Raw genomic sequence first — 72089 nt, 5'->3', positions numbered from 1 at the left:
TTGCATTAATATTTCACAGCGTAGTGAATGTGCAGATTATAACGTGTCCACCAAAGTGTTTTGGGGTTGTTGGATTGTGTATTTGATGAGTTTGACGAGGGGGAACAAAAATACCGTTCACTGCCATTGTGTCCGTCCTGAAAACCTTCCCCAACTCACCTCTGGATAAACAACAGCTCGCCCTCACAAAACAGTAAGTATGCTGTTCGAAATGATTAAGGAATTGCTCTAAATGGGCCAATTTGCCAAAATGTTGAAGTAGCCCTTTAAGAAACCTAATCGTTGCCCAGCTCTAGTTAAAATATTGAGCTTGCCTAATAGTACTGTTAAACTTCAGGCTACTTCTAAATCAAGCACTAATTGCAAAGTATTATGGATGATGGATAATATGCTACAGATTTGGTGATATTCGAGACGCAAGGTAAAGAAAATCCAGTCAGTCTGGTTCTACGGCAGTATCGTTGGCACATACTTATCCAATACAGATCTGATTTTATTTCCACACATGAATGAGGACTGTATCTGATCTGAAAATGCAGCAATGCATGTGTCAATCCAATCTGTGCCCCATGAGAGAAAAAAAAAAAAAAACTGGAACTGGGTCACATTATACTGACCATAGTAGTAAATGAAATTCTTCTGGATTCGTATTGGGCTACGACTGAATGTCTTTGTTCTATAATTCACATAAAATTCCATTTTTGTTTAGTGCAATTGTAAAAAAACCCCAAAAGCCTTGTAAAGTTGCAAAATAAAATATCTTATAAGAGATACAAGACTTCTGATGTAAACAGTTTCAGAGGTGGGGAAGAACGTTCGTTTGCCCGACTGATTCCATTGAGAACAATATACACTTTTAAAGCTACAAAAGCTCTTTATTTGAACTTATGAAATCTGTCTGATCAGGCTGGCGGGTCTGCATTCCTGTATTTTCCTATACAGCGATACGGACAGCTTTCCATTTGGTGCACGCTCTTGCTTGAAAGGATGAAGCAAATTCATTATCCAGTATGTGAAATAACCCGGTTAAGTAGAGAGCATTGTTTTGGACTGGGCACAGATGGTGAAACATGAAACAAAGCTGGAACCTTTTGATCCTTTGTGGAGATTACAGCGCTGGTGGTGATTTCAGGACCATTATGTTAAAATGCTTTGGCCCTCTCCGACAGCCTCCGGGTAAAGAATCAATCCCCTGAATGAGCCTCGACGATGACTAAGCATGTTTCGGGAACGACATTTGGTGTCGATCAGGAATGTTCACAGGCTGGCCGAAATCTCAAGTGTATCCAAACAAACAGCAGAATCTTCTGCTGGACTCATTATATTGTCCAGGCGAGAGGGGGAGCCCATCGAGAGAGAGTACGATCGCACATTGTTCCAAATTGAGTGTAGGACGCAGATTGTTGAGGATGATTATCAATGATTGCGGGATTTTTGGCACCGTTTTTTGGATCACAAAATTGTCTCAGAGATGGGCTTCAATTTACTGCGAAGTAAATGCATCATTGAAGCTTCAAATTAATCTTATTATTTATTTGTTGAGGCTGTTGCCAGGCTACAAAGTGGGCCAACACACAGTTTCCAAGCACAATGGTTCAATATATGAACAACAAACAAAATTATATTGGACTTGATGATAGTTGATTATGCTGAGTTGTCTAAAAGCGTCCATTGGTGCATAAAGTCTCTGCTGATGTACTCAGAAGAAATCATTATTGCTGCTATAACATCGTGAGGGAGTGAGCAAAGTCGACACAAAAAGCAGTATGTGAATGCTGATATGGCCAGTTCAAATAAAAAGATCCGCTGGATCTCTGACAGAAGAAAACTGGAAGTCAATTCTGAGTCTGGTTCTGCAAAAAGGCTCCACCTCCTCGTCTGGTTTTAAAAAAACTCTACACCCCTGAGTCTGGTTCTGCAGGGTTCTTCCTGTTAAAATTGAGTTTTTCTCCTCATCTCCTCTGCTTGCTCATGTGGAATTGTTGGTGTTTCTCCATGAAAGTCCCTTCAGATGACTGTTGGACGCAGAACTTTCATAATTAAATTGAATTGCTGCCAGTACTGAAACACCTCAAGGAACTAAAAAGGCCAAAACCATAAAATCATAATAGCCGTGATGATAAGCATCCGTCATCAACATTTGTCAACATCCATTTGTCTTCTGTCACTTGGAGCCGGTTTCAGTGCTGCAGTTTGCTCCCGGGGGGGCGAGCTCCACAAATTGCCAATGCGCCGCGGCATGCTAATGAGGTGAGGATCCAGTGCTTCAGGATCCACGAGCGAATCCTCCCGAGGATGCAAGCTTGTTAACTTAGAGTATGAACGCCGGACCAGGGGTCTTGAGAGGAATGATGGAATATCAAAACTGCTAACATACGAGGAGGGAAAACCTCAAGAAATGATGTGTCTGTCCGTAAGAACCGCAGAAGCCTCAGTGATCAACGTCCAGTAAACATTCCCTTTATCGTTTACTGTCGTGTTAAACGCCATGAATTATTATTTTGAAAGAAGCTGATCACTCACAGATCGATATAATTCTTGTCCATCTGTTTAATGGCTGTTACGTTGCGCTCATACAGGTTATCAATGAAAAATCTCAGTGTGTTGAAGAAGGAAATGTTGATTGCAGCCATTTGAACAGAAAGTGATTATGTTGGGGAGCAAACAGTGAAACTTGAATGAGCTTTTATCAAACACAGGCCATGTTTCAGACACTATTATTCTCTCTCTCTGTCTCTTTTTTTTTTTTTTTTTTTTTTTGATGATTAGCTCTCGTTTGGCTCATTAACCGTCACAAAAGCACGCCGTGTCCTCACAGTGGCGGTCTTGGTGTTTGCATTGATTTCCTGTTATGTGTTTTTTTTAAGGTTTGTTTTCTCTCATTGTTTCCATGTGTAGTTGTGGTTCTTATTTTGCTTTTTTTGTGTTGATACTCTCACTTCTATGCAACTCTATTGATACAGTTTGTATTAAAACAGTCAGCTAAATGTCACTTTTAGAGAAATTTAAGAAAAATTCAACCAGTTCACATGGAAATATGTTGTGATGCTTGGTGTGCTTATTCTTCTACTTGCGTTTGACCTGGAAGTTGTCAGTTGGATCTGGGAGCCCTGGTTATAGTCTTGCACTGACTGAAAATTATGAATATCATATATCGTTCCAAATGGTGGCGTGAACTTGAATGACTTTGAATGTTTAAAAAATGAATAAATCATCAGTATGCTGGCATGTAGTCAAGTATTTGAGGGACCTCAATACTGAGATTCTCACAACTTATCTTGTTTTCTCCATAATAAGTGAGTACATTGACATTTATGTGGACAGATGGCAAAGTTGTATTACCGCTGACTGTCAACTGTACAACTACCGAGTCCAGGAGCATATGGACTGGGAGTCCTGACACTATGGAGAAAACTGAGTGTGTGCAGAGCAACTATTTGTGCATGTGTGGTGTCAAACAAGTCACATTTTCCTCCATTTTACATTAAGATGGAGCAAAAGCCTTTTCTAAATGTTCCACCTTGGAAGCAATTTTCAAAAAGCTGCATTTTTTTTTTAGTTACTCTGAGCAACAACTGTCTTATGAACAGAAGCTGTTTTCGCTTCAAAACGAGTAATTATGACCTCAGACTCTAACAATATGGTGACGTATTCCATCATTTTCCCCAAATTTGACTAAAAGTTAAAGGAAGAAGTATGAGGGTAGCCCTCAGGGTGTCATTTCTACAACCTTAAACAGAATCTTTTTTCATTTTTCACTCATGTTTTTCGGCACAGTAATTTTTTTTTGATGGCTCAAACCTTTGAGTGAATAATGAGTCCTTGGATTTTTTTGGGTGGACGGTTTAGGAAACAGTCCCTCCCCGTCCGTCTCGTCCCAGTGAATTTGGTGGAGGATGAGTTGTGAGTCCTCTTCGCACATTTATAGTCCTTCAAACTTTAATCCACAGCGTCTGAAAAGCCAAACACAGCAGAAAGTCATCATAAGTATCGCAGCCTGTTTACTTTTCTCTATGCTCCTGAGAAGGATATCAGGACCTTGAAGTAATACCTGTCCTGGATGCAGTTATTCTTAGATAAGCCTCTCTCACGACACATTTAGTTTCTGCTCTCATTTCTCCATCTGACTTCTGCGCTTTCAATAAAACAATTCCCCTATCGGTGGGAAGACCTGGACTTATTTCGACTCAGGCTGCCACGACTCAGAGAGCAATATCTTTCAGAGTGCTGCATGCTTTCTATACTAACAGTGAAATAATTCTTTTTCTTGTTTTAAGTAGGCTCATTAGCATATTCCGCCGGTGGCCGTGTATCACACATTCAGAGAAGGGTCGCCAAGCTGCATCCCATAATGGCAACTCATTAGCAGCGTGGAGAACAGTCCACGGCACACCCGAGCCTTCAGCGATGTGTGGATCAAGGGATTATTCTGTGTGTGAAACAAGTGCCTCGATGAGTTTTCCTAATTTAGGAAGGTCGCCTCGTTGGGTGGACCCATCCTGTCTGTTGCCCTTGGCAACATCGCGGCCTCCGACATCAAACCGCTGTTGACGTATGCGTGTTTCTAAAGAGAAATTTGTCAGGCGTGTCAGAACTTCTCTTGAAATGTTTTGGGAAGTTTCTTATGAATCTTTAAGAATCTGTGAGATAAAAAAAAAAAAAAATCAAAACTGTTGATCAGATCCCTCCAGGCCTATTTCCAGCATGTAACAGTATGAATGGTGAGTTTATGGATCGGTGTAAAGTGAGAAAGTACCAGCTTCCCTGTGGGAAAGGACACCTGAATCTGGTCAAACGTCGAACTTCCTGCTGCGAAAGTGGAAAGATCCAGACGGCTACGAGAAGTAAGTCTGAAGTCACCGATATGGCGTTCATGCCCCTGAATGTGTTTCTTTCTGATGTGTTTTATTATTGGCACTGTGAACACATTTCATTATCTTAGTCTTTGTAGTTTACAAAGTTTTGAGAAATAACAAACATCTTGATCATTTAATTTTTTCTGCAGATTACGTGAGGACTGATTTATTATCTGTTATTGCCATGACTCCATGAGCTGGTGTTCCGAGTTACCAGCTGGGGGAGGTTGGAAGGGTACAAGCTGATGAAGACATGGCGAGGATCTGACTCGCCTGGAGACTAATTGGTGACCTGGTGGCGACTGGAGTCTCCGTTGGTTGCAGAGACGTCTCCATGACATCTCTTGGTGGGTAGTCGGGTCTCTGGGCAGTCTCTGGAAATTCAAGCAAGTAGGTCTGAGAGACGTCTCCGTGAGGTCTCCTGATATCGCAGCGATGTCGAGGAGACTAATTTGTCTCCGTCTGGAGACTCTGTGATGTCTCTGAGATCTGAAGAAGAACAAGGACACTGAGGAGACATTGCGGCGACATTGCAGTGATGTCTCCGACACACTGACTGATGCTGCTTAACCTATTTGACACACAAGCCATTTCTTTGGTCTTTCAAATCAACCAGGTCACTGTGACTGATTAGTGGAGATGTCTCCGTCAGTGAGATACGCTTATATATATTAACATCTGAAATCCTTGCATTGTGTCTGAGGTCCTTTGATATGACAATTTTTCAAATATAAACACAGAATTCTTGTATTTTCACTTCAGAAAGGTTTAATGTTTATGTGGCAACATAAACATAACATTGTTCGTATGGAAATTGCAGAAAACGCTGAAACCGATGTAGTGAGCCTACCAGGCCATGAGTTAACATGGAGAGAATAACATCCTATAAACATTAACAATGGAAAGGACACGGACATTTGTTTGTACATGTGCAGTAGTACAAAATAAGCTACGTTTTACATGGCGATGAAGCCCGAGCGTTTTCAAAAAGTTGTGTTTTCAGTAGTTCTGAGTACCGCTGTTGTGCAAACAGACGCCCAAAACGCTACACGAGTTTTCCGTCGTCACTTGAAAACGTGTAAACTTGCCGTGTAAACCGTCAACTTTGTGTAACCACGGAAACATGAATGTTTTTAAAGTAAGATGCTGTGTGTCACCTTTAAATTCACCCAGTCTTCACAGTCGGGCCTGTGTGTGTGGTGAACGTGACGCATCAATTATGAACACACAGGAAAGTACACTTCTCCTGAGTGGCACCATTAAAGATGAACATTTCCCCGGCTTCCTGGGCTTGTGACATCAATTAATTACTGTGGCGTTCCCTTTAAAATCTCAGTGCGTCTCTTCAAAGTTTGGTCCTCGTCCCCGTGAGTTCCGTGCCGGGTTACGAGGAGTTGCTGTCCAGAATGTGTGAGTGGGAACACGTGGGCTCGTCTCGCTGGTGAAGACGGTTTTCTAATTATTGAATTTCTCTGCAGACTTCACACGGAGTGATCTGATCTCTTACCATCTCTTTAATCTTCATAACTCTCTCCTCACATCTCATGTAGTGCAATGAAGCTTTCGTACCATTTTTTTCAGTGTTACTGAAAATTTTTGATCTCCATCCTTTGCTTTTCACATTATATTTTATTTTGCAACCTGAAAGAGGATAGTTTGTTTTATTTAAGATAAAGAAAGTTGGTTGACACACCCCTACCCTCAGTGTGTGACAGATGAGTCTTTTACAGTTAGATTTACAGATACGTACATTTATAAATACATTACCAATAGAAGCGCTCAAATTTATCATTCAATTTCCAGCTTCCACACCTCCTGCTAATTCTGTTTCATATCTGAAATTACAATCATCTACATGCACATCAGAATAACAGCCTTGTCGTGGTGTGCTTTATTTCCCCTCATACTGTCGTTCCACCGTAGCCATTCACAATGTTCGTGCCCGTTAATTCATCGTAACAGAAACTGTAGATGAAGATGTACAAACTACGTCGTCAGGCCATTTTTAAATTGATTATTTTCTAATATTGCTATTGGACTGAGCCTTTGTTTCAAACTGGACACACTCTAAATAAATGAGACAACAAATTCAATTAATAAGAGTGTAAACCTGTGTGCTCAGCACTGCCCCCTACAGTGAGGCCAGGGTAGTGACTGCATTACTTCCTGCTTCCTGCCACTTTGTGTCAGGTCAGCAGGACTAAAAACTTTACAGGCACACACACAATACATTGTTTCCAGACAAAGGGAGGACTTGTAGACTCCATTTACATGACAATGGCACTAGGAGCCAAAAAAATTGTACTTTTCGCAAACGTTCCTACTCTGTATGCTGCTCAACTTTTGAAAAATGGCTTCCAAGATGAAACTTTTCAAAAATACTCCAACTGAAGATGGCAGAAACACTGCTCATGCGCATGTGTACCTCGACCACAGGAAGCAGTCCTTCTGCACATGTTCAGTAGACGAACAACAACAATATCTGCCTCCAGTGACTCGAATACCAGTCCAGAGTCTCCTGGACTTGGTAGTTTTACAATTGACAGTCATTATAGTAACTATCCAACTTTATTACTGGTTCATTAAATGTCCATCTACCATTGTCAATCTTTATAAAGATGTATGTGGTTTCATTGCAAAAATCGTGCGTTTTCACTTGACACATTAATTCTGAAATTATATTCATACTATGTCCATGAATGGAACGATTGTCTTCATCTGTTTTATACCTTTTGTGATTTCCTCCTTTCCTTGCCCCTCGCCCATCACAGCGGCATTCTGGGAGCAAACGGACGTCAAGAAGCCCCATCATCAGATCGCCAATCGCCATTAAAATGACATGAACCGTTATTGGCTGGCCTCTGTCGTCTCTCGAGGACACCGCTAACATCTGGGGCTTAGCGAAACCTCTTTACAAGGCCCAACAAAGCGGCTGAGGAACGCTTTTCATCTGGCTGCTCCACAAATAATATTGTGCAGTAGACTTTGAGATTTTCACAGATTGAAATTAGGTCCATAAACAGACTGACAGCAGAATGAAAGATATTTATCTGAAGGATTTCCTCTTGAGACGTAGCGCCTCAGTTTTGAAGAGTCCTTTGTCTTGCATATCCAATACACATGACAAATACAAATATCTTGCTCATCCTCTGCCAGACTCAATTAAACTTATAGGATTTCATGACCAAAAACAATCCCATCAACACAGAGGAATCTGAGGTGCAACACCAGCTTCAGTAAAATGGACCGTTACTAATCAGGTTAAACACCAATCTGATTAAAATCTCATTATGTAAACACTTTAATCTGATTAGGTTGACTGAAGCTACGATCGGTTTTGGTTTGGAGGAGGTGGTGTAATCCCTTACGTGATCTGATCTGTTCTTGCTTCATGGCATCGTGAGCATTTCTGTAACAAAATGTCTTCATGTGACCAGTTTGTGATGAAACTCCTGAAAACACTGCGTAACGTAACAGACAGTGAAGCCCGGTCTCTTCCCGTACTTCGTTGTTTGGTGCTGATGCAGTTCCAGGTAACGATCACGTCACAGCACAGAGCAAAGCATTTTGAGATCAATACACTGACTCACTTTGATTTGTGTCTTGGTGTATATAAACCTGCACATTAATGTGATCAATTTATTCAGTCTTCATGTAAATAGGACGCTCAGATCTCAGAAGTAATTCAGTCTGACAAAAAAGTGACCGTATAAACAGTTATTGGTCAAATAGGTTAGAAAAAAAGATGATATATTGCTTTTTACTAGAGTTAGGTACTTAAAGCCCCATTCAAATGACATTTTCAAATACTTTTCAGATAATTTTCTAAATGCAAAAACCATGCCTCTCCACTCGAAACATTGTCTAGTAAATGGGATCATTGTGTTTGTGACCCTGAAGGAATGTTACTCCTCTCTGTTCCTTGTCGACTCTGATAAGAAAACATGGCAGCGTTTTGTTTTTCACCTCCTCGGCTCTGCTCCCTCTGTTTTCCCCCACTGAGGCACCCGGCGCTCCTCTTCCTCTCCTGCCTCATCACCGTCATCCCGCTTTCACAAAGCGCTCCGTCAGACATTTCCCCTGCATCCCGAGTCACGACTGCACGGTATGTTTGTCACTTTCTGCATATTTATCCAGGTCTCCTCCGTGTCTTTCCAGCCCCTCTCGCACACCATTGATTAGCCATAATTTGATTCTTTGTCCGTCAAAGGAGGCAGCCTTTTTCCAGCCACCATTGTGTATTCTTGTGATAAAGAGATGTAATAGGACTCATTTTCCTACTTTCATAGTCATGAAGTCAATGGACAAATTGTTCTGTAGACGGTGCGTCTCTCCTGATTGGCCTCAGGTAGGACAAACACACAGTGACACACATGTACGTACACACCGAGGCTTAAGGTCACAGCCTGCCTCCATTGTACTGATTCAAGATGCTCATTTTGCCCTTTAGCTCATTGCCATCTACTCATTTGGGTCTTTTACCTGGGAATAAAAGGATTATTTCTCATGAGCGGCTTGGAAACCACACATACACACAACGCCAGGGAGCTACCGAAAACTCCTTTCTACATGCTAAAAGTGACTAAAGTATGAAAGATACACTCACTAACAGTTAGCTGGAGCGTGTGGCGGCACAGAGTGAACTCAGTCCCTCCGTCTTCAGTCTACAGCGTGTAGATAGGCGACATACACTGTTGAGGCTGTACGTTTATGGTCCTCAATGCAACACTTCGCCTTGGTGTATAATTTACATAAGGAGTTCGACTATTGGAACGTTGTATTAGCAAGTAGCTAAAGTACTCTTGTGCTTTAAAAAAGTGGTGTACATCCCCAGCATACCCTATCAAACACTAAAGTCTTTTGGACCTTTACCCAGAGCCAAGAATGAGAAGTATATGAAGGCGAGGTGGATGCGAGGAGCCTTTAGATGGCTTTCTTCTGATTTAGACATTTACAGAGACGCCGAGAATAAATGCATGGCGATGAGACGTCAAGAAGTCGCTAGAAAAGAAGTTCTGAAAGTGGAAATCTGCTTTGAATATCCTGGCTCTGCTCTGACAGACATCTGGGTATCTGTGAATACTACCTGAGAATAATTCATTCTGTATTTCTCCCAGGAACCTGCGAGGACACCTACCCTTTCCAACAGATGAGGCCCAGATCTGAAGTGGATACCAGCAGGGGGATATTTTAATGAATTAATATGCGCTGGCCCAATTAGCCTGTGCACCGCAGTAATTATCGCTCGCACACACATTTTTATGCGGCTGGAAATCGGGACATCCCACAGCGCTGCTCTGACAACCCAAAAGGATTGTGGGACTTATTTTTAAGCTGTAGGAGGTCAAATGTTTCCGATTTGTTCTCTCTGCACATTAATTAGTTGGAATTCGCTCGCGTAAAGGATGTGATGTGACAGATGAGTGGTCTGATAGCTAATTCCTCCGATCTTACCTCCGGGGACGCGGGGGAAGGGTCGGCGTGACACGTTGTTAGAAAGCAAAAGCACAGTTTGTTTCCAACATATGATTATCATAATCAGCTTATGCCCTCGCTTGGTTTCTTTCTTTGCATTGTGCTTGGATTTCATTATTTGAAAAGGACAGAGAGATCAGAGTGAATGCTGCTAATGAGGGTACGATAGAAAGAAGAGCTGCATATAGGCTGTGTGGAGGGCCTTGATGTACAGCCAAGCGCCAAGAAACAGGTCCTGGAACAATTAGACATCAAGGATAAATATGACCCCACTTTAGTCCGACAAGCTTCAGATGTCAACATTTATTATTCAGAGAACTGCTTGAGATTATTGTCAGTTTTGAAAGCATTTTTCCTTTTTATGATCTGCAGAATTTGCTCAGTTTCAAGACTTTTCGTGCCTGATAAGTACATTTTTATGTGCTGCCCATAAGCTCTAAATTAGTCCAACTATTATGTGGTTGGTGCAGGAAGCCATTACCAATGAGGACTATGGGAGTCGGAGATTAGCATTAGCATGAAAACGTCCTCATCAAGCCAACGATCACCACATGATTATGACTATTAATGAGAGAAAAGGTCGAGGCTTCAGGTACAACGCAAAACAAACAGCATGTGAAAGCGACTCCAGCCACGCTGCTGTTAGGAATGGGAGCTTCAGCTCTGCTGAAGTTGGCAGTGCTTCTTTTGGCTGTAAGACTGTAGTTTTGGTAAGTTGAACACATTTAGGCAACATTTTCAAGTTTTTGGTGTCTTGTTTGCACAACAACAGCACCCTGTGCAATGCTCTTATTCTATGATGGAAGACACAACAAGTTGGAACTTCATGCCAGCTGTTTATTCATCAACTCCAGTGACATTTCAAAAACTTCTTCTCAGGTGATCGACTGAGGTTATACTGCCATCTATGGGAAATACTTGTGTTAGTGCTGATCATGCCAGTCATTGAAAACAGAACTTTCTGAAAACCTACCGTCTCTGTGTAGACGTGAAAAAAAAAAAAAAAAGACAAAAACTTTTTGATAATGATCCGACTCTTTCTTCATGGAAACATCAGAAAATGCAACTTTTCTGAAATGCACTACAGCCATCCTAACCTGTTGTTCTGTACCCACGGGATTAGATTAGATCCAACATCTGCATGCAAACGGACTTTGATCATTTTCGGAAAATTTCCATCTTGGAAGCCATTCACAAAAGTGGCATTTTCAGCGGCTGCCAGCAACACTTTTGTGTAAAAGACGCCAAAAACACAATGAACGTTATGTAATTGTTGCCTCATAGAGCACCATTTTCTTAGTTTGTTCAAATTGGATTTATGTGAAAAAAAAAATCTATGAAAACAAACATTTCCTAGCATCTCAATCAGGTTCTTCCTTCGTTCAGTTTGCTGAAGTCTCCAAACAGTAAACATAATACAGAGCGGTTCGATATACCATAATCTGTGAGATGGAGGGGGGAGAGCAGTGTTCAAAATTTAATGAGTCAAAGATCAGAGGGGCGGGGCGTGGCGGGGGGAGTAAACTCGGCGGGGGGTGCAGGGGTGCATGTGGGAGGTGAGGAAGGAGTGATGGAGTGATGGAAGGGAAATGTCTGCCTGAGTCAGAGCAAACATGACAGGACGGAGTCGGAGGCAACGACTAGACTGGCTGACTGGCCTTTGGCATCTCGCACGCTGTAATTAAAATAGATTGGCTTTGGGGGGGGGGGGGGGGGGGGGGGGTGTTACCATGGAAACCAAGTTTGGCTGGATTGAGATCTGGAGTCGTCTTAAAGGGGGAGAGGGTTGAAACGCGTTCTGTGAGGAGTGCCTGCTTTATTTATGAGTTGTTGATGAAATCCGTGCCATTATCTAGATGGAGATGTTCCTCGTCTTCACGTCTGGTAAAACGCATGTAAACATCAGCACGTGTGTGTGTGTGTGTGTGCAAGAGAGAGACAGAGAGAGAGAGAGAGAGAGAGAGAGAGAGAGAGACCATTACCTACCACTACCTGCTGAGAGTGTGTTTTCATGCATGTTTCTCCATTATTCCCTTCACAGTCCGACTGTAAGGTTCCAGCTGGCACAGTCCACATCTCCGTCTCCTCCCTCCTTCCTCCCCCTCCTCCTCCTCCTCCTCCTCCTCCTCCTCCCCCCCGCTGAGCTTTGGAGGGAGGCTGGGAGCAGTTCATCACTCACCCAGGATGGGGGTGATTACTTGGCTACTGTATTCTGGGCTCCTGGATCTAAATATAGCAGCGCCGCCTCACTGATGTGAGGCGAGGAGGAGGAGGAGGGGCGATGATGAAGGCATGTGGTCATCATTGATTTAGCAGCAGGGGAGTTTGACTGGCTTATTAACATTTATGCAGAACGAGTGGCGCTGTGATGTTTGTTTTTTTGCAGCTCACGTCCAAAACATAAAAACATCTGTAAAGAGGCTACAGCTCCGTTCAAACTCCATGCATCTGTTTATCTTTATTTGCAGAGTTGTCGGATGCGTTATAGTTCAGGGGACACACGGTCAAATTTCATCTTCAGTGGACTGGACTGATGTCTTGATAATCTTGGTATTTAATCTTCAAAGTTGTTCTTTGTCCTTCTGCACAGTCCATAATTTCACAAAATCAATTAAAACAAACAATTGCAGTCAAAATTGGCAACAATTTCAACATAAAACCAATTTTAATGATGCGTTCTGTTGCAAAATACAATGAAATGTTCAAAAATTATCTGTAGTTCGCTACTCTTGGGACATTTGGTGGGGGAAAAAAAAATTATTTTAAATTTTTTACCATTTATTTGGTTGCTTGGCCGGATGGGAGCCTCTTCCTGGGCAGTTTTGACCCACCAACCTGATGTTTGACACCCCTGCTTTAGAGCATTTTCAAGCCAACTGCACAGCAACGAGTCCAGTGTTGATTTAACTCCAGCAGCGTTCATTTCAAAGTGTTTTTGGGCTTGAATAGTTCAACACTCTACAGAGTTTGACTTTGTCAGAGATCCAATTTAACCTCAGTTAACAGAGTTAAACCAACACTCTGGGCTTGATCTGCTCTGAAACAGGAGAACATGACACTGCTTCACACACTCAGAGTGACGTCGATCTCCAACCGGCTCCCAAGATGGAAATTTTTAAAAATGCTACAACTCTGTACCTTTTCTGAAACACCGCCATTGTTCATGCACACCATGGCTGTCGTAAATAGTTGTTCTGTACAAACACACGAGTAATAGCTGCAGAACTGTGTGAATGAAAGATTTGCTTTGACAGGAATAAATTGTCACTGAATCTAAACAAAACTGGAAGCTGATTGGAAATTTTAAGGAATATTTCTGAAGTAATGTAGCAAACAGTTAACAATGAAAGAAATTGTATTTTTGTGGCAACATGGCAAAAATGCTTTTGGTCAGAAAGTTTCCAGACTTGTTTAGTTTGGTTGACAGTGAGGATGTTTGTCAGGATTTTTTGGTTGTATAAAACTGGATCAAGGTCTTAAATATCACAGCATTTGCTAGAATCTTTGCTTTAAGCCTGGCGAGTCATGAATAACGGTAAGTAAATACCTGTTTGTTCTCATTTCAGTGGTAAATGAGCATAACTGTGGAGAGAAGTGGTTTTCTTCAAAAGACATCGTACGTTGCACTAAACTGGAAATATTGCCTACAGGAAAGAACATTAGCATCCAGAGTAATCTGGAAAAGCTGTGATATAAATCTGTGTGAGCCGTGTTCACCGATTACATCTCCACGAGCGGTCGCCCAAAGCCGTTTTCCAAGGTTTTTATTTCCCCTGATGTCGCTGATGCAGCATGAAAAACACAAAGAATCCCCTGAGTTGTGACTGGGGTGTTTTATGAATCAGCCGTTACATAACATTACACTCATTTTACTGTCTGACTGTCTGTTTCTGAGGTTCATTTGAGTGTCGTGTACCTCATTCAAATAGTGTTTGGTTTTTATGGATGCTCCGTTGATTAAATATCATCATAAATCGGTTTGTGAGATTATAGATCATGTTTATAGCTGTTTATTGGCTTCAGCATTCAAAATTGAATCAGCACCAACAATAACAGTTATTTCCCAACAAAGCCAATATTTGAAAGAGAAATTTTAGTGCAGAGATATTAAATAAGCACAGTTATCCATCCTACAGGAGGATTACTAGAGACCTGTTTAACACACAGTGATCGGTGTCTGCTGCGTTCAGGGTTTACTGGAGGGCTTTCCCAAATGCCATTCGGGACTTCTTGGAAAATCCACATCGTTCTTTGCGTAGTGGGCCAATATGTGAGCGCAAATATTCTGCTCTTATTAATGTCTTTTGTTTGAGGGCGCGATCAATGAACCACATTAGCTCCAGCGACTTCCCATTCCTCAGCCAGAGGGTTTAATAGGATGTGGCTCCACAGCTATAACAGCTTCAGCTCTTCAAGGAAGGGATTTCCACTGGGTTTAGGAGAGTGTTTGTGAGAAGGTCAGACACTGTTGTGAGAAGAGAAGGCCTGGCTTTCAGTCTCTGTTCTGTCGGGTTGAGGTCTGGAGAGTCGTTCTGGATCGTCCAGGTCTTTCTGGACCTTGCCTTTGTGCACTGGTGAAGTCGATTTGGAACAGGAGGGGCCCATCTCTCACAGTATTTCAGAAATCCCATTGCTAGAACTCAGGGGCCGAAACCAGCTCCTCAAAGACAATCCAACACCAAAATCCCGCCTCTAGCAAACTTTACACCTGGTACAACGCAGTCCTGGAAAGTGACAAAGTGTCAGAATTCCAGACGGAGAGTGACTGATCCATCCAGAGAACAGGTCTCCACTGCTCCAGTGGCCATGAAAACCCTCCATGAAGCTCTCTACACGCTGTTCTGGAGCTCGTCTGAGGATCACGTGAAGTTTGGAGGTCTGCAGCTGTTGACTCTGCAGAAAGTTGGACAACTCTTTGCACGTTGAGCATCTGCTCAACTGCTCACTGTGGCTCCCAGTCACTTCCACTAGCAGTCGATTGTGAGGAAATTTCCCAGCTGCCACTTTACCATGCTGGAAGTCACTGAGTTCCTGAGAACGACTCATTCTTTCACTCATGTCTGCATGCTGAGGTGACTGATTTCATACACCTGTGGCCATGGACGTGATTGGAACACCTGGAGTCAATGATTTGGAGGCCTGAGCAAATACTTCTGACAATATAGTGAATTTTCTGCATGTGACCAGCTGCTGGCTGCAATCATTTTTCTCCAAAAACCTTTGAAAAAAAAAGAGTCCTACGGATTTAACCAACGCTTTACAAACAATAAGGTGGCAACCAGATGATCAGGCTGTGTGGATTTTCCAGTTTTCTTGAGATTTTTTAATGAACCAGCTGCATTTGAGACAACAAACTCCAGTCTCGAGGCTTCCAGCGCAGCTATAACGAACAACCTCTGGAGTAAAGGCCAATTTGAGGTTTTTAGCTGCGCACTCGAACACAAAGCGGCCTCACATGCCTCCATACATAATTGGGGTTGTGTGTACGCGGACACGTTCCACACTTGTGCACTAGAAAACACGATGGCAATCCGCTGACAGCAATTTGCGATTAATTAACCACTAAATTGCTCAACGGCGTTCGCCAGCTGATCTCAAGCTGCATCTGCGTGCCCTCTGAGTCCGAGCAGGTACTGTGCAGGAGGTCTTCAGGAGGGTCTTCACAGTGGAAGCAGCTGCCAGATGCAGCAGAAGAGGATGATGGGAAGTGAATGATGTTGTAGATTTAGACAACGGAAGTGAAAGTAGCACAGCAAACAAAGAAGTGCCGTGAGGAATCCCTGCAGGGTCATTAGTGCAGGGAACCTTTAAAAAAAGTCTTTTCAATGTGGAAAAAAACAGCAAAAAACAGCAATGAAAAATGAAACCAACTGTAATATTAAGTTAGAGTTAGGTTTAATTTATATCCAATTCGAAAGGGGAACTTTGGAGTTATGGGTATTTTTCTAATATTAGCAGTAATCCATTAATCCGAGGTGCAAACGTGCAGGAGCAGCATTACTGACATCTACGCAGAAAAGGAGTCCGAGGAATTTCAGAAAGTTGCGTTTTATTGGTTTCGACCATCGTTGTTATGTAAACGGACTCCCAAAAACACAACAAAAGTTTTGCATATTCACTTGGAAACCATGTAAACGGGCCTAAAAATACAAATAAGAAGCCAAAGACAGGACAACCTGTTATTCGGGTGGATGATTTGTTCTGCGCATGCTCTTCCCTGAGCGTAGTGACAGAATGATGCATGCAGGAAACAAGAAGAAGGAATTAGGAAAGTCTGAAGCAAGCAGAGAAACTGGACAGTGGTGGAGAAAAACTAGACTGTTGACTGAAAATCTAAAGATCAGAAGTGGTACAGTGGAAAAGAAACTTTTTTGCGCATGTCTCAAATACTGTATTACTGACTGAACATGGATCGCAGATCAGTTAATAGGATTGTTTTCAATCGGACTGAAAAAAACCCTCATGTAAACTGAGCCACTGTTAATGTCCAGAGCAGATTGTTCCCTGCACACATCTATATGTGGTTTCATGACCAAAACAAAAATGGCACCAACCATAGCCCCGCATGCTAACCTCACCATTTTCAGAGCTTCTGCCGTTTTAACGGACATCGTTGTCAACACAGAAATCACACAGAAAACACAGAAATCTGCATTTTCACTTGAAATGATGTTGTAAATTGATCTTTTTTTTGTATTATGTCTCTATTTAGATATTCTGTCTAATTGACTCTGGTTGTCGCCGCTTTTAAAGGGGCTGTATCATGCAATATTCACTTTTTGTATGTTTTAACGTTGTTATATAGTTATGTACTCACCGAAAACACCCCCAAAGCGTTTTTTTTTTTCCTTTGTGCCTGTGTGTTTAAGCTTTCCTAGTGTTTGTGCTGCTCAGAGAGGCAGCCCCTCCCGCACCCGTGAAAACGCTCTGTTTTCCCACGTTCACGTCACATGGTGAAGATGGCTCCCCTGAGCCCCCCGCCCACCCCCGCAGGCCCTCGGCAATCAGCGTTGCTGCTTTTTGTATCTCCGATTTCGAGGATAAACTTTGACCATCGTCTGAAAGCAACAGTCAAGCAAGAGCAAGAGTCTGAAGGGTCTGAAGGGTCTGCGCTTGGTGAGTTTCTCACAGGAAAAGACGTTTTTGCGTGTGGAGAAGCTAGAGCTAAAGAGCTAAAGCTAGCTAGCGTATTTGTTTTGAAGCGCTGATTGGTTGAAGTTCGCTGTCAGTCAAAGTCCACAGGGGGAGAGGCGGGATTTTCAGTGAAATGGAGCGTTTTCTCTTCTGGGTTTCAGAATTAGCCCCAGAAAATCTTTTATTTCACACAAAATGACTTTTCCTTAGCGCCAAAAATAAACTATTACCATGTTAGAGCCATTTCTAGGGTTTGGACTAGCTAAAAAAGCATGATACAGCCCCTTTAAGAACAAACTACTTTTTCAGATGAGATACACTGTTTAGACACAAGACCAAACAAACGTCAGTTTCAAGGTTCGGTTCTTCTGTACAGTGTAACATGAGATGAATGTTGTGATGCTGTGGCACCTGCAGAAAGTTCCAGCATGAAACCCTCATGTCCATCCGGTCTTCCAGTCCACTTCGCTGCCCTCGGTAAGTCGGCGGTGAAGGATTTTTCCCTGGCTGTGTGTGTGTGTGTGTGTGTGTGCATGCTTACAGTGCAGTCGTGCATCTGCTCATTCGCCGTGCGCCCAGCCACGTGTGTGACAGTCCATCAGTCATGATCGGATCCCGGTACGGCGGCGGGCGGGGTCGCTCGCCGCCAGGTGGGAAACGTAGCGTGGCAGTGATGGAGCGAGGGGCCGCTGGAGGTTAGGAGCGCGTCTCGCGGCTGGTAGGGGAACGAGGGCTGATGGATGAACGGTGGCTGGTGAGCTGCGCCGGTCGCCGCCGGGGACGACCGGGAGAGGGGAACATACCAGCAGTTAATCCTCCCTCCGCTATCATCTACTCTTCTGTGCTTTTCTTTGATTCCATCTCCAAGCGTGACGTCTTTTATGTGGGTTTCCAGCTGTTCTGTGACTCGCGCCGCTGACTGCGCCCGGGCCTTATCTCTGACTTTCATCTGTGTGAAAAACATCTGATTTCACAGGAAATCCGCTTCTAAATCCTCGTTCATGTCCTAACATTCAGATTCAAAATGTTGCGTGAGGTAATGAATTTGTCTGGGCAATATGAGGATCGCTGACGGGTGAAATAATTCAGAGATCTTCACTTGTTTTTACTTCAACAGGGAAGATTAGGGAGAAATACGGACGATCAAGAGTCGTTGACGATCTGCTTCTGCCATCCAACTACACTCTGCAGACTCTATCTTCATGGTTCAGGGCTGATTTAACAGTAGAAATGAGTACAGAAGTACATCTCATTTAGACATAATTATTATTAAGATGAATCTTGAATTTTTTACTGTTGTGCCACTTTTGAATTTCAGTTCTCAGTACGAAAATTTCTTCGACTGGCCTCAACATCGAGGAGCAGCTAATTGTCTCGTGAGGCAGAGGTTCTTCTCGAGAGTAGGAGATCATACCACCCTGGAAAAATGAGTTTCTATCTTTAAAATGGTTCCTGGAAACATTAGGAGGAAAGTTCTCTCTTAGGACTTGTCATTTAACACCGCAGTGGAGAGCGAAGATCAATGAGACCAACGGTAGGGTCAGGAAGTGGATCTCTCAAAAACACCACAACGTCGGTGAAGGTGCTTAAACCACCCGGTGGAAGGAGGCCGGAGAAGTGGAGGGTAGAGTCCAGACCGAGGAGAGGCAGCAAATACCGAGAGAGAAAACACATTGACGATCGGGAAGCTTTATTTTATCTTTATTATCCTACCTCCTAACCAAAGTTTTTTTTTTTACTGCTAATTGGGTAATAAAAGAACTCCAGTTTAAGAATGAAATCCCCAGCCTTCACTTTTAGCTCCAGAATGTCCTCTTGACAAGGCTGGCAAGTCTGATAAAGCCACTTTAATAAGGAGTGAAAAGTCTTCCAACGCGTGTGACTAAGTCCGGTGGAACTGATTCATTTGCTTTGAGACGCGTCCTGTCAAGGCTTCAGGGATTTACAGGACTTTCTTTTTGTTCCCATTCGGCCCCACGGCGTTCAGTGATACCTGAACCACATTCATTGATTGCTGTGGCTAATGTGCGGACATTAAGGCCATTAGCAGAGGCATTATCTCTGTGATCAGCGGCGATTTCAGCCCCCATACAGCAGAACCGCCGAGGAAGCTTTTTTAAAAAAAAAGAAAAAAAAAGAAAAAAAAAATCTAGAGTGGTTTTCTGATCCTCTGAGGGCAGCCAAAGCTTTCCAAAGAGAAAAACTCAGAAATAACTGAGGAAAAAGAGTGATCAGTAACTCAGGGCCTGTTTACACGTCAATGACTTCAAGTGAAACTGTAAAACTTCCATTGTGCTTCGGGGGTCGATTTACACGACAACGGTGCTCGGAGCCACTGAAAACACAACTTTTTGAAAACCTGAAGCCTCAGTCGCTTTCTCAAACTAAAAAAAAACAAATGCTGGAAGAATCCAATTAATCCAATTAGCAACTCTTTCAAACACCAGCTGGTGTTTCTCTGTCTCCGTCTTATTTTATTTATTTATTTTTTCACAGTTGCAGAGGGCTGTTGATTGACTCTGAACTTCTGATCATTACCTTCATTTACAAAACTGTGAGACCAAAACACTGCTGAAATTAAAAGTTCCGTCTCTCCGTTCGGTCTGCTGAAGTGGATTAGTTACAGCCGTTTCTACAGTCACTAACCGGAGACACCGCTAATGTAGATTAATGAATAATGAAGTGTTGCAGATTAAAAAAAGTTGATGGTTTCTGTGCATGTTTAGCCTCCCGCCAACAGGAATCATCCGTTCTGGGTCAGTAATTCCAGGGGTAATCATTGCAGCCATAATTAATGGGGATTTAAAAAAAAATAATAAAATTAAACCTCCAATAAGCATTAAGTTATAAATTCATGTTGGGGTCGCGCAATTAACATTATGAGCTTTTAATCCAAATCGTAAATCCTATTTCTCTCCAGCTCCATGCCGGCTATTGGCATAAACAAGACTTCAGAGATGCGAGCGGTGCAGGGTTTCACAGGCTTTTTTTTTTTTTATAGCACTATGAAACAACTCAAAGCAATAGATAATACTCCAATGGAGGAGAAAAACACCCAAAAAACAGCTGCCTCCAGTTTGCATATGTGGCAGTTTGATTAGTAGCTGCAGCCTTTCTTGGCTAATGTCTTAATGAGTGTCGAATGAGGACACTGCCACGGCAGGTTGGGGGAAATATAATTGGCTCGGGGATGCTAGTGGTGGTAAAAGCTCTGCTGTCATCGACGCTGTAATTATGATTTCACATCAAGCACGGAAACACTAAGAAAAAAAGGGCCTTATAATAAAATCTACCACTGAACTTTCCACTTGAAATAAAAAAAAAACAGTTTTATAATGTTGCTGTGATTATTCATTGCGAGTTTCCTTCAGGGCTTCTGAGAATATAAGCCGCTTCAATGATGCATAATGTTTAATGAAAATTACTGTAAAACTACACAAATTGGTTTATTTGGCAGAGAAAAATGAAATCCAAGCAGAAAATGTAGCTTAGAAATGCTATTGTTCCTTTTTGGTGGCAGCATGCTGGAGAGTGTTAGAGCTGAACCTCGATCTGCTCCCAATGGATGGATTGAGCGCCGCGCATGGCTGCCGCCTCCGTGTGTGTGAATGGGTGAATGTGATTAACAGTGTACAGCTCTTCAGGGACTGCTCAAGCGCTGGGAAAGCACTATATCAGTGAAATCCATTCATCTTATTTGGTTCCGGAAGCAAACGCTTCTAAAAGACTTATCTTCAAACAGACAACCCAACCTTACCTGTACTGCCTTTTCTTACCTCGACCAGTGATTCCCAACCTCTTTTTTTTTTTTGTTTGTTTTTAGGGGCCAAAAAAGTTGTGTGACAGTATACCAGAACATACCATGCCGTTTGTTATTTTTAAAGCCATCCTTGTGCAGGGGTGTGTTCAGCTCCTCCATGCTGATTAAGAACGATTCTGATATATATCTGTCTCACAACGCTGATGCTCAGACGATGCACCGCGCCGCCCTCCTCTCCAGCTTCATGCTCTCATATCTGCAGACTGTAGAGGAGCAGCCTGCAGCAGCGTCAGAGCATCAAGCCGCCGATTAATGAAGCGTGCCTCTGAAGGAGCCGGTCGGCTGCCGTTTGTTTTTCCTTTGTGGGTCACCAGAGGGGCAACGCGGGACTCAGCCCATATGCCACATTTGGAGAAGTTACACAGTGGGTGATAAATTGTTTGTCTCTTGTTTGTGTGCATTAATTAAACTTCTCAGAGACAAAAAGAAATTAACAGACATGTCTCTGAAAAACTGCCTTCACTCAAAATGGGGCAAAAATCATTCGATCATTCATGTTTGTCAGCGTGAACATGTTGAGCAGCTGACGTAGTGTGGATGGGTGAGGTGATCGTCTGGTTTTTGCTGATGCCTGAACATGTTGAGCAGCTGACGTAGTATGGATGGGTGAGGTGATCGTCTGGTTTTTGCTGATGCCTGATCACTAAAAAAAAAATCACGAATGGGATCTCTGACAATTCACAGGAGTGCTCATCCTCTATCTTTTTACTGGCCCTTGATTTTAACCCAGACCGTCTGTTCCTTCATACTGCTGGATGCAAACTTTACCTCAAACGACGCTGACTAACACATTTTCCTTCAGATTTTATTGCTCTTTTAAAAAGTTTATCACACCTAGTGTCACAGGTGGCAAAGCAGAACTGGTACATTCACCGCATTTTAAGTCAGGTTTAATTTTCCAACAGAAAGTAGCTAATATCCAACTCAGAAAGTAAACTGATAAGGAACAGATTCTTTCGAGCTTCGTTGTTGTGTTGTTGTTACTCACTGGCGTCCTTCGTTTATTCAGTTACAGCACTCCAGATTGATCCAGCTCAGCCTGAAATCTCTCTCCATTTCCTTCATCTTATTCATGACTTTCACACCCTGCAGTCAGAGTTTCCACGTCCAGGAAGCATCCGGACACTTTGATGACTGTCTTCAGAACATGACTAACTTTTGAAAGAGAATTTCTGCTGACTACCTTGCAGCCTTTGAGGTTGTTAGAGAGCCCGTTGCTTTCCAGAGCTTTCCTCTGTGTCGCTTTCCTCCTGGTGGTACCTTGATGAAAACAGTGCATTCAGTGCATGTCGTCTCCCACAAGCAATATGTTGAATCCACAGCTGGCTGCATATTTGTCTGACACTTAAAGCGGCCCTATCATGGGAAATTGACTTTTATGAGCTTTTAACATGGTTAGTGCGTGATTACCTCAAAAACTTCAGTTACGTCAGTGTTTCTCTTCATTCATGCATATTTGAGTAATCTATATGAAAATTCGGCCAAAGTTCTCCCTCCAGCATCCTGCAGCAAACTATCCTCAAATCACAGACTGACTGATCTCAAATGATTACTTGAACTGATCATTAGCGGAGCAAAAGTATTTCTGATGAAATTTCCTTCAGTTTATCCACATCTGGTGAGCCGTTCTTCCAGAAGTGCGCCCATGTCTTCACAGCTGTCGCCACTTCATTAATCGGAGCGTCTCTTGTGTTTTTCATAGTCGTGTTCTTCCATTAAGTTAGACAGTGTTAAACTTGGCTAACTGTTTGTTTCAATAGTGATTTTTTTTTCTTGCATGTGAAACCTGGGCAAATTAATTTGGGTTTTACAGTGATGAAGTGTCAACAGGATTTTTCTGTCTCTCACAAGGTTTTCCTCATGATCCAATCAACTGGAATGTATAACTATTGCAGAAAGCATTAAATTCCTTTGAAACAATTGGATCCACTGATTTGTTCAATTTGTAAATCTGTGTCACCATTATTACCTCCGCCAGGAGGTTATGTAATCATGTCGGTTTGTTGGTTTGTTGGTTGGTTGGTTGGTTGGTTGGTTTGTTAGCAAGATCCCGGAAAAAGTAATCGACGAATTGCAATGAAACTTTGTGGAAAGGTGGGTCTTGGGCTAACTTAGAATTGATTAAATTTTGGTGATGATCCGGATCACTGTCTGGATCCACCAATTTTTTAAAGGATTCTTCATCATTGAGAGGTAGGGAGTCTTTCACATGGTTGGGCAGGCTCGCCGACAGGGGGCGACAAACGCCTGGTTCACACAGGACGCGCCGCCTCCGACGTGGAAGTGGGAAGCGCCGCGCACCAACTGTCAGATTGGCGCCCCTGTTAACCGATCTGACGGTTCATACAGGAGACGTGGGGGACCGCCGCGTCCGTAGCGGCTCGCGCCGTGGAGCGCAGCCGCTCTGCTCCTCTCTATTTTCTCCACGAGCCTCGCGCCGTGCACCGCCAGTTGTAAAGCTGGACAGAGCAGATCGCACCACACAGGAAGTCGGGAACGGAAAATACGACAGAATCCGGTCAATTTTCGAATTAAAATGAAGTAAAATAACATTAATTCTGTTGCTTTTCGGTTTTCCTTTTCAGATAAACACACACACACACACACACACACACACACACACACAGGGAGAGAGGGCGACAGGGCGACAGAGAGAGGCACCACAAGCTGCAGCGCTCGGCTCCGATCACTCCCCCGATCACAATGTTGTGCGATTATATATGGTGTTCTTACGGTTATTGGTGACTGATTTGAGCTGTGGCGGAGGTCTGCGTTCTCTGAGTGCCAATTTCTAGTTATTCATATTTTTTGTATTTAATAAATTTGACATTTCCCATTCCTTTATAAAACCAACATGTGAATCCAGTTATGTTTTCAGCTTTCTCAAGCAGTAGTGAAAGCGACAGCGGGCAGTCAAGATGACTGTAAAACAAACTGATTGTGCAATTGTAGAAATTACAAAAATAATCAAATCTGTGGTAAGATTTAAATCAATTCTATACACCTGATGAGGAGCATTTTAAATTTTAATCTTTCAATACTGTCTGCCTGAAACTACCAAGGACATCTATACATCAATGGGACAAGCAAATATCATATTTTATCATATCATTTTGTTGATGCTGCTGATGTTGCATGCAGTATTCACTGCATTGTAATGGAAAACTCTCTTTCAACTGTGCAGAAAGACGTAACATTGCACAAAAATCTCAATTATTTCAGTGTCAGCAGAAAGTTGACAGGATTAATCTCTCATCATCGTCTCTATTTACTCATGTAAAAAGCTCATCTGTATCCAGCAACCTGGCATGGAACCTGTGTTTTATAAGAAACCTGATCCTGAACATGACACCAGGCTTTGGAGCAAACTAAAAATCCAAGAATCAGAGAAGGAACTGTATGATTCCTCCTCTCTCTGTGACTGTAACCACCGTGGATCTGCTGGGTCTGACGCCACAGCGGACCTGGGCTCGGAAATAAACCGCCACATTTTGTATTCCCTTTGATTCCTCTTCTCATTGTTCTGCTCTGAGCTGGTATTTCAGAGCAGGCTCGGCTGGGAAAAGCAGACAGAAACAGACAGAATTACTTTGAGGGTAATGCAATACAAAGGATTACGCAACAACAATGTAAGACAATACCGGCTCTAAATTTAGCGATCACGTGACAGTTACCAATCGAATATCGATGTAGTGACCAGACTTTCAGATGCTTTAATGACAATAGTTTGACCTTACATGACATTTTTTCAGCTGCAGTAGTAGCAGAACAGAAACACAAATGATGGAACTCACAACTGGCTTTATGTCAACTGAGGCAACGATTTCATTTGAAATCTTTAGTTGTGTTTGGGTGTCCGTTTTCACGCCAACAGTGATCGTAACCTCTGAAAACTCAACATTTTGCCTCCAATAACTGACTCTGTTGTTACCAAGAGGATGATCATTTGTAAACCCTTTAAGGACTTACTGTGTCTTGTGTTTCTTCAGCTCGAGTTTCGCCACATTGCAGCAACATTTGTGATTGCAGAGGACTGTGAAGCCGTGCAGAGATTCAGACACAGCAATCAGTGAAAAGGCAGCTGTGCAACACACACACACAAACACACACACACACACACACACACGCATCACTTGATTTTGTTTGTTGTCCTTATGCATCAAAGAAAATAATTCATTTACGAGCCTTTTTTTTTAATCTAGCTGATGTGAGTCACTCCAAGACTTCTGATAACAGAAAAAAAGAACCTTTTTTTTATTTTGTTATGTATTTTTTAAAAAGGCTTGTTTTCCTGCTGTTTCCAGGCTCTCTCTGATTGAGCTGTATGCACAAATTAATTAGAGGGGAGGCTTTTTATTTATTTATTTCAAATTCTATGATGCCTAATTAAAGCACGGCAGTAAAATCAAGTTCAGAACAAACACAAGCAGTAATTCATTTTTATCACGAGTTGACACTTTCTGTCGTCTCATTTTCGCATTTTTGTTTGAGAAAAGTTTCACGTTAAGACAGCAACATTTCGAAACGATGTCCGTTCACACAGAAATGGCAGAAACACTGAAAACAATGTTAGCATGTTGTCCCACTAGTGGGTGCTGTTGGCTGGTTTCAACATACGTGCAGAGAACATTGTACTATTAACATTAACAATGGGGAGCTGCACCGTGGCAGCTGTTTCAAAAACTTGCATTTTTCACTGTTTACAAAAACTTTGGTGTGATGCTAACCCGGAGCATCCATTAGCCTAGCTTAACTTAGCTTGTGCAGGCTAATAGCTAGTATGCCAGTGTTTGTTCAAACAATATGAAACAGCTTTCTGTGAGCTGAGGAGTGGAGACATGCCTTGAGCAAAGCCAGCTCTCTACAGACAAAACAAACCCAAAATCGATGCTTCACTTGATGCTTCTTTTGTTTAAAGAAAAAAAAAAACTACCTAACACTTAATGATAACTGCTGGTGCGACAGTATCATACAAAAATATGGCATTATGTCCAAAGTGTTTCTTGGTAAGCTGCTAAAATTTGCATGAAGCAAAATTCTATTTACCTTTGTGAAATTTTACAACAACAAAAGTTTCACAAATGAACTAAATACATAGTTAATAAGAGTGATTATATGTTGAGAAACAGTGGCTCCAATTATGCAGCATTGTGTGAGAGACCAGAACAAAACTACTGGTGCTTCCACTGCAATTTCACACTTGGCAAGACTTTTTTTTTTTTTTTTTCCCATCTCTGTTTTACCCTGTTCGGCTCAGTTTGGACGTGCAGTAAAAAGAAAAAAGAAAACAACACAGACATCAAAACAGGTGTTGGGAGATTGATGGCAGGAAATAAACAAGGCATGCTAATTAGTGAGCTTTGGAGTTGTGATAGGTACTTTTTTTAAACTCTGAATTAAACCCTGAACAGCTGTTTTTACCAGCTTCATGACAAGAATCAGGCAAAACTAAAGCACACGACTCACACAGTGTGTAGTAGACGGACTGTCAGGCAGTGAAAACCAATGTGGAGACAACCAGATTTACAACCAGAGGCTGACAGACAGAGGGGGGCACTGATGACTGTGTTTTAAAGGACAACTACAAGTGAAAACTTGAAGTATACTGAATACAGATACAAGTCCAAATCAAATGCCATATGCTAAACATAAATGAAACGGCTTTGCATTGAGTTCACACTACAACTTCAACAGCCTTCCAGCCTACAGTATGCAAATACATTGCATCGAGCTATGCAACTACACAACAATATCCTCTTCTGTTGCCCAACATTGAGGCTAATTAGTAGCCTATATTACCAACAAAAGTTTGGCTTAGTTTTTCTTATTATTATTATTATTATTATTATTATTATTTCAAAGTGTCTCTCTACAACCCTGTTTACATGGCAATGCTTTCAAGTGAAAATGGAAATCTTTCATTGTGTTTTAGGTATCCATTTACACGAAAACAAAGTTGGAGTCACTGAAAATAAAACTTCTTGAAAACTGTGTGTGAACACCCTGTCTCAGTGGAAACTGGGGGAAAATGCAACTTTTCAACTTGGTCTTCTTCGTCCATACCAATGTCTTTCAGCAGCCTCGATAAATGAACTATGAGAATCAACTCAATAGTTGATGCACAGACATACTGGAGCAACAAATTTGGTTGAGACTTTTCTAGCTTTTTCTCATTCAGGCTGCTAATTCAAGTGTCTCTGTGAAGACCTTCGGCAGAGGCTTGCTGTCCTTATCTGGTGGCGCTCAGACTCCAAACCTCCAGGCACCGCTAAGCTCCAGTCGGACGTTCCATGAGGATAAACCCATCTACGTAATGAAACTCTGTGAAGTGATTCCCCCCTGCCAGTCGTCGACTCCCCACGAATCCCCCTCCTGCCCCTCTCCCCCTCCTGCATGTCTTCAGCCCCCCTCCTATCCCCCTGTATCTCCCAGGATCAGTCGGTGCTTAGCAACATGCCTCTCCGGTGGATGATTGACTGGATTCAGGTGTGTGGTGCGTTCTCTGTGTTCGTACGTCTCTGCATTCATTGCTAAACACTCGGCCTTACATGATGAGATGCACTTGGAGGATGATTCGCGCCCGTTTTCGATCCCGTCTGCCAGGTTTCAACGCTTCAGTTCTTTTCATCTTTCTCTCCTCTTACATTAACCATCTCTGCTGTGTAAATCTACTTTCATGCTACATTTTTTCCATCCATCTTCACATGCTGACTGCAGCAAGCTTCATGCCTTCTCTCTCTGTGCATTTTGAGAAAATCATCATTGGTTTTATAGTTGAAAGCAATGGAAAGCTTTACTTGGCCAAGGATCAAAATTTCAATAAATTGAAAGTACATTCCGTATGGATACAAAATTCAAAATTCAGCTGGACAAAAAAAAATTCTTGGTTTTTCCTCTTTTTTATTTAATTTTGAAGCATTTTGAGCTGCACTCTGTGATTGAAAGGTGCTAAATAAATAAAGTTATAATCAAGCTCTGTTTGCACAACAATGTTTTCAAGGGAAAATTAGAAACCTACGCTGTCTATTGGATGAATGGTGCACAGAGCCTCTTAAAATGCAGCCTTTTGAAAACAGCTTCCAAGGTGGAACTATTAAAAAACTTGTTGTTTTTTGCTAAATTACTGGGGGTATGATATGATATTCATCATGATACCTGGGTCGCGATGCAATAATATCAGGATATATTGTGATATCACAATGTATTGTGATATTCTATATAGTTAACTGATGGAGTAAAATCAGCGACAACACAAGTCGCGGATATTGATCATTTGGTGGGCAAATTGAGTCAAACTATTTGATTCAAAACATCTCAGAATTTTTCTGTTTTCCCTAAACAGCTCAGTGAAAGTTTTATCACCTACAGCAGGTGCAACTGACTCACACAGTAACTGAAATATGAGGGATTTATTTCCCAGAGTCCACGAGAGCCAATGTTCAGAAGTCCTACTGCATTCACATTAAATATTAAATCGATATATCAGGCAGCTGAGTATCACGATATACTGCCTTATCGATATTTTCGCATATCTCTGCTATCGTTTTCAGCATCTCTGCAAAACATGTAAACACAAATCTTTTCTGAACATTGTCTTTTCACTAGACGTATTGTAAAAGAGGGGGGCTGAACCAGGAAGCTAACTTCAGTAAAACTACAACATAAATTTAAGAACAAAGTCAAGGTGTTTGATTCCGAGTGTTTTATTTTCCCTTTGAAGGCAGAGGAAGCCTGAGTGTCGCCATGAAAACACAGCTGAGTCACTTCATAGATTTTTGTAAAATCCAGTCCATGGATTACTTACCAGAAGCACACACACACACACACACACACACACACACACACACACACACACACACACACACACACACATTCTTATCTCTCTCGAGGGGGATGTGAAACTTTGAGCCACTTTAAAGACAGATGCTTTTAAGAGATTGTCCCCTCGGTTGACTTTCCTCAGTGATACAACACACACACACACACACACACACACACACACACACACACTCAACCACATATACGTCATACGACATGCTGCTCATTGTCCGAGTGTGAAGTCACACTCGTATCCGGCCCGATGCTGCAGCTGATTGTGAAAAGGTCACCACACATTTCCAGCCAGAGGTTGCTGCCGTGGAAGTAATATATTTGTAGGTGGAGGTGTTGCTTGAAGCCCGGCGGCTCCTCGGATACGGAGGCAGAAACACCCGGACACCGCGGTACAGCTGATAAATAGCTATAAATAAAAGACCGCTGGAATCGGCCCCGTGAAAGGAAGTCTTTCATTTTCCTTCAAAGCAGCTGTAGATACTCATCTGTCAGGACTAAAAAGAAAGTTAAAAACTTGAAATCTTCGAGGTTCGGAATGTGTTTCAGCAGTCTTCCCAGTTCTATTTTACTAAACCTGTTTGTAGCTGGAACAGGAATGTGTTTTCATAGCGTCTCTGCATTGGCTCATGGGGGGGGGGGGGGGGGGGGATCATCTAATAACTGTCTTCCAACCTGCCTGGATGAAAGTCTTTCCCGAATGGGGCTCAAAAGGCAACATGCATTGAAGCGGTTTGCTGTAGGTGTTTACATCTCGAGCGTCTCTGTCACCACGAGAGACGCTACATCAGATAATTACAAGAAAATGGACCGTACCAAGTAGAGCTGGATCCTGTTTCTGAGGATCGGCAGAATAGATCCACATGAACGCCTTCATTGGACCACAGATTTAAAGACTTGCCTCCACTCTCTGAAGCTGAGCTCCTCCTGTAGCTACTTAACAGTGTTAGTTATTATACTGGCGAGTAATTTAGGAATGCAGAATCTTCAAAGACTGACTTTATTACCTCGTTTGCAGTTTCATCTGCAGATATTTTAGAAGTCACATTGTCAGAGGTATCTGTATGCACGTTTTGCCATTGACAGTTTATTTGCACTGTGACTGAAAGACGAGAATATTATTGCACTGCACAGCACTTTCATAATAAGCAGACTTTATTATTGTGTGAGAAAATTGCTTTGTAGCGACTGAACTATCAATGAATGTTAAGAACAAAATTATTGAAAAGTAGGAGACAAAGATTTAGGGTCATGACTTTTTTATTATAAAAAAACTGAAGACTATTTTGACGGTCACTTGTTTCAGGCTCCTCGACGGACCTCTGCCTGATGGTGTGATGGTCTGCACCTGGTGGCAGCACAATAGGTTGGAGTTCAGTTTGGTGTTTGGTTGCCAGTTCGACTGAGTTCTTCTCTGGCTAGACTGTGTTTCTCTGGGATGTTGTGCCACTGTTCTGAGGTCCTGCATCTCCCCGAGTTCCCTGTTCCTTACTACAGGGAGTTTCTGTCCACACCTGCTGTGCCTGGCATTTTGAGACCCTCACCCACTCGTGACAGTCGAGCTTATTTGACTTTGTAAGACATCAGTCCATTCTCCGTACTTTTCTATGTTTTAACACACCAGACAAGTTTTCCATGTCTATTCTTTTCAAAGCAGTGCCTGATTTTAAGAGATCTGAAAAAAAACACACACATTTTTCTAGACTGTACATCTCAGACAGGTTTTTGGAAAACTATTAGGACTCCATTGCATGGAACATTTTTTGATTGTACGCTAGTTATGGTCCAGAAGAAACAGTATTTGCTGCTTTTCAAGTTGCTCTGAAATGTGCCATGATTGACAAACAGACGGACGACACCGGATGAAACTAAGGCCAACCTCGAACATTCATTAGTGTGAAAATTGAAAATGCGGTTTTCCCTCATCAAACCTTGTTCTACAAAACCTAATTGGCAACCTTTTGTACTTCCTTCCCTGTTCCCAGCTGCTGCCGCTCATCCAGGAAACCGTCTCTGAAAAGCAGCCCGAGGTTTAATGAATCCTCAGCGAAACACATTTCCAAGCTCTCCGATTCAGCGAGGACTCTTACAGCCCAGAGATCAGAAACATTCACCAGTCACATTACGAGCTCTGCTGACTTCCTTTTCATTGTTGTTGGCCAAAGCCGAACATCCACATCTTTTCCACTGGTATTCTTCTTCTTGTTTGGGAACAACTGAGTCAGCTCTGGTATGAGGAAATAGCCAATTATTCACACTGTGGAACAGACGGCGAGGAAAGCCATCAAAGTAAGTCCATGACTCAGAAATGTATTTCAGACTGTAGAAAAGGGAAGAAAAGTGCAGGTGGAGACTGAATCTTGTGTGTGAAACCTGTACACTTCACCAGCTGAACCGGGTCACCCGCAACCGTGCGATTCAAGCAATTGACTGAAGCAATTTTCTCGCATCACGTCGGAGAACGAGTTGCGGTAATTGGCAATTCAATTTTTCCTTGTCCTGTGGAAAGTGTAGGAAAGGTGAAAGCAGCTCGAGATTTAATTCAAAGATTGTACTAATGTGGTGGTGTTGAATGGCCGGGTGTAGGACCGACGACCCCCCCCCTTTATTGGTTTGTACAGGACGGACCGGGTAGTGGAAGATGGAAGGTGAAGAACCGACCCACTGATATCAGGTGTATTGACGACTGAAACATTCAAGACACGAGAGCGGTGGCTCCCGCTTTGCCTATATCAAGATCCTGATGTATGATATTCTCAGGGGAAATATGAAGAAAAACCCCCTGAAGATGTCTTGTCTGCTCGGTTGATGCATTTTCAGAAACCTATTCATGGTGTTGGAGCCGACGGAAAAACACTTCTGGGGCCGGCGTCTCTGCCAGGGCGGCGGGAGTCAGGTGGTTTTCCCTCCACGGGTGGCTTTTCTTGCTCTGTGAGCGAGCAGAAGGAAAACACTGGGACTTTGTATGTCTTTGGGGCGAGCGCTGCTTTCTTCTCCATCTGTCTCTGTGTTTCTCTGCTGCTATTCAGGCCTGATAAAGGCTGACTGCAACCCCCCACCCTCTGTAGGTCACATCTGGCTCAAAGACAGCTTAGATTTGAGCTCGTGGGCCTGTTGTGCCCCACATCTGGTCGCCCAGTGCAGTCAGTCGAACAGCCTGGCACTGTTTTCTTTTTTTTGCCTCCATGATCCTTTCTCCCCGTCTCCTCACTGAGGGTATCGGCGAGATGCAGGACGGTGGGTCGTTGTGGTCATTTGTGTCCCCGGGCGGCGTCTCGTTGCAGCGTGGAGCCATCTTCCCCTTTTTTTTTTTTTTTTGCACCCTCCCGCCTTCACGGTGGTGGTTATTGTCCGTTTATGTGCGCAGCTGGCCGCCCCGCACGCGCACGTCATTGTGAGGGAGCGTGCACGAGCCCGGCGGAGTCCGCCAGCTGGCCGGGGGACCTTATCTTATCCACGCCTGCTCTCTGCAGTACCATCCCTGCTGCTGTTTCCCCAGCTCATAAAATCCACAAACATACATCAATCTATCAGCAGGAAGGGGGTCCAGGGTCCACCCCCCCACCCCCACCCCGCATTAGCAACATGGCACCAGGTAGGCCAGCCCTGGATGTTCTTTGACTTTCATCGCCCACACTCAAGAGGAAATATTTAAGGGTGTGGAAATATTAACACATTCATCACAGATATGTATATCTGTGTGATGGGAGGGAATTGAATGTGTGATGGAGTGAAAGGAAAATGAAGAAATGATAAGAAAAGACATGTTGCATTAAAAAAAAAGAGGGTGAAAAATGAGGGTTTAAATATAAAACAGACATGATTTAGGTTGTGTTTAATGCGTGTGGAGCTGCTAAGTCAATATCAAGAGATCGTTTCCCGTCCAGAGCTGCAGCAGCCGGTTTTTTACGTCAATGCTGCCACTGCATGGTGGACTGGAGGAGTGCACACACACACACACACACACACACACACACACACACACACACACACACACACACACACTTTCTCTCTCATGTACTCATCTTGCTTTAGTATTGCACGGTTTTCTTTTGAAACTGAATCATGTAATAGTTCTCATGGTATCTGCAGCACATAACATCTGGGACAACTAGGTGGCGCTGTACAGCTACAGCACTGCCAAAAACCTTCCATTACTATATTTAACTAGCAAAGTTTCACACAAAAAAAGACAAACAAACAAACGAAATGCTACAGGGAATGAATAGAAATACAAAAAGTAGAAAATGCAAGCAGAGCATCAGAAACAGTTCAGCTTGTGTGAGAAAGTTCAGAGTGACTCGAGAGAAGCAGGAAAACTGTTAAGAAAACACAACTAACCCACATTGGTAAATGTAAGACTTTGACAAGTATTATCTTGAACTTGCAGCTTCTTGAAGGTCTTCACAGTCTGCATTAACAGCTGATTGAAAACAATAGATACAAATCTTATTTCCAAGGTATACAAGATGTTTGAAAACAGATACAAGCTGCTCAGTAGGGTTTTTTTTTTTTTTTAATGTATGTTGTCCTTCTCCTTTGGACCTGATGGAGCCATGGACTCTTGCACAACAGTGCATTACAGTTATGTTGTGAGATCTTAATGATGGTAGAAAGTATTGCTTTTTCTGGAGAAGGAAATGGCTTCACTCATACACAGAGTAAACTACTGGATTGTGATCGAGAGGTTCCCGACCACTGGGCCGTGGACCAGCATCGAGACGCATCAGGATGTACATCAGATCAACTTCATTTGACACTGAGTGTATTTCGTTTTCATTAGGTCAACTGGTATTTCATTCTGCTTTCTTTCTTTCCCACATTTCACTAAATCCTTGGGGGTTTTTTTCCACATGCATTCATCAAAGTTAACCGTTGAAAAAGAACGATTTCTCCAAGCAAATATGACCGAAGAGATCAGTTTAGAAAGGCAAAAGAGCCAAAGATGAGAGATTATAGGGGAAACAGAATCCTCCATTTAAAAAAAAAAGTGTTAAAAATCCTGCCTGAATCATCATGTCATTGCAACAGGTGAGTCACAGGCTTGAAACCATCACAATTTGGAAACCAAGCACCCTTCAATAAAAGATAATGTGCCATTTGTTTTAAAAGAAGAAAAGCTTATCAGTTGCAACACTCCTAAAAACTACTTCAATATGATAAATGACTTGGAGAAAATCACGCAACGTCTTTAAAAGACAATGTTTTCAACTGAAAATGAAAAACTTCTGTTGTGTTTTAAGGGTCTGTTTAGATGACAACGGTGCTCAGAGCCACTGAAAATGCAGCTTTCTAAATGCAGTCATGACTCCCATACCAATTATTCTCCTGAACTTGGTGGTTTTAAAGTTGACAGTCACCAAAGTAACACTTGCAACGTTGTTGACAAACAGGGCCTTCAAAATACCTCAATAACAGGCTCAGACAACACTTCAAACTCAAGTCCTTATGAATGAATACTACAATTCCTTCCGTCTGTTTCGAGATGCTGCAGAGACACCCAGCAATTCACAGGGTTTCAACTTTCCTGAAGGTCAGCATGCTCAAATGGATACAAGTATGTTTCCTTCAGCAGCCTCTGTCATCTCCATTGTTGGTTTGAGGCTAATAAATAGACATTGATCTTGTATGAAATGGTTAAACTTTATTCAACTTTCTTCATCCAGCCTCTGTTTTTGTATGACTTTATAAGTTTATCAGCTTGACACTGAAAAGATGATGAAATCAATCCACATGCTAAACATTCATATGCTAACAATCAATATATTTGCTCTCATAAGTGCTGGGTCATTCTGCTAATTTTTATTCCCATACCTTCTGGATTGTTCTTCGTACTGAATGAAGCTCAGCAGACAGAACATCTCAAATGGCTTCAAGACATTCAGAATATTGCAGCTTTGTGTACAGCAGGAAGCTAAGCTGATGCCGTTTCTTCTGTACATTAAAACACACTTCACATTGTCTGGCGGACTGTTGGTTCAGACGTACGTACCGCATACTCTCAGCCTTTTCAAGTCTGAGTGCAGGAACCATTTACACGTCTCACGACTCCGTACTTTCACTTTTATTCCAGCGACTCGCAGATCGAAAGACTTCCAGACATGACATCTGAAATGAAACCTGGAATCGTCACTACAAATCTCAGCTTCTTATTTCATGGCCACAAATTCTTACTTTGTGGCCTCAAATTACTGATTCTGGACGGAATTTAAAGTTTTAATTCAGATATCATGTCTGAGGCTCTGTACAAATCAAACCGAGAACAGATAGAAAAAAGAAAGCCATAAACCTGACGTCTCACCATTCTTATAAACTCTCACTCTTCAGTTAAAACATTAAGAAAAGTCAGTGCTGCCATTGATGTCTGTACAAGTTTTATAGCAATACCTGCGAGAATAGCTGAAATATTGCTCTCTGAATAAACTGCCATGTGGAAAAGTGCTTTTCCAAAGACCTACTGTAGAGGTTCAGGTCATATCAGGAAATCCGTGTTTGCAAAAGTGCATTGAATCATTAAAAAAAAAAGGAAATGCTTGCGCTTTCTTGGCTAAACATTCTCACCAGAACAGTCTAATTTCAGTGTTAAGGCACGGATTGAAACTTGTATTTGCTTTGGGCCGACAGCTTTGCTGTCTTCAGTTATGTACAACACATGATTTTCATAGCTGAGGTACTTTCACGCTACAGCGCGTCGCCATTACTGTCAACAGTGTAATTTGTGCTGATTATCTTCCAACACATTTATTGACCACGAACAACAAAGTGGGCGTCGGTGAAGACAGCCAATGACGGTCATTTGCAATACCGCCACAATGCCTTTGCACTTGTGGAGAAATGTCTTCTCGACTGAGGGAGAGTGCAGTCTGACAAGGAAAGAGTTTATTAAAACACATTAACTCATTAAGTCAAACAGGAAACGTTCAGGTGACTTCGGTTTCCAGACCTGTTTGACCCGACTCCTAATATGATTGTGTTAAGTGAGTGTTAAGTGTGTGAAAATGTCATCTTGATGTTTTCTCAAACATCGCTCGGCGGTCCTTTCTTCTCCTACTTCCCCCCGCTGGTGTTCCGCTTGGCGTTGTGTTTCTGCGCGATGCCGTAAGGGACGTGAGCAGCGATGGTCCCCATCTCCGCCGCCCCTTCCACGTGGAACATCTGATCGTCGAAGTAGATGTGGGGCCGGATCTTCTCCAGCATGGGGCCCTTCGGCGCCCCCGCCAGGAACAGCGCCTCGTCGATCTCCAGGCCCCAGGCCCGGAGCGTCTTCAGCGCCCGGATCCCCGAGCTCGCCGCGCTGCGGGCCGTCACCAGGAAGGTCCGGATGGGGCAGTCCAGGCGGTGGCCCTTAGCGTAGAACTTTTTCTGGAGCTTCCCCAAAGCTTCCAGAAAGCCTTTCAGGGGCCCCTGCCAGAGAAACAAGAGCCAGTGTTTGTGTCTTTGCAGTTTTGTTATGTATAAAGAAGCAGCAGCGTCTTTACACCGTCTGTGTGTGTCCGAGTGTAAAACTACAAACATGATCCAGCAGCGTGTCCTCGTTTTCCCGCTCGTGCTCGAAGAACTTGTCCAACCCGTGGGCCTTGAAGATGCGTTCGGACTCGTCGGAGAAGAGGACGGCGTCGCCGTCAAACGCCACCCTCAGCTGGGTCTCCGACACCTCCGTCAGCTTCTCTGGCATGAACATGGTGGCCGCCGCAATGCCTGGATATGAGCAGAGAGAGGAGAGGAGTGGAGGGGAATCAGCAGGGCTGGAAGACGGATATTGAACAGTCGTGATGGTCTGAACTCAGATTGCTCAGTATTTTACTTTAATTTCACTTTTTCAACACTTTGATGGAGTTCAGCCTTTCACTTCGGTCATTATACTGAATTTTATATGCACTTCACTCTCCATCTCTTTGATTTATGGTAATTTCAGTGTCTCTCACTTTCAGCTCAACTGAAACTTTTTAGCTTTTGCAGAACTGCATTTTGACTTCAGCCAGCCAGGTGAACAGAAATATTCATTTCCAGGGTGAACTGAGTTTTAGGTCCCAGTGTTTCAAGTGAAAATGCATCGTTTCTGCATTTCCCTTTGAGAAACATGTCCAAATTGAATAGAGAGACATCCTCGTATGAGGGCGAACGATGAGAAACTGTTAATTACGCACTGAGTCGACCACAGTCTGGATGCGTGTAGCTTCAGCAGTGTTTTGGCATGACAGTGGTACAGATAAAGGTAATAATGATAGGAAGTTCAGAGTCAATCAACAGCCGCCCGCCCCCAACTGTGAGAAAAAATAAGACGAGTTAGAGAAACACCATCTGGTGTTTGAGACCGTTGCCAACGATAGACTAATTAAACTCCTCCAGCCCTGGCTCTGGGCTTCAGAAAATGATTGCTGCGTTTACATAACAACATTTTTATTAAAAACATTTTTGCTTTTTGTTTCAAAAAGTTTCATGTTCACATGACAACGTTTTGACATCACCGGACGAACACAGAGGGAGACACAGGGAGAACATGCAAACTCTGAGCCAGAGACCTGAATATTATGGAGTGACAGTGATGTCAAGTGCCATGGAGTCAGTTCTCTTCAATTCCATTCCTCACTAAAACCACAGCAAGGCATTTTCCATTTGTAGTACTTTCCAGAAACTCACTCTCTAAATAGACTTTCAATAAGGCCTTCAGCTAGCAGATAGCATTCGCCAACAGCTTTACAGCTAATTAAGACCTTTTCCAGTAAAATGTCAAGGACGTTTTCTTTTCTTGACCACTACTGAGTCAACACCGACTCCCGGTACGACGTAAAGCTTCTCAATCACATGCAGATTGTCCCTGTGATCACAGTGGTGGGTTCTGTGGATACATTCGGTTCATTTTCCTTTATCAATGAGAGGAAGGAGTCTGTGGATTCTCAGCACGATGGGCTCAAGCTTTTACGTTTTGACAGTCGTAATAATTCAGCATGAAACAGATTTAAGCCTTCAGAAGCAGTTGTCACGTCAAATCTGACAAATTTCTCAATATTTGGTTTCCTATTTCTGGCACATTAACAAGTTGTGCTTATTCAGGCGGCAGGAGGTCCACATTTGCAATCATTGGCACATGTTCAGAGCCACAGCGTGAGCGAATGTTGATATTCCCTTCAGTTTACTTCCTGATATGCCATGACATATAGGGAACTATCAAGAGAAACGCAGGGAGAAAATCATCAAAATGCTGATTTATGGTAATGTGACTGCGGCACGGGAGACGACGTCAGGAAACGCTGCTTCTTATGCAAACAAGATGGAAATAATTCACAACGTATATTCCCAGTGCAATGATGTAAAAGTGCGTGAGAGACTGATGGAGTGGAAAGACCTTTATGCTTCTTTCCATTTTAAGTAGGATGAAATGCAGAACATTTAAGGGAGTACTGTATGAGATGTAGTCATCATTTATCAGTTCTTTAGAATGAATTCTCTTTATGTCCCTCTCTCTCTCTCTCTCTCTCTCTCTCTTAGCGCTTTCAAAATTCCTGATGTTTTTTGTATTTGTCAAACATAGCTCGAAGTTTGTCTCAATTAGTGGAAATCTGACGAAGCTGATCGCTCATTCTAAACATTTGCTTTCATGAATATGAAATACTGGGTGCGATTCCCAGATGGAGCAATTCACTGAGAGGAGCACATGGATCTAAAATCTTCACGTTGTTTCTAAGGCATCGTTTACTGGACAACGTTACAAGGGAAAGAACAGAAGCAACCAAAACATTGTAGTTCGTACCCCAGGACAGGAGTTGACACACACACACACACACAAACACGTCCACAGAGAGCAGTTATGCCATTAACACTAACAATGTGAGTACGCAGACAAGACAGACGACCAAGTTCAGAAATTCATATTAATTACAAAATTGGAGCTCTATTTCTTGTGCCTGCTGTAGCCTGAAGCAATGCTTATTGATGAGTTATGAGTTATTATTGTTATTGAGTTATTTTTCATAACTGTGCATAATTATGCAATTCAGCATTATTTATGGGTGATCTTCGTAAATCAGCATCAATGAGAAATGAGAATGTGCAGCACAAGTTTAAAAGTCTGTGCGTTTACATGGGACTTTTTATTCTGCTTTAAATCCAAATCAAGACTAATGCCGCTCTAAAATTACCACGTAAACGCCTGAAAACTTTGTTCAGAATTATTTTTAAATTTGCATAGACAGGTCAGTTTATTCTCCTTTGGAAGCAGCGTTATATGCTAAAATAAGGCGACTTCATTCTGGTTGTTCTGTGCATGCTCCGTCATGATGACGCAATTTTCCAAGATGGCGGCCCGCAGTCCGCGTTTTGACTCTTATGGAAACGATTTATTTAACAGCAGTTTTAGAAGAAATAGATACAATGAAATGAGCGGATTGATGGACGCATAACAACATTTTCAAAGCTTTAACGTCAAAGTTAATCGAGAAAGAAAGAAGAGAAAAATGCTGTTTACTTCCGGAAGACGTCAGTACTTCACACCCACCCACTGTCCAATCAGAACGCTTCTCAGACCCCGGTGTGAGATAGGATTTAATCCTTCATTTTCCCATGTAAACACGACGCTCATGAAGATAATTCTGAATAACTTAATTCAGAATAAACCAATTCCGAATGAAAAACACCAGGTAACCACACTCAGTGAAGTTCTAACATGGTGAAATTTGTACACAAAAAGACCTAAAAGTATCTGAAAGTATCTGAACATGATATTAAAAAAAATAGACATGTTAAGGAAGATCAGTTCAGGATGGACGACAGTTGTTTATTCATGGAGACATCCTGAATCCTCTGAGTTTAGTGGGATGTATTCTGGATATAGCACATGAGACGTATCAACTAAAATGTTACTGGCCTGTCCAGTGGTCACCTGCTCCAGGAGATCCTGGGGTTGGGGGGGGGTTATGGTGATGGCAGGTGCTCCCGTGGTCTTGGCTGCCATTTTAACTAGTCTGAAGATCTGGGTTTTAGATTTACCTGTAATGTTGCTGTGATACTGTAGCTTAATATAGATCACTGGGCGAAGATCAGCAGGGTGTTTCTGCGAATGCTGGAGACCAGTCAGCAGAACGTCGAGTCGCTGGTGAGTTTTGGCGCCCGAGAACGTCACGTGAAGGTGTCAGCTGAGGTCACTGGTAAAGTTTTTGAATGAATAATAGTGTAGTCCTAACCCCGGACCAAGTCAAGACCAAGACCAGAACAGCCCAAGACCAAGAGTAGACAGTTGGTAGTGGCTTTCTCACAATCAGCTGCAGGTTCAATTCCCCATCTGCTCCTGTCTCGATAGATGGACTGAGCACCTTGCGTGGTAGCTGCCTTCACTGCTGTGTGTGGGTGTGATTAACAGTGTCAAGCACTTTGGGGACCGCTCACGTGGGGGGAAAAGCACTATGTAAGAGAAATCCATTCACCACAGCGTTCTGTCCTCAGTTAACCCTGACGTTTACCCTTTAGCTGGATAGACTAGCGGACACAGATAACTACACACACACATATACACACAATTACAGGTGGTGTGTGGAACCTGGAGAACCTAAAGAAAAAACACATTTGTTTCAGGAAAACATGTAAACTTTGAAAAGTTGTCCTAAAAACCAGCAAACACTGAAGCATTGGGACTTGTACATCTGATCCCATCCATGGGTGCAACAGTGTGCTCTCACCTTCAGCCAGAGCCTCCCTGACCTTGTCGGCGTCCGCAGACAGGTAGAGGTTGGTGTGCCAGGCCTTCAGGTAGCCAATGGGGCTGCTTCCTCCGGTCATGCAGAACCTCTCAATGAACAGGTCTGCGGAAGACGGGGACACACGCCAACGAGGGGTTTTCATTTCAGGATCACATTTCAACATTCAGTACATCGGCAACGGATCGATTACACCCTTAGGTAAACATACCGGGGGAAAAAAAAATAGGCTAAATATCTCGTTAAGTTCCAAGAGTGGCAAAAATAATTGTGCTCAGTCGGAGGGAGCGGCAGGTGAAGATTGGCTGCGAGGATAAACTTACAAGTGCTTAAATCGTGGAGAGGATCCAAGGAGGAGGTGGGAGGAAAGAGGAGGGCGACACAGTGAAGAAGAGACGAGGAGGGAACTAAGACGTGTAGGAAAGTGTCTGTTTGCTTTTTGGCCGGGGCTGCCTGTTCGCTGCGTGTCGAGAGCGATATTAGGTAATTAGATCCGTGATTACAGAGCTGTGGATCATATCTGTCTCCTTGGGTTTAAAAGAGCTGATATTTATGGGAGAACGGAGGACGAGGGACTGTTCGAAAGGCCACGGCGAGCAAAGTAATAGACTTACACTGCAGCAGAGAAGGTGACAGAGGGAGTGTGAGTGGAGGAGGAGGTTAGAATTAAAGGTGGGCGACACCAAAGATAGACGGAGATGTAGAGAAGGAGAAGGTCAATGCGGGAGGGAGACTTATGAAGAGACAGATTACAAGGTAACGGCATTCAGTTAAAGTCATTTAGGCACGAGGTTTGTTGTCATCATTAAAGGGTTCAGTTCCAGTTCAGTGGTTGACTTTTAGTCACGCAGACAGTTTGAAGGCCAAACCTGCAGAAATGAAATGAGGAATGGGATTTCTCATCAACTGTAACTACTGTTGATCATTTATCGAGCTGTTGTATAGTGGGTTTGTGTTACAACTAATTCCCTGTGAAGTATTATCTGCAAAAGTGATAAAAGTTTCACATTATGGGAAAAATACTGTCCAACTCAGAATTTCCGACTAGGAACATGAAGAATTTTCAGAAAGTGTTTGAGTTGATATTCAACAAAATTACAACTATTAGCATGAAGGTCTTAATGACAGTCAAAATGAAAATCGTCAAACTCCATTAGCCTAGCCGAGGTAGTTAAGTAGCTACACTAAACAGCACTAAATCCACACGTATGGAAACTGTGTCCACTGTTTATATTGACTTTTTTACCAATTAAGGTTAGCTAGGCAACAACAGCTTTGCCACTCATCTGCAAGATCATTGTAGGGTTGATTTATTGGCTGTTTGGTCGTCATACTGTAGACCCATAACAGGAGACTTTCTCCACTTTCTCAGTTCACAGCTGCTTGTATGCATCGTCAACTTTTTGTATTCCTGCTCATTTCACTCCTCTCTACTGATTTGTGCCACAAGATGTGTGTCCCAGGGTAGTTGGTTGTAATCCTGATGACATTAGAGAGTAGAATTGCCAGGGGGCTACCCAATGAAGAGTTACCAAAGACCCAAAGTAAGAAAAACAAGAAGGTGCACACGCAGGCTGTATTAGAGAGCTTTCACAACTCACAAGTAGCTTTTCTCTTGCAGCAATTGGACAAGATAATATTATTGTTATATACACAAAGATTTCTCAACAAACGTAAACAAGGAACACTGTAAACCTGAAACTTCTCAGTCAGTGGCGATGTAAGTCATTTAATCATAGTGAAATCTAATCTTGGGATTAGGTAGTGCCGCTTCAACAACACTACCTACTATTTACTGTACGATCTGGCCCCATTTAGCTGAATTCCAGGAATAAATGGGAGGGTTGTTCATTTGCAGAATCAATAAAATACTGACAATTACTTTGGTCAAAATTAAAATCATATTTATTTAAGACGATAGTGAGTTTATATCCCGAGATGGCTTGTCTTTTCTTGTTCTGTGTAGAAATTAAATCACACTTCACCAAAAGGAAAACCCACAAAAGAGACCCGTCCATCCATCCATCCATCCATCCATCCATCCTCCCAGAGGCCAGTGTCATTAACCTTTACCTTTTGGTCACCAAAGTCTTTCCATTCCGTCTGTCACTCAGAGGGAACATTATATACTGTATCTGACGAACTTCCTTTATATTGTTTTCATACATTCAACATTCATTAAAGCGCCAACAACAACTCAACATTCTGATTCCATTTTGTGGTTAAATCTGTGAACCCTTCCAGTGTAACTGTCCTCATTCTCGTTCTTCCATTCCCTGAATCACTGAACGGGCTGAAACAGTAAAATTAACATACAGAATCAAGAAAAAAGGACATGGAAACTGAGAACCAGAGTGGCAGTGTTGCTTCAAGCCCGCTGAGCAATCCTTCAGTCACTCAAAGAGCCGGGTTTCCTCCAAGCGTGTCCCGAAGAGTTTATTTAGCTTTGTAGTTGAGCCCTGGTGAGTTTGGCTCTGTCCCTCCCCCTCCTCTCTACAGTGTACCCCACCTCATCATTTCAAACCTCTCGAGCGTCACCCGGCTTTTAGCACAAGAGCCGGAGCGTGGGAGTCAACTCGAGGGAGTACGTCCCTTTCCATCGATGTCTTTGTATCCTTTTTTTTCCCTCCCTTTTCCTGCTGCATGCATGTTTTCGTGGGGTCTATCTTCGTACGGTTTATTTGCTTGTCCGAAAGATCTGAAACATGGTAATGTGGGAAGTCAGCAGGACTGTGAAGACAGTGGAGCAAAGAACAACCAGCTTTGTTGGGCTATTTTCACTTTTTCTACTGTTGCAGTCCGTGTCCATGTGCAGTGGGCCGGAATACGTAACAAGCTGTTTTTGTAAACAGATGCGATTCAATGCTAACAACACTGTGGTTTTCCAATGTGATGGTTGGGATGTCTACCTGGTTGATGCTCCATTTCTGTTTCTGTTTGTCTCATCAGATTAAAGCCACTTCACCAACAGATCCCTCAAAACTCAGAAAATATTGTGATGTAGCACATATTGGATGGTCATGGATGTTTTTGTGTTTCAGACTGATAAATATGAGTTTCAAACAACCAGCTTCTCAACAAGATTTTTATCAAGCCTTATAAAAAAGAGTGAAGTTCAAAATTAAAAGAAAGCATAAATTCAAAGAGAAACATAAATTCATCATGAGATGAGCACAAAAAGCTAATTTAGCACATCTCAAAATTTATTCTGACAAACATTCCCATCACAACACTGAACAAATATAGATTTAAATTAATTTCACATTCTCGTGATCGAATGAAAAAATTAACTGATTCACTCATGAACTATTGCCCTAATTTCTGTTTAAACAGACATTTTTTCCAATAAGATTCAGAGTAACCGTGAAACGTTTTACAAACGAAAACACGAGAACGTTGCGTTTTCACTGGAATCGGCGCTTCAGTCGAATTACAAAATTCATTCAATGTTGTAAATTTTAAAATAATTCACATCACTTTGCAGAATAATGTTCTGTTTTTCAAAGCTCTAGTCAGAAAGTTAATATTGCTGATTTTGTTGAGAAAACTTTCTTATTTGAAAATGTTGAAGCGGGTGATGCACTGTATGTTCCCATTAGTGGGTAGGAATTCCATGTTCCTGTTCAGAACCATTTTCATTTCTCATAACGAGGCTCCAACAGATCACGGGGCCCGTCCCTCGGAGTATTTGGTTCACACTGACAGTCAGAAAGTTTGTTGGCTGCACAGCCATGCTGTCGATCTCCTGTCCCACTACGTCCTACTGATATGCTGTTGGACTGAGCCAAGGAAACATCCGTCCTACCAGCGGCAGCAGCAGCTTGAATTTATCATCCAAGGCAGAGTAGACGTGTGTTTTCCACCAAATTCTGGTGGAAATCCAGATTATTCAGAGGCGATGAAGTTTTTTTTCTCCTTTCATTGCCATCTTTAGGTGAATCCATATTCACCGTAGCTCCAGTTTCCTCTTTTAAAGAAAAAAGTGGCTAATTTCATGTGCTGTAACAAAATCTTTATCATGGTTTTACATGTTATCCTGTTGATTGATGGATGATCTTCAGTCAGGAAAACAGAAAAATCGTATTTCATATCTTCGGTGGCAAGGACACAGCAAAAACTGAAAAATGTTTGTTATATTTTGAGTGTCTGTTTACAGCAGGGCCAGTCCTGGGCAAAGGCGACCTAGGTGGCCTCCTCGGGTGCCGTGCACAGGGAGGGGCACCGAATTGCCGTCCCAAGCTGATTTTTTTGGATTGATAGTCATTTTCCTGCACCCCCTTGTGAGCGCATTGAAGAACAGTGAATTAAAGTGTGGAGTGGGACACAGCGTGCTGCGATATCGCCAGTATACCCCCCCACCCCAGGCCTGTATACTCTGGAAGAACAATCTGGGCACCAAACTCCCGCTGGCTTTCTGCTACTCGTCCATCAAGAGCCTGCTGACATGCGGCATTGCAGTTTGGGACGATAGTCGAAGTGAAGCAGATGAGACGAGGCTTCAGAGGGCAATCAGCCCCTTCTTGACGGACACTTCCAGCTGCCACTGTCTTTGAAAAGCACGGGACGTCACAAAGGATGGCTCACACTCTGATTTTCACCAGAAAAACAAAAGAAAACAGACTGAGAAAATGGATCTTTTCAGAGTCATAATCATCCCTAACTTAAATATAAACTGAGTACAAAATAATGGACTTCTACGGACTGTGCAATTTATATCTGCCTTCTCAGGTAGGTGTGATATTTATTTGTATTTTTGGGGTTCTATGTGTTGTTATTGGGGCGACTGTGGCTCATGTGGTGCAGCAGGTCATCTTGCAATCGAAAGATTGCTAGTTTGAATCCCCATCTCGTCCTCTCCATATATGAGAGTGTCCTTGAGCAAAACTGTTCCCAGTAAATGGATTGAGCACGCTGTGTGGCAGACGGTTCCCCTGGTGTGTGAATGGATGAATGTGATGAGCAGTGTAGAAGTGCTGTATGTATTTGGTCCATTTATCATATCATTGTTATTATTCTTGTGTTTTAATGAGCTCATCATGTGAAACCTAATGTACGGTCGCCCTTGGGTCCGATGATGTGTAGGTGCTAAGCTGGAGCGAGGGATCGCAGACTGGCACTCGCAACACGCCAGTCATTCAGAACCACGTGTCAACTGTAAACTGTAAAGCTGTCCCCAGTCACTCAAATGCCAGGAGACGCACTGCAGCTTCAAAATAGCCAGCGAGAGCAGGTGCGTGGTTGTCTTATTCAGCGTCAGGCAGCAAGTAAATGTTTGTCTTGTCAATGTTCTTTATGGCCGTGCGGCTCAGAGCCGTTAGGTTTAGCTGTGTTTTTGCTTCTGCTCTTCAGGAAACGTCGCCCGTCCGGGGAGGCGGTTGAACGGAGCGGGCCCCTCACGCTGCGTGCCACCAGAGAGATCTGACGGGGAACCATCTGGGGAGGCCGAGCGTCGTTTTGTTGGCTTTGCTCGGACCTGTTTTTCTTTCAGGCCCCCTTGAATCCAAGAGGGACCCGATCCTGACCCGGCCCCCGAGCTCAGAGGATCTGAAAACAATCGAGGGGCTGAAACAGGAAGTGGTCAGCGAGGACCATGTCATCGGAGGGTTAGAGACGTTTCCCTGGGAAGGATCCCGTCAGTCAGCTGTTTATACACTCTGGTGTTTGTCTCTCAGCTGAGCCTGCGTCAGTCTCCACATCCCCGCTCGCTTGCGTTATCTCATTGCATCAAAGTCTCGGGCGGTTCGAAAACAGAATAAAAATGGAAGTTTGTGCACCACAGGTCAAGAGCCAAGCACGGAAACAGATTCATAGGCTGGTGGTTTTTGTGTTTGTCAGCCGACGATAGCTGAAGATGCTTTAGGACCAAGCAGTCCTTTTTACAAGTAAAATTTAGCCTATGATCAGGACTAGACCTAAGATTGTACCGAATATAGAGAAATTACAGAATATAGAGAATAAATGAGCAAATCACATTTGCGCTGGAAGCTCCATTTAACCGTCTACCATGAGAGTGGTCCCTCATCTTGGACATAGGTGTCTGGGGTAGTATTTTGATATTTTTTGCATCATCTGCTGATTTTTTTTTTTTTATGTTGGAACTAGCTAGCTAACATTAGGCTAGTCATGGAGCAAGGTTGCGTATGACCCTATTCAAGTTTTTATTTCTTTTTTGACACATAAATTCCCAACCAAAAGGGGCCCACAAGAGGTTATAATCCAACCAAACCGCCGAGTAAACTGTAGAAATTTCAAAGATTTTTAAAAATTTCTCAGCAATAGTGGACCCAACACTGACATGAGAGCAGAGACATCAACATAAAAGAAAGCAACTTCATTGCTGTCCAAGTAGCCCCAAAGCCATGCTGACAAGTTGAGATAGTAAATACATAATGTGACAGCGAAGACAAGCTTTATGGGTCCAGACACTCGAAAGGAAAATAGACTGTAGAAAGTCTTAAAAATAGCTGAATCTGCATTCAATTCATTCATGTCAAAAAACTACTTAGTTTAAGTGTTTGAAATAAAATTTGGAGAAAAAAAAATGGTCATGCGTCAGACTAACGAGGATTGAAGATGGACTGGTCAAAAAGAAATAAAGAATGAGTCAAGAGAGTTACACAGAATTCAAACAGTGTTCAATCAGAAGGGAGAGGGATGATTTCCACCTACATGTCATGTACCCAACTTAGATCTAAACACATTAGAGGATTTTCTTTGTGAATAAAAAAATAAATCACGGCTGGTGTACATTTAATTTGGCTTCATGGAGAGCAAGATAATACATTTAATAAAAGGATATGAAAGTTTCTGAAGGTTCTTAATATTGTTAAACTGTCAGTGTTTGCTCTCTTCATGACAGGAAGTCATTCAAACTGCAGATTCGGCCTGCTGCTGTGCAGCTTCTAACAGTTCCGCCAAAGGGTTGAGAAAGTCATTAACTTTATTTAAAATGTGCACACACACACACAAAGAAGCAGGTTAGTTTCGTGGGACTCACTGTGATGGTTGATGGTGTTGATGAGCCGGATCCCCACGTGGGCATGATTGTATGTCACCAGCACGATGTCGAACAGCTCCTCGCTCTGCGGGTACAGATCCCTCAGACGGGCGTTGACCGCCTCCAGAGCCTGTCGAGACGTGGAGACGTTCAGGTAAGAAGCTCAAAGAACAAAAGGGGAAAGTCTCTTTCATGCTTTCTGGCACCGTGACCTTGACGAAGGGGAAAGCCGGACCCGGAGCGAAGGGCTCATTCTCGTGCTCGATCTGGTATCTCAGGTATTCCTCCACTCCTTTCTGCTCGAACACCTTCTGCTCCCGGTCGGTCCGGAACAAGACCCGGGACGAGACGGCGATGGTCACCGCGTTCTCCGGCTTCGGCTGAAGGAAGAGAGGCAAAGAGAGTGAGCGTCAGGGACGCACCGACGCCGATATCGGGATTCCTCAGTGAGGAGTTAATGAAACAATGACTGGAGACCACAGAAAGGAGAAGAAAGGGGAAGATAGATGACAGCGGTTATGATGAATCCCTGCAAAATAATCAGAATGTGATCATTTTACAAATCCATGCGCGTTTTGACGTCTCAGCTCCGTCACTGTCAAAACGCGTCTGGGGACCTGCCAGCCCGTCATGCCTCGTGTCATGCGTGTTATCTGCCGCAGCGCCGTTACATTACCCTGCAGACATCCCATGGATTTATGAGCAGAATCATCTCCGCTCGGGGGATGAGAGTAAAACATGCGTCCAGACATGTAACCTCGCTTTCACGGGTCAACGCACTCCGCCGTCACCGCCGACTCAGATGAATGAATGAGGAAAGAAGACCGTGAGAATTCATGATCATTCCTTTGTAGCAGGCAGTTAGTTCAGAGCAGGAGCCACATGCAGCCCGGTGCGAGCTCAATCGGAGAAAAAAAGAGGAAATTATTTCATATATGGAACCTGATGTAATAAGTGTGCAGCTATGTTATGTTATGTTATGTTATGTTATGTTATGTTATGTTATGTTATGTTATGTTATGTTTGATTCTCTTTGTAGAAACCTTTTTAAGTAACAAGTAACCAAATGAGATCACTTTACTGTTACAATAATTCTTTTTTTTTTGTGTGTGTGAAAATATTCAGCAGGAAACCCAATAAGAGATGTTTTGTTTTTCTTTAACTACAGTCAGTGAAATTTATTTTGTTACATGTGAACATATTTAATTGTGTTTTGTAGGACTAACTCTAAAAAAAAAAAAAAGTCTTGGAATAGTAACATTATCAACAACACCCGATTGTTGAAATTCTCAGTTTTCAAATATTTCATTAAGCACCAATAAATAATAAAACAATGAGGAAAAAGCAGAAATTGCTTTTTTTCTTTCACATTGTCTTCCCACGACTGAATTTCAAGTAGCATAATTGCTTTAAAAATGTTCATAATTACCTCATGAATTCATGAATTAATACTTTAAATGTATGGTGTAATTATAGCATGAAAGAGATCTTATGGAAAAAACAGATATCTTTGAAAAACTGAACTAGAAAACTCTGAGTATTACATTTTCTGCAGGAAATCGGGTGATTGATCGATGGTAGATGTGTACTTTTAAGTGCAAGCTTCCGATAGACTTTTATTGTGAGAAAAATGTGTTTTTGCTAACGTGTGAGTCCACAGTTACATGCTGTGTTGTTATTGTTTTCTTAAATAGGCCACATGAACCTGGGCGCCGAGCCGCTGTTCCTAAATTAAATCTGTTTCATCAGACCTGCTGGTATTTCACCTGCTTACCTGATGACACACACACACACACACACACACACACACACACACACACACACACACACACACAGAGTACATTTGAAGGACTAATCCTGACCCAAGTCTGAAGACAGATTAAAAATCACATTTCAGTATGTGAATATGGTCCAGCGATAACACTTTCTCTTTGTTTTAAAAACACTGTCCACCAAATTGACCAAAATAACGTTAAAACAAGGGGTCCAGCAAAAGATAAGTGACTGAATAATCAAAAGATAAATTAATGATGGCCAGAGTTGGCATGTATTGTTTAAGTAAAGTCAATTCAGTCATAAAATACCTCAGAGCATCGTTGTCTTGTAAAACAGAGGTTTTCCATTTTACACTTTAAAAGGTTGTCTTGTAAACAAATGCCTGGCGTACTTCAGATCTGTGCTAAACAGGAGTTTAGTGAAACGGCAACAGCAGGCATTGAAGAGCTGTTACCAGAGGAACGCCATTTTTCCAGCTGCTTCCATAAAAAGTAAAAGTAACATAACAAAGACACTGACGCATCAAAGTACAAACTTGAGCTCAGAAAAAGAAAACAGTGGTCTTTGTTTATCTGCAGTAATCCACACTACGTGCAGGATGTCAGGAACGTTATGTATGTTGTACTATTAATTCATTACCTCTCCTAAAATAAGGCGGCGTTGAGTTTCACCGACACACTACACCCTCTCCAGAGAGAAAGTCGAAGCCATTCAAGAAGACAAGCTTCTCCACACAGCTTCTCTGAAGTGTTGCTATATCTCATACACACCGCTGCTGTAGCAGTCCTTCTGCACATGCTGAGAAGATGGACAATAAGAACTTGGTAGTTTTAGAGCTGACAGTCACCGTAAGAACAATCCAGCTTGGTCGTCTGTCCATAACAATGTCTGTGTTCTCCAGCTGTTAATGTTTAGAAAGTAGAAAGTCTGTGCACATGTTTCATTACAAAAACAACCAGCAGTCCTCAGTGATGGCCCAAAGTGAAAACTCCACAATTTTCCCCATTTCTGCCATCGTTCCTGAAACAAAGACACAAAACTGACCTTGTCATGAAAATAATGGGACTGAACTGCATGTTTTCCAACCGAGTGTGGATTCAAGTGAAATAAAGGCTAATTAAATGAAAACAGAAAAAAACAGAAAACCTCCTGCAGCTCCTTTTGCTGTAACAGAATGTGTGCAGATATGTAAGGATGCTGCTCAGTTGTCAGAGTCAGACCCGGTAACAGCGTCTCCCTTATGGATAAAGGTTGCTGTATGTCTGTACGGACAAAAATCACTTCAACACACGGGACCTTTACGAAGGAGCAGGTCAAAACAATTCCCGTCACACAATTATAGACAAAAACTCAACGCAGCAGTTACACAACACGACCTTTCAGCTTGTGCTCTTTCAACACGGACACTGTGACACCATGAAGTCATCAAAGCGGGTCTGAACCCTAAAGATGGCGCGGTGGTGTAGTGGTTAGCACTCTTAAATCATTGTTCAGATCCAGAAAAAAAAGAAAAAAAAAAAAAAAGATCCGAGTCTAAATGCTCTATAATCTAACAGGAAACGTCGTGTTTATATCTTTGTGTTTTCTTGCTTGGTGTCAGAACACCGTCAGTGAGACTTTCTAATATCCAGAGTTCCCCTGTGACGAAAGGTAAATACCACATTTATTAAGGACCACCCAGAACGCAAATATTTGATACGCCGCCTGATTAAATTACCAGATTTTTTTCAAACAGTCCTTATCTGGAAGAACGCAGCGTTATGTGCAGAAAGACTGCGTGTTTAACTCCGGCTGCCGCTGGAAATGTCAGCAGGATTTAAAATAGGCTCTTTTTTTTTTTTTTTTTTTTTTTTCTATTAGTGAAACGGTGCACCGCCAATCCGAAGTGGAAACTACGGCTAGAAAAGCATGCTCAGTGCGTATAATCTGCCGTCTAGCGTCAAAATGCGAAATCTCCTAAAGCACAGGCACCACACACACACACTTTAAAGGGGCCGACAGCTGTCGAGTGATTAAGTTGCAACATGTGGTTTCCGCAGCTCGGACCGTCCGGCGGCTTCCAGCACGGCACAAATCAACGTGACAGCGGCGCAGGCGAGGATGCATCGGGTCAGCCTGGAGGTTAGTGGCGTGGGGGGAGGGGGTGGTTGTGGTGGTGGTGGAGGGCCGGGGCGGGGTGGGGCTGTGACCATGCGGGCCGTCACACAGGAGGGTGAAGGGGGGTCGTCGGCGGCCGCTGACGCAGGCTCCACCGCCGCGCGTGACGGCGGGGCATACTTACGAAGAACACGCCTCCCTCCACCTTCCGGGCTCGTCTCCCGGCCACCTTAGCAGAACGACAGTGTGGATTTAATTCAGCAGAAAGACGCTCCGACAGGATGTCCCACACATGAAACACACTGGTTAAAGACATAATATACAGTAGTGCCGCTTTGGGCGTTGGGGAGAGGTGAGTTGCTGTTTGGTGGGCGGACTTCAGCTCCATTAAAACAACATTTTCAAGGGAAAACTTCATTGCACTGTAGGTGCTTGGAGCTACACACAATCCAGCTTCAGGAAAACACAACTTTTTGAAAATGTAGCTGCTGTGCATAGTAAATAGTCCCAGACAGGAGCATGTGAGTCTTGTTGACAAAAGCAAACAGTACCCACGAGTGGCTCCACACGCTAACTGGGACCAGGGAAACTCTGAGTTGAACTTTTTTCTGTAGTCAGGAGGATTAAAATGTCAATATATTCACAAAACCAAATACTGTAATCGTGACATAAAATTACAACACTCTCAGCATAAAGCCAACATTATCGATACTTTCTGGTGCAAAATACAATATATATTTATATGTCCAAAAAAAAAATTTACAAACTCCCCCTGACACTTTGAAGCTAATGCTTTAAAAAAAAAAAAAAAAAAAAAAAAAAAAAAGAACAAAAAACAAAATGAAGAATGTTTTCTTTGGCATTTTTACAATTCGCTTGGTGACTGGTCGGCAAAGAAATGAAGAAGGCAAATGAAAAACATCCTGGAAACTCAATGAAAAGTGAATACCTCTGCTTCCCAATGCGCAATATAACAATTAATAAAATAATACAGATTGTACTTTTATTTATGATTTTTTTTAATGAACCAGACATTGATCTAATTGATAATGTCGCTCACTCAAATAAATGTTTAAAATGAATCCAGTCTGTCTTTGTTCTGTTTATTATAACTCTGGCCTTCTTTCATTAATTTCAAAGAAGGTGTCGAGCACATTGTGTCACAGAGTTATCTATGACTTATCTGCATCCTGACCAGGCTGTTTGGGAACTCTGCGCTCAGAGACAGCAGATGCAGAAGACCTTTAGTGTAGTCTATCTGTTCGAGTCAGTTTACTCTATGAATAACATGTCACACAGTCTGACGGTGCTGCCAGCTCTGGGCTGAGATTTGATCCTGCCAGTGTTTACTGCCTGAACTCTTCCACAGGGACCTCCCACCTGCTGGGAATGCACCAGTCACGCGTCAGAAACTTTAATCCCATCAAACTCGCTGATTAATCTGACAGGAAATGATAGAAATTCACTAAGCACACATGTCCCCGTTTCCTCTGTGGTTGCGCTCTGTTCCTCTTGCGTGTGGATCCCATCGGGAATTTTGCCCGATCAGCACGGCCGGCGTCCGTTCATAACCCAGATCCATGAGTCATCTGTTATTTACATGCGAGGGGCTGTGAGACTACCCTTCTGGAGAGGGATTTCCAGTCAACACGCTGGGGTGGTGGTGGGGGGGGGGCGGAGAAATCAAGAGGTGGGAGTGTGAGCAGAGCGAGTGGGGAGCAGCGGGGCCTTGATATTTATAGATAAGGTAAAGGCCAGCGATGATGCAGCCGTGGCAGATATGGTAACGCTGCAGGGTGACTGGAAGAAAGACAACTGCTCAGGTAGCTGTCGGACCGAAACTGGGTCATGATGGCTCTCATTTAGGAAGTGCATGAACACAATGAATACAATGGCATTGTTGGTGGGTGCTCAACAGTTACACAGTTGGGCAGCCCGCCTTTGTATTATTTGTCCCACCTTCGAAGCCGTCCTCAAAAAGTTGCATTTCCAGTGGCTCCGAGCAGTTTTTGAATTAACAGAGATTCCCAAAATGCAACACATATTATCCATTTTCACTAGAAAATGTTGTCGTCCAAACGGGGCTTCAGGAAGTTTTTCTATAAACGAATTGTTGGCCAAAACTCAGGCAGGGTATGAGGGAATTCAATACTCGTCAGCTTTGAGCTGTAAAGGCTCCAGTAGCTCGATGATCTATGTCAGGAATGTCCACACTTTCTCTCACTGAAGGCCACTGACAGGAAACTGTCCCGACAGCAGGGTCGCTCGGCAGAGGTCAAGTACATTTCTGAGCCGTTCCACACTAATATGCTATCTTGCATTTCTTCAATTCTTTATTTCCGGGATCCAGCAGCATTTATCTTTGACCAGCCTCGTTCATGTTAGGAAACTAACCTGGAGTTAAGTGTTAAAACGCAGAAGCACAATACAGCCAAGAGCAAGTTTTGAGTCTCGTGATTTTTCCATTTTCAGAGTTTTTTAAAAAGGATGAAGACATCATTGCATTACCTTTTCAAACACCTCGAAGGACCAACAAGAGTGTCCAAACCCCGATTTGATGCCTGACGACATTCAGTCTGACAACTTCATAAACATACAACCACAGCAAGACTGAACTATGAGGCAATGCCTCACTGAAAGAAGCTTCTGTCCTTCTGTAAACAGTGACGGAGAAACACCAATCAAAGTGTTTTAAGTGTTGACGAAACACACAAAGCGGTGGTCAATATGGAGATCCTGTCATGGTTCATGTTTCTGCCTCTGGTTTCAGACTCCTTCACTTCCCTCTTCATGTCTGATTGCTGCTCTGATGTGTTTCACCTCAGTGTGTGTTTGTCTTCACCCGGTGTCTGTGGTTGAAACTTGCTGTCTTCAGTGTGTTCTGGTTGTTGGTTTGTCAGTGTCTCAGCATGAGACTCTATGACCTCCAGCATTTTTTAGTTTTGTTCTTTTGGATTGTTGTTTTTTTGTGCTCCAATCAAGTGACCATCTTCAGACCACGAGGAATTGAAAGGTGTGAATGTTTCCATTAGCTGTGCGTCAGTAAAATGAAGAAACAGGAGTAAAAAGTTTTGACGTTTGTGTTAGAAGAAGCAGCTTCCTCTCACTCCCTTTGGAGCAACATATTTGTTGTCTTTTATTGTTCTTGTTTTTGTGTGTTGGTATGTTCAAAATAAACTTTCAAAATCTAATAAACAAAATAATTTCTATTGAATTCAAACTGATGGGATTTTGAAGAAAAGTGACATTTTCTGTAATAACTTCAGAAATCAACTAACTAAATCAACATCAGTTATTTCATACCTAGCCGCAATCCAGAAGTTGAAAAATAAATAAATATACAAGAAAACAATAAGAAAAGAGAAAAAAAAAAAACACAATACACAGCTGGTCTCGATTTGAGTTATATAGAAGAAGGACTGTCAAAGCAGAAAGACATTAATAATTGACTGGAGTGTTTGCATGTAACAAATATTTTGTGATTCCATTACTCGACGGCGTTCCCGGTTGTTCATGTGATACAGTGAAGTCCTCGTCTGAACTTCCACCAGTTAAAATGAAGGATGACGTCTGTCGTGAAACTTTCAGCTGCTTCAACACAGACTCAGTTTAAATATGTATTCTTATGCAAACAGACTAAAATTCAGTTTTTATTAAGGTCCTGGTTAAGGTCCTGTGAGACAAAAATGAATAGTTGAAGGAATTCGTAAAGTTTCATCCCGGCTAAAAGCTTCCCTGTACAGTGCAGGTGCGCCGCTGTAGTCGGTGAGTTACGGGAGTTAAGCACTTTCACTGGAGCACACTCTGGAAATACACCGCAGTGACTGCGCTAATCCCACCGCAGCAGGGATTACTCAGCTTTTCTCAGTTTTAGCTCCTGTACATTGACTTCAGTTGCTCTGTAATGACTTCAGCATTTCGCTCACTGCCTTTGTTTCTTCAAATAGTAACTCTCTAAAGGAATGTATGTATTACATTCCCAGAACCGTCTTCAGGTGTCAGTGGGATTAGCTTTCCTGTCGTCGGCGTCCTACTATGGTATTAGCAAGGCTAAACCTCTGTCTCTGCATGGGACTCGTTCTGTTTGCCATGTCAGCACGGATTGTGATTAATTCTTCACAAGTGGGTTGATTTTCCTTTAATTTACTAAATGCAACAATGGTACCATGACATTATTGTTAACATTAAAGCAATTGAAACAATCCTTTTTAAACTATATATTTTATGTTATTGTATCATAATAGATTTTATCATATTGTCATGTGTCATGTTAGATCTTAGTGTAGCATATTTCATTGCACAGTATCACATCATGCATCAGATTCAGATCATATTGTATTGAAAGTATTTTGTTTTTTGACTGAATGGTAACATAATGTAGTGGAACATATGGAATCCGATTGCATTCTATCCAATTAGGATGGATTCTAACTTATTGCATGACGTAATTCGTAATACATCCAGTCATGACCCCCTATCACCCAAATCCATGAAAAAAAAATGGTCTAATGTCTTCAGTCTAATTGGATAAGCACCTGGTATTAAAATGTGTTCCCGGTATCTTGTGGGAGAACGGAGTGAAAGCGCTGCAGCGCGTCCTGTTTGGTATGTTGACGTCCTGTGAGTCTATAAACAGCCCCTACCCTTTGGCGACCAGTGTGACTGGTTCTGTTTTCAAAGTCAGGCCGGATCAGAGCTAACCTTTCACAACCTGGGAGATTGAGTTCTCGTCTCCAGACGCAGAAGCACTTTAACTAAGTGGAGCCTTCGCTTTGGATATCCAAACACATTCAGTACAAGAAGGACAGCAGATCAAACTACTTGCCCTTTTATTGTAAGTCAAATGAAATACAAGAAAGTTCAGAATCAGGTAAAATATTGAAACATACTGAAGACTGAAAAGAAGTTTTCCTGTCACAATCTTAGTGTGGACTTATTGAACCTGGTCTTGCCCTGGTATGAGTTGAGCTTTAAACAACACGTGGACGATGTAAACAGACTGAGATGCTTGAGACAGCAGCAAGAAGCAGAAGAGGAGAGGAAGAGAGAGAAGAAGCCCTGCTTTATCTGAAAACTGCAGACAACAATAAGAACATAGCATTCTGAGAGTATAGTTGGATTTACCGATTTAGGCTTGGTGCTGAGGCCCAGGTGGTCCTGCATGTCAAACTCCTGTTTCTCCTCCCATGATCCTCTGCTGTCCCCGTTGGATGAAGGGGACACGTTGAGCTCTTTGACCTGTCCGCTCATCACCTGCACAGGGTCCAGATTCATCTTCACCATAGAGAGGAAAGGCCTGCGCTGACTCCACAAGCTTCCCAGAGAACCCTAAGTCTGTCGGGTTCCCCTCGAAAACGCCGTAACGAGGTGCGCAGCCAAGTCGGATGACTCTGAAGCATTTATCAACACTCTTCTATGCAGATGACACCGGTGAGTTTGGAGCTGAGTGAGGGCGGCCGGCCTTGCACCTGCCAGCCACGGAGGAGCTGGACTGTTCCCTCCAACTCTCTGCCTCCTGTATCTTTTATCCCTCTTGCTGGTTTCTGCATCCAGTTCCAGGACACGTGAAAGACGTTCACTCCTGCGAGGCCATTATCCTGCGCAGGATTCCTCTTCTGTTACAGCATGCACACACATACACACACACACATTTCTGTCACACGTACAGTCTGTCCTTTGTAAGTGTGTTGCCGGCCGTGCAGCGGTCCATCTGCTGCTACCTCTCGGACTCCCTCTCTCCCCTCCCTCCCTCCATTCTCTCTCTCTATGTCCCGTTCAATCACCCTCTCAGCTCCCAGGCTCCATTCATTCCCCCACTCTCGACCAATCACAGCCCCACTTCCTTATCCAGTAAGCCCCTGCTCTTCCCTCTCTCTCCCTCCCAACGCTGTCCGGAGCAGTTTGCCCAGGAGGCTCATGGGAAACCAAGGCACACAGTGAGTACACAGAAATAAGCAGGTTGATTTTGATCACTGGGGCTTTGAAAAAGTGAAAATTTGCACAAGTCATTCGAAAAAGGTAAAGAAAACTTTATGTATAAGGTATCTTTGAAACAAGAACAACAGTAAGGCAACAACAATTACGCAGTTTATGGAAAATCACACTGGTGGGACTCTTAATATGGATCAGTCATTTAAAGAAATGGTTTCTGGCCCTTTTATAAGCATGAAACTTAAAAAATGCTTGATAAAAACTGTGGTCCTCTCTTCAAACCAAAATCAAAACTCCGAAATTATAAGTGAGTTTCTCTGAACGATTGTCTTTGACTTATTTTTACACAAAATTTCAGAGTTTGAACTCGTTTCGGAAGACTTGGCAAATCAAATCTGGAATTACCAGGACATAATGTGTGGTGTTCCACAGGGTTGTGTATTGGACCCACTTCTGTTCTTTCTTATTCTAACTGTTGAGTCGGTTTTGACTTTTTAAACCCTGTTTATGCAACATTTTCTCGTGAAAAAAGGAAACTTCCATTGCATTTGGGAAGTCTGTGCACTCAGAGCTCCTAAAAACACAACTTTTTGAAAACATCTTCAAAAATTGATTTTTTGAAAAAAAAAAAAGGCCAACTCTGAAAAGGGAGCAACGTTTCTGAAACACATGTGCATCACAGCTGTCATAAATAGTTCTTCTGCACATACGAAGCAGATGAATAACATGAATGTTTTTCTCCGGTGTCGTGACTCTGAGTTCATATCCTCCTGGGTCTTGATAGTGTCCCTATGAATGTCCATGTTAACGTTTATCGTGCATTCTTCTCTGTGTCTGTGAGGTTTCATTCCAAAAACAACCAAGAAAGCCAACTAATGTCCCGGAACGCTAGCTGATGTGTTTTTACTAGAAAAGTTGTCATGTGAAGGACTTCATGTGAATTAGTACAATGTTAGGTCCCGAGTGTACTGTGACCTTTTAAATGTTCATTCAGTCAACAATCAGTTTGTCTGCATTTATCCATTATAATTAAACCTTTTACTAGTAATTTTCTAATAACTGTCATTTGGTCTTTTATAATAATTGCAATAATGTGTGTGTGCTTCCTTACAGCCACTTTAGCTGTATCTACATAGCCACATCTATAACTTTATATATGCATCTCTATATGTATCTGTACAACAGTTGATACAATTGATACATACATTTTTTTTCTCATAAATCTGATCGATTAAATCATTATCAATAACCTTTCTCTCATACCAAGAGTAAAAATCAAGCCTATCAGTGGTTCAGCATTGGTTTAAAGGTCAAAGCTTTTAAAAAATTAATTGAGGCAAAACACAGATACCTTGAAACTCCACTTAAGAAAAGCTCCGGCCATTCAGGAGCAGATCTGAATTATTTAAACTGAAGCCAGCAGGCTGCTGACCGTGGATGAGGAAGAGTTGTTCTTTCTGATCAGGCGATGGGGCTGAATTAGCCCGAAGCTGGCAGATAATGGATGTAACCTTGATTAAAAAGCAAGGTTGTACAGAGAGTTAAACACGAGGCCCATTAGTGTCCTCGCTCGAGAGGTTTCACACTGTTCCACTCCGATGTGAGGCGGCGTTTTACACAAAAGGTGACATTACAGACTCCTTTGTGTTTTTAACCAGGCTGTGAGAGAGAACATCTGCAGGCACGTTTGATATGAAGTTGTTCAATCAATAAAGGAAATAATGAGAATAAGGCTTTTAACCCTAGGAAATGTTAAATCAAAAGAAAAAAAATACTAAAAATCAAGAAATAACCAAGAATGAAGGTACAAAGAACTATTTTTCTACAATTTGTGATTTTTAAAAAGGAAAAAGTGAATTCTTTACTCTTAAAATCAGTACATTTAACACTTATTGGTCTCAACATAGAGAATTGGACACATTTTTAACCAATTATGTGCTTAGAATATGTCACAGGCGTTTATTCAATGAATTGGCTAAATACTAAATAGAAGCATCATGCACGTATGGAACAATGTCAGTAAGTGGTGCTGATGCCTGATCCCTAAGCTAAGCTCTCTACCTGGATGAGAGACTTCGAGGGAACACTGGGAAGCCTTGGTGAATGCAGTGTGACAGTGAATAGTTGGTGGTGGTCGGAAGGGCGGATGGCGCCGAATGACATCCTCACTTTTGTCAGTCTACCCCAGGGTTGCTGTGGTTACAGATGTAGCTGTACCACCATCAAGTACGGAATGAATGAATAGTGTCACTGTAAAGCGACTTTGAGTTCACTGAAAAAAGGTGCCGTATAAAACTGATGCATGATCATAATTATTCATTGTGAAAACCCAACATTAACATTAACAGTACTGAAGGAGCTGAAACCCTGTCAGCTACATCGTTACTCTATTTGTCACGTCCTGTGCCCCCTGCGGCCATGTGGGGGCGCTGGGGTCCTGATTTTGTGTTTGTCTGCCCTCATGTTCTCCTGCCTGGTCACCTGCCTGCTCCTCATGTTCTCCTGTCTGGTCTCCTGTCTTGTTAACTCCCTAATGTGCTGCACCTGCCCTGCCCTCTTTATAAGCCCCGCTCTCCTGGTGCGTCTTGTCGGCTCCTTGTGGGTCTGTCTGCGTGCTTCAGTGTCCCTGCCTGCACCTCAGCTCTGCTTGCCCTGTGTTCGTTCCTGTAATAAACAAGCTCGACTCTGCCTGACTGCCTGCGCTTGGGTCCTTCCATCCTGCACCCGGGACACTACTGACTAACGTTAGAAGGAAAATGGAAACTTGAACTATTGATGCCAATGCTGCTCCGTTAGCAGATCTCTCACTCCCCATTATCCAGAACAGGATGTGAGAGGTGGAGAGCATGGATGGATGAGTGGATTTAAGGACTGATGGATCGATGGATTTAAGGATGGTTGAAGTTTTGGATTTAGGGATGGATGGACAGATTTAAAAATGGTTGGATGAATGGATGATGGATGATTTAATTGATTTAGGTATGGTTGGATGGATTTCAGCATTGATGGATGGATTTAAGGGAGGATGAATTTTTGGATTTATGGAAGGATGGATAGATAGATGGATGGATGGGTGGATGAATGATCTCTCCATCTTGGTCTCAGTGTGAACCCAGTGAAGACCCAGTGAATTAGAGACAGCGGTGCACTGTATTTTCTGGATTGTGAGTCACACTCGAGATTGTGTTGTATCTGTGGAAAAAAAGAGCATGAAAAGCAGAAAAAAACCCAAAACGTTGGACTGGTGCTGAAAACACGCCAACCTCAGCCTACCACCCATTCTAACAACTGATCAATTGGTTAGTTACACTGGGCAGTGTAGGTTTTATGTTCTTGTTTTCCCTTTTGAGGAGATTATTTCTATTTCTGCCACAGTGTGGCGCCCTGTCAGCTGTGGGTTTCAAACCTGAAGACCTCAGGTCCAGTTGACTTCAGTTGGTTTTCAGGTTAAAAGATTAACTATTCTAAATTCGAGGCGATGCCCTTGACCTCTGCACTGTCCTGGTCTTCAAGAAGCTAAATCTCCTTTTGCTGGTCCCCATCAGGATTTGTTTATTTATGTAAAAAAGAAAAAAATACTCCATCAATTTAAAATCTGTATAAAACAAACTTTGTGCTTCTGATTTGCAGAATTAAAGAAAACCTTGCTCATTGGACATCCTCACCTCGGTCCGTCTTAGGCAGAGTGAATCTTGTCTGTGGAAAAGTTGTTTGTTCGCCTCTTTGAACACAGAAATCACTCTCTATTCTATTATCAATATTTATTAATATTCTAAATATTTTTGGCACTGGCTCAAAGAGTCCACCTGGCTAACCTTAGACACTTTACCAGAGGGCTCTGTTCCTCTCCGTAATAGCTTATATATTTCTAAGAAATGGGTTAGCCTTAACATTTAAAAAAAAAAACTATTTTACAGAATTCTCTTAAAACCGGAGACTTGCAAAGAAATTTGAAGATCAAGAGGGCTTCCTGGTTTTGAGGACCTTTCCTTTTGCCTTTCTCCCAATAGAGGTGTTAAAACTGTAGGTAATCTCACGACGAATAACATCATGGTGTCTTCTGACCAGCTTAGAGAAAAATATGAACTCCAACACAACCTTTTCCCATTTTTTTTTTTTTTTTTTTTTTAAGATATTTGCAGGTATGGCGATTTGTCTCCTCTGTCACTGAATTACACCCTAATGTTTTCTCCCTCTCAACAACGGAGGTTATTCTGGAAATTTCTGACCCAAAGAAACTCATCAGTAGGCTTTATGGAGCCCTCAGGAAGCTGAGTTTGGTGTAATTTTGTTGTTACTGTTTGTGTTGATGAGTGGGATGGGGTTTGGCAAAGCTTGCCAGGTTGCTTGTCTACATACAGAGTAAAGGAATCACACATCAAAGTCATACTTCAGCTTCAAATTACACCAGTGAGACGTAGTAAAATGATCTTTTTGCTATCAACATACTGCAACAAATGTAAAATTAACAAAAGTTCATATTGTTGACTGTCCCCTTGTGACTTCATTTTGTCTTGGTGGAAAACAGATATTATTTTTAAGAAGAAACGCTCCCATAAACCCATTTCCTGTGTTTTGGGTGTTCAGCTCACTGCAGTGAACTTAAAACCTGCTTCATTGAAATACCCCATGCAGGTGTTGCTGTTCAGTGCCAGGAGGTGTTTTCTCCTCCACTGGGTGTTGGACACTGTCCCCACTCCCTCACTTTGGATCAGGACCATATGGAATGTGTGCCTTTCGAAGCAATAAGCTTTTGGATGAAAGACAATCCATTTAGGTTCTTCATCATTTGGAGTCCTCTTCTGGACTTTACTGGAGGGGATGGTTCCCGGGCTCTACAGGAGGGTTTATATGGACTGAAATATCTGGAAACATGTGCCTTTGATTGCCACTGTCTGCCTGATGTCTTACTTTTGACTTGGCTTCTGCATTGCCGTGATATCTGCCGTGCTTATGTACGTATGTTTATGTCTCTCATGTATGTGAGCAGTCGTTTATCAAGCTGTTCATGCTTAATACTCTGTTGTTGAAATGTCCAATGTTCCGATGTGCCATATCGTTAGCCTAATAGCATAATTGCCTAAATCATATTTTAACGTTTTTGGAAAACAAGAAAAAACACATTTTTTTGCAAGCACATTGGTATTTTTTATTGATATTGTATCAGGAAGTTCAACCAGATGTGTGAACAAGTTTCCAACAAAAAAATTAAACAACACTGATTGTATAACAAATAAAAATGACTCAGGCAGAATATGCCATGACTTAGGCAATTTTTCACTTACATGTAAATACAAACATAACATAACCAAAGTTGTTTTATTTTTGTAAACATAACCAAGTTGTGTTATTTGTCTAACCTTAACCAAGTTGTCAGAAAAGTTCCTACAGGGATAACTGGCTTGTGGCGGCCAAGCGTTCATAGCGACGTCGCTTTTTGATCTTCGATGTCGGCTCTTTCTATCATTGTGAAGCAGAATTCACCAAGCGTTGGATTGTTCTCCACTAATAGGGAACGTGAGCTGGTTAGACCGTCGTGAGACAGGTTAGTTTTACCCTATGATGTGTTGTTGCAATAGTAACAATAGCAATAGGATTACTATTGCAACAACACATCATCAGTAGGGTAAAACTAACCTGTCTCATGACGGTCTAACGGGAGAGCTCCGGATCTCCGCTCCCGGGCGCCTCCGTGGAGCAGCTCCGGGCTGTTTACCCAATCGGCCCCAACTCGGCCCCTCGAAGTCAGGCACCCAGGCGCCGCGACAGCCAGGCTGACTCAAAGTGCTTCTCTGCTGGGGAGAGGAGCTCCGCAACATTCCCATCCGAGCTAATTGTGGCTAAGTTAGCGAAAACTGTCAGCTGATCCACCTGAAGACGGTAGACGAGCTGACTTTATGATATCACTGGCGTTGGATGAAAAAATATCGCCGAAATGAGCGATTTTGTAGAGATTATGTCCCGCACTGAAGCTCCCTTGCCGTGGCCCCCGGTAAATCGGTTGGATCTGAATAACTTCTGAAGGAGTCCGAGCTGCACAATGTTAGTCTGAGTGAGTTTATGACCATGACACACCTATAAATAAGGTGCAGGTGTCAAAAAACCGGAGTTGCCCTTTGCTAAACATATAATTCCTAATCCCTTCGATTAAGTGAAAGTACATTTAGTGTCCACAAAGTTCAAGAAATATGAACTAGCGTACCAGATGAGTCACAGTGAAGACTTAATGCTTCACTTGTGCTCAGCAGAGCTTTCTCATGTGTTAAGCCATGTTTGTGTGTCGCGTCAAAAATGCCTAAGTCAAAGAGATGACTAAGGCAGATAGTGATTTTGGACTCTAACAAACGTTCTGATAGGCTGAGGACATATAGGCAATAAGACAGGATGATGCAGCAGTGAAAGGAGAGTAAAGTTAGGCAGATATCACAGTTTGGCCAAAAAATGACTTAGGCAATTATGCTATGAGGCTAACGATGTGTCTTTGTAATATCAAAAATGTTAATAAAAATGTTTTTTTAAAACTGTGTCATTTTATAATTACTGTATGTGTCCTTTTTCATTATTTTTTGTTAATTTTATGTTTCATTGAGGTTGTTATGCGCCTGTTTATGTAGATTTTGACACTGTGTCATGTGTATTTTTATGTTTTTTGCAATTTTATGGAACATGTCAGTTACACTCTGATTGCTTTGCATCGATTTGAATCCAGTATCTGATTTTTTTTCTTTTTTTGTCTTTTTTGCTAATTTTTGCTATGTCCTTGTGCTCATGTTGCTTCTTTAATGGACCTTTTCATTTGTTTTGTGGTAGATTAATTAAACGTTTTTTAATCACTTTTTGATTTTGTTTCATTGTTTTTGTCCATTTTCAGGTGTGATCATCATTTTATGAACATTTTGTTTTTACGTTCGGCCTGTATCTCTTTGTGGCTTATTTCCATGAAATGAGATTTTTTTTTTTTTTTTTTGTCATTTTATGTTGTGTCTTTTCAAGGAACTTCTGAGTCCAGTTTTGGGATTATTTATTATGATTTTAGTTATTTGGTATCAACTTCTGAAAGTTTTGAGTCTCTGTTTTTGAGACTTTCCTTCTCATGTAGCCACACTCAATTTATTTTGAGAATGCCAATTTATTTTAATACAGTCTGTGTTTGATTTTTTTAATCAGTGTTTTTCATTTTTCCGTGGCCATTTTCATCACATTTGGATTCTGGTGAATGCTCTACATACAGTTTTTGTCTCTTATGGATCATTTTGTCTTTTTTTTTATGTATATTTAAAATCTACTTTGAAAGTTTTAGGCTTCAGTTTGTCTTGTCTGACTTCTCTTTGGCTTGTTTCGCATATTTTCTGTTAAAAACTTTGAGTCTCATTTGGATGTTTTATGTTTTTATTTCCATCTCATATGTCTTTTTTGTGAATTACATTTGGTTCTTTTACATTTTTCAGACATTTTGAGTCGCATTTTGATTGCATTGGGTTTTTTGACATTCGTTTTCTGTCTCTGACTCATTTAAAAGGCCTATTTGAATTTCCTTTTGGTCGTATTTGTTTTATATTTTATTTCTCGGATTAGATTAGAAGGGTCTTGACTTTGTATCATAAATCCTGGTGGAAATACCTGATTTAGATTCTTTTCCTTAACCTTATCCTGTTTGCTGTGCTCCAATGGGAGAAGACAGAGTTCATTTTATATGTGCTTTACTTTCTTTTTTACAGAGTGGAAGCTTGATTTGATATGATGTGTCACTCAGCTGATCTCTTCTCAGATATCAGGGAAAGTTCATTAGTTTATTGAAGGGTTTATATCAGCACAAGTAGCTGTATGTTTTCTAATTTATTCTAGTTTCATCCATTCTTTTAAGTTTTCTCTGTGAAAACTGTTGTGGCATTGAGTATTTTTGCACTAACAGCTGCATTGTATGTGAACTGATTGCAGCCTGCATTTTGTTTTGTTTCATTCTTTTCTTTTTTTCTTTATGTGTACTTCTTTTTATGTTGCATGGATTAAATAAGTCACGAGAGCTTGATTTAAAAAAAAACGTGTACAGATCAGACATTGAAGTGTGACATTTACAGTTTAATAATATTTGCCAGCAGCCTCTCCTCAGACTTCTCTGTGGTTGGAGCTCCACCGTGTGGCCAGTCTGTTGTACTGCAGCTGGTCCACTTTCACCTCCAGATCTCCTCAAAATAGAAACGACCGGCTCGCAAATGGGTGATTAGAAAAAAAAGAGATCGGTGTTATTTCAAGTGAAAATGTGGGGGAAAAAGTGATGAAAAGGATGTGTTTTCCTCGTAGACGAAGGTGAATGGCGGTTGCCCTGACAACAGCGTGAGCGGTGATGTCAGGCAGCATTACGTCACCGCACTGGTGACTCATCCTCTTGGCGCGCTGTTTGCGTGCGCGTGCTTGTGCAAGCGTGATCGCCATGTGTTTGTATTCGTGCGTGTGGCCACATGAGTGTATTTGTGTGTGCGCGCGCACGTTTCTGTGTGTGTGTGTGTATATGTGTGTTTGTGTGCTAGAGAGAATCAGTGAAGACTCAGAAGCGCTCTAGACATCCACGTGTTTTATTCTATGTAACAAAAATAATGACATTGTTTTGTTTTTGTTCTAGAAGTCTAATAATATTACAAACAAACAAACAAAAAAAAAAAAGCATCCGACTGGGACAGAGAGACATTTTACATTTTAAGAGAAATGTTGAATTTTATTGCACAAAGCTGAGCACAAAATGATCCCTTATGGAGAGAGAAAAACAAAACAATTAGAAGTCAAATCAGACCATCGAATTTGGCGTGGCCCAGTCTAGCGTTTGGATTGTTACGTTGACCCCCCCACCTCCACCCCAACACTGGACGGCTGATGAGTGGCGTCACGTCGCGCTAAATGATCAGCTGAATGTAACGCAACCCCATCTTTGGCACGTGAAACCCGAGAGTGGACGGCGGGAGATAAACGAGAAGAGGGGAGAGCGGCCCCTCTACCGCTCTAATGAGGATGGACAGAATCTGATCAACACGTTCTGATGCCAATCTGTTCCAATCAATCTGCTTTGCCGCTCTCCGGCAGATGTAAAACAGGCTTATTGGCCGAGCCGGCGACAATAATGCCGAGAATCAAAACATCAAAACAAGAGGAGACGGTGTGGGAACCAGTGATTGGACATGCCTGTCCAACGTCTTCTAAACACACGTCTCAACACCCTCCTCTTTGTGTTTTTGAGCTAATCAGCTCTGAAATTGATTTAATTTCAGTTTTGCTTCAACAGGAGTCAGTAAATAAAACATTTTCAAGTCGTGTACACAAGGAGCTTTAAAGCTGCACTAACATTTCCCATGATTCATTTGTTTGGGAAATTTATGGGCAATAAAAACAGAGTGGTTATAATACCATTGCTAAATAGTTGTAATTCTTGGGGGCAGATTTACGCAGAATATGTGCATGTAATGGTGTTTATGTAATGATACTTTTGCCCAGTAGGAGGCAGTCATGAGTCACAGTCCAAATCTTTGAATGTTGGAATAATTATCATTGCACTTCCTGTGGTTGGATCCTGTGTGTTTTATATTTTTTTGCTCTTTATACCATCTAGTGGTAGAAAGTAGTATTACAAGATTTCAGCTAAGTGAAAGTTTCTTTTTGTCATTAACAGTTTGCATCTTCATAGGTTTCCTATAAAAGCTCACCAAAACATGCCTCTGAATAGGAGGTGTCACATGCTGATCATACATTGATAATTAGTGCAGCTTTAAATCCTTCAGTTTTCATCTAATCTGCCGCCTCTGAACGTAACAAAGTTGGTTCAAACTCTGGCTTTATTTGTCCCACATTCTAATGTCGATTTTTTGAACTGTTGCTGTGTAACATGGAGATCTACATCCGTACGTCCTCAACCTGTACGAGCGCAGACAATACATTCAGAGCTAAATTCTACCTCCAATGTTGGTTTTTCTCCTGTTGGAACAGATGATAGCATGACTCAGGACACCCTCTTGTGGTGCAGTGTGGTATTGCAGGACTGGACAGGCTGAGGCTAGTTGGCTAGTTTGTTAAGGTTAGCTGAAAATCGTGCAGAAAAATACATAAATATACGGCCTGCTTGATAGCTTGATAGCTTTAGTCAAAATAAGCTGTGACGATTATGTATTAGTAATGTTTTAAGAGAAAAAACAATGTTTCTGCTCTCAGTCGGAGAGAAACTTCGGCTGTTTGACAAAAAAAAAGAAGAAAAAAAAAAACGGCAGAAAACCTGCGTTATATCTTGTGAAGAGCTTTGTTCCTAAGGCCTGATCATTACAGAACAAATGTTCAGGAAAATGTACAATAGCTGAGTGGTTCTCAATCACACACAGTCCGCCCCCACGCCTGACTGAAAAGCCCCCCACCCCACCGAACGACCCCTCCACGCTGCTATCCGGTGAAAGCTAAGCCCCACTTTGTGAGTATAAGTTGTGGAAACTGCAACAGCAGGCGCAGAGAAACGACGCGTCCCTCGTCGGGGACGATGCATACCGTGTTTACCAGCGGATCACAAAAGCGAAAGTGTGCGTGCGAGTGGGTAATAATACTCAGAGCTCCCCGTCTGACCATTTACACAGATTTTTTTTTTCACTTTTTTTTTTTAGAAAGTCGGACTAGGACTGAGGCGTCACTCGTTACACAAATGATACAAGTACAAAACACGTTAGCACCCGCACAAGTGCAACACACACACATACACACACACACTCTCTCTCTCTCACACACACACACACACACACACACGCTCACACTCTCTCACACACACACACACACCTCTCACATACAGTCAGTAGCTGTGCCATCATATGAAATTAGGTCTATGCTAGAGTTACATTTACATTTACATGTTATAATAGTTTATATTCATAAATACGATTACAGTCGTATTGTAATGTACATGTAGGTTTATCATTACACTATCACACATGGGAGGCCTTTTCTGCCGCTGGAGGGAGGGAGCCAGCTCATTGGTCGGGTGAGGAGGAGGAGGAGGAGGAGGAGGAGGAGGAGGCGATCTGATTGGCTGAGAGCCGAAAAGATTCAATGGGAGAATGAAGACGTGATGAAAAGTCTCAGCTCGCTGACCAGGAAGTATCACAATACTTGGAAAGATGGTTTTCCTAATGCTGCTTTCCAGTTGTGACAAAGCTCAGATTTCCTTAAAATTATGTGACTTTGTTGGAGAAACTGGTTCCAGTCCATCCGAACATTGCAAGTCTTGTGAAATAAAAGCTTTGTGGAAGTTGATGATGATGAGATGACATGTCCGGTAAGGTCAAATAAGCTCTGTCAGCACTGAAAGTCCCATCTTCGTGTCTTCCCATGACCCAACAATTGTTTCTACTTACATCCAAAAGTGGATGAAAATGCAAACAATTCCATTTTCTGTCATGCTCTGCCACTCTTATCATCGTTCTGAAATCAACTGTGAGTGTGAGGACCTCTAATTGATTACCATTCTTTTTGAACTGGTGAGTTTTCAGTCTAAACAAAAATAATGGAAGTCTTTCACATTTGATTGTCGGACACCGCACGTCGTAACGAAGAAAAGATGATTGGTGTTTCTACCAGACACATTGGAAGGAATCTTTTTGATCTATTTTTCAATGATGACTTCATACTTGAAGCTCTTAATTCTCGATCCCGCCTGACCCTCAAACTTAAATCTCAAAGAACCTGAATCGGGTGGACTGGTCCTGGTTATGTGTTTTTGCCTCTTATTCCAGATGGCTTCATCCATTCATGTTCAACTTCAGCTAATCTAACAGAATGATGGGTGGCTCAGGTATTTAAAATTTTGCCAAGTTTTCTTACATTATTGGTCAAATTTGCAAATGTGTGGTTTATTAATCCTCTGTTGAGTTTATTAAATAGTAATTTTGATATATATATATATATATATATATATATATATATATATATATATATATATATATATATATATATACAACCCCAGTTCAGTGAGACCCTGATGCCATGTGCATTCTTTCAAACTTCACTTTGTAAACGGGTTGTTTGGGAGTGACACTAAAGAGTTAATGATTATGACCCTGTATTGTTAATGCGTAATAGCGTTGTATTAGCTTTGTTTCCGATGATTGCTTTGGCCTCAAAAAATTGAAGAAGGTAGTGTATATTAATTCCTGCTTATCAGACAAACATCTACTCCACAGCACATTATACAGACTGGATTAGTGTGTTCAAATACAGCGAGCTTAGTAGAATAATGTCCTGTAACATGAAAAGATTGGTTGCGCTTTTGTATCTGTACACATAAATAGAAAGGTAAAACCAGCAAAGACAGACAGGCTAAAGTATCGATTTTGGGGTGAAATAACTACCTAGCTTACTCTTGTTTGTACATTTAATTTAACTGATGATGGACTATTTATATATTAACATTGTTCAACATACACCTAAAACAATGTTTTATTCTCACTAAGTTAGGTTTCCAAAAAGAACAAATATGATTTCTCATTTCTCTGTTTTCGTTTGAGTGTCGCAGTTTGCAGCCGATCTCTTGCGCAGAACGACAGACATGAAAAACAGCACAAAAAACATAAAAATATCTGAGGAAAACAACGCTTAAACATCCTTTCACCGTTCATTCTCTATGCAGATGATGTTAATGTGTGTTAACATCAATATTTCTACTGCTAATTTGTCTCGTGAATACATTTTACAGGCTGTTGGTGAGTTCTCACTTGGTCAGAATGACCGTTTCTTGTGGAAGTCAGGAAATTCCTCTGGAGAATGTGATAAAAGTATCTTATTTACATCCTTTGGTTCCAACATACTAAACGGAAGTGCAATTAGCTGCATGTTCTCTATCTCCTGGTTGAAGCTGATGCAGAAACAAGACTGGCAGAAGTCCACTGATCACAGTCCAACATCGAAGTTAATACTATTTATACATTTTTGTCATGTTTTCAAGCTTTGTATGGAAGTTGATTTGTCTTTACGTTTCATCAACAGGTATATTGACCCGTTATCTGCTCTCCGCTCCAACCTTTTGCTCTTTTTCACATCGATTTCAGATGCTAGTTCAGCAAAGTTCTTCTCTTTCCGCCTACTATCAAAGTGCTTCCTCTCTGACATTTAGGGAGGAAAAAGAAAAAAAGGAGGGGGATGGTGGAGAGCGCCGGACGGAGGGAGAGGAGCAGCGCAGATTTCTGCTTTTCATGTGAGACGGCGGTGAATCGCTGAGGCAGGTTTGGCCTTTTGGACAAATACCGCTTCAGTCAGGAGGTCTGTAATTTGTGTGGTGATTAGAACTACTTCAACAGCTCCAACAGCTGACCTTAAAGAGGGAGGAGCACATTTCTACATGTTATTTAGAGCCGATATCAATCTTTACATTTTCTACAAAAGATTTCCAGTGTGTTCGATAACACAGTAGGGATGCACTGGTACCGAAACCAGCACTGGGTCCAATACAGAGAACTCCTACTGGACTTCCCGATACAAAGTGTTGAGTATTACACGACGCCGTGCGTCAGAAACAGCGCCTGAAGGTACTGAAGCAAGCACAGCCGATTTTCAGATTCTGAGAATGACACAAGTAATTTTAAAGTAAACCATGCTAATGATCTGAAATGTAGAAAAAATACAAAACTGTCTTCATGTACTAAGAATTCACTTTGTGTTTATTACATTTCATAGCTCCAATTTAAAGTTTCACTTTACATTTTTCACTTTTGCAGCTAATTTGTTCAAAAAGGTTTTCTTTTTTCGTGTTCAAGTTCTAAATCATTGGCCTGTCACCATTATCATTTATAAGAATAAAATTGCATTTCTGTCTTTTTTTGCCTACATTTCATGTAATAAAATAAAAATCTTTTTAGGGAAAAGTTACTCTTCCAACTGGAGCATTTTACAAATCACAGATTACAGTAAAATTTTGATCACATTGTGAGGAGTTTTATAAATGAATGCTTCCATCATGAACAACGGCAGTTCCTTTATGCAGACGATGTGAGTTTTTCATCGCGCTGTTGTGACTCTGACAGCCGGCATGCGTTATCATCTTAACGAGGAATTGATTTTCTTATCAGATGTGGAAAAGCTGGAGGCGCTGAGCGGCGCATCAGTATGCCGCCGGAGACGGACGTCTGAGACTTTCATCATCAAGAGAACGAAGTGTGCAGACGGTTGCTGTAATCACAAGTCACAGACTCTCTGAGGGCAGAGTCTAACCGACTGGGTCCGAGGGGAAGCTAAAGGAGTGGTTCGACCAGTTATGAAGGGACAAAGTTTAACCAACCCCATCAATGTGTAAAATCCAAACTCACAAACATTAGCGTCGATCTCACTGCTGTGTCCTGTTTGTTTCAGAATCCTTCCCGCTGTGACTCCTTGAGTCCAGATCAGGAGAAAAAGCTGCTCTGCATCGACCATATGGGCCAAACAACGGGGTTCTGGTTTGGTTCTCAAACTCCCCCACAGCGCACAGCTCC

At 42.2% G+C, this 72089-nt stretch overlaps 1 protein-coding gene across 1 annotated transcript; it reads right to left on the bottom strand.

Moving 5' to 3' along the window:
• Nucleotides 1-34805: 34805 nt before the first annotated feature.
• nt5c1aa (5'-nucleotidase, cytosolic IAa) lies at nucleotides 34806-57315 on the bottom strand. Its single transcript, XM_030120361.1, has 7 exons — nucleotides 56800-57315; nucleotides 51860-51904; nucleotides 48015-48182; nucleotides 47803-47932; nucleotides 40788-40910; nucleotides 36629-36813; nucleotides 34806-36519 (listed from the first exon to the last, which is right to left on the bottom strand). The coding sequence occupies exons 1-7, from the start codon at nucleotides 56956-56958 to the stop codon at nucleotides 36163-36165; spliced, it is 1167 nt and encodes a 388-aa protein (XP_029976221.1). The 5' UTR covers nucleotides 56959-57315; the 3' UTR covers nucleotides 34806-36162.
• Between the last annotated feature and the right edge of the window lie 14774 nt (nucleotides 57316-72089).

This window comes from Salarias fasciatus, chromosome 22 (assembly GCF_902148845.1).
Source record: "Salarias fasciatus chromosome 22, fSalaFa1.1, whole genome shotgun sequence".
In the NCBI taxonomy this organism is placed as follows: Eukaryota; Metazoa; Chordata; class Actinopteri; order Blenniiformes; family Blenniidae; genus Salarias; species Salarias fasciatus.
Note: the sequence above shows the minus strand (reverse complement) of the source record. Positions and strands in the feature narration are given on the sequence as shown.

Coding starts and splice junctions, on each gene's coding strand:
- nt5c1aa (XM_030120361.1), bottom strand. CDS start 56,958: ATGGTGAAGATGAATCTGGACCCTGTGCAGGTGATGAGCGGACAGGTC. Junction 51,905..56,799: donor TCAGCACCAAGCCTAAATCG/GTAAATCCAACT, acceptor CGTTCTGCTAAG/GTGGCCGGGAGACGAGCCCG. Junction 40,911..47,802: donor CAACACCATCAACCATCACA/GTGAGTCCCACG, acceptor CGTCTTCCGCAG/ACCTGTTCATTGAGAGGTTC.